Below are 68816 nucleotides of genomic sequence, written 5' to 3'. Positions count from 1 at the left end.
TTATAAAATTCAAAAGTAATTTTAATTTTGTGTACCTTTTTTATCGGAAAGGGGGGGGGTATTTAATAAATGTATTTAAATTTAATTTATTTTGATTTTAAATGATTAATTAAAATTTCAAGTTAATGTTAAATTATTAATATTACTTTTAATTGGAAGTGAAATATTAACCGATTGTAAATATATCTAGTTTTTAGAATTGAATGAAATTCAGCTTAAAATTTAAATCTTTTACTATTAATTTTTGAATAAATTATTTTAAAGTAATATTCGGGATTAATTTAATATATTGGTTAAATTTAATTTATTATTGTGGTATTTAATTGTAATTAAAAATTATATTTTTTTATAAAAGTGCCTTAATTTTAATAAGATGAAAAAATATTTTTGAATTTAAAAATTTAATTTTTATTTAATTTTTTTTAAATTCAATAATTCATTATTTTTAATAGTAATAACGATTATATTAGTAAATATTTTATATTCATTAAAATTAATTGGTTTTTTTAAACTATATAAGCTCGTAAGAAATAAAATGAATTTTTTTATTAATTTAAAGTTAGAAGCTTTTTTTAATTATTTTAATTGGAAAGTTAAATTCACTTCAATTATTAACAATAATTTACCTCTATTTTGGTTTCATTAAAATAAATATATATTCTATATAAAAAATATTAATATAAATTAAATTTATCAGAAATTTAAATCTAAATTAAATAAGAAATATTCTTTCATATAAATATATTTAAAAATTAAAAATAATTTTTAATGAAATATAAATGGAATAAATTAACTAATATCATATAGATTAATATATAAAATTTATTTAATTCAATTAATTGATTGTTTATTTCATTCATAACTTAATCCAATTATTAGGCATAAATATAATTAATATTGATAAAGTTTAAAAATAAAAAGTATTTCTTTTTAAATAGTTTGAGTAAATGGAAGTAAAAGAATAATTTCAATATCAAAATTAAAAAATTTAATGCAACTAAAAAAAATTAAACAGAAAAAGGTAATCGAGAAGAAGTTAAAGGGTTAAAACCCACTTTCATATGTTGATAGTTTTTCTCGGTCTTTTTTAACTTTTAAGAAAAAATTATTAAATAATATTAAATTAAAGTTAAAAATATGAAGTAATATCTAATGAAATAGTGATAATAATTTATATTTTAAAAATAATTATTTTATTTTAAAATTAAAATGATTTGCATAAATAAAATTTAATACTTATATTATTAAATTAATATTTTCTTAATTGGAAGTTAAATGTAATTTTATACTTTATAACGTAATTTAATAAATTAATAAATTTTAAAAAGATCTTTAATAAATTAAGTATAAACAAATAATCAAACAATATAAACAAAATGTTATATCAGATTTCTAAATTCCTACCCAAAGTGATGACTACAAGAAAAATCTTTATTTATTCATCGGATTAAGCAATAATTGAAATTATTTATTCCAATTATAATAACATGAATTCCATGAAATCCTGTGATTAAAAAAAAAATTAAGCTAAAAATTGAATCAGGAATTTGTAAAAGAAGTTTCAAAATTCATGAATTTGGTATAGAGTGAAAAATATTCCAAGAGTAATGGTTTGTATTAAAGTGAAAATTGAAATAAAATTTGTATTATTTAATAATCTATGATGAGATCATAAAATTGTAATCCCAGAATAAATTAAAATAATTGAATTTAACAAAAGAAATTCTATAAGGGTTTAATTTAATAATATTTTTAGGAAGTCATAAAGGACCAATTTCAATTCTTGTAGATAAAGTCGAAGAGAAAAGTCGAAATTTCGTCGGTCACAGTGGGCTTACTACCTTAAATCACATAAGTTTATAGATAAAATAACGATAATTCTACAAACAAAAATAAATTTAATTCGGCAACAAAATCTGAACTAATGTACGAACATTTGACTGCGTATAAAAATATGACCGAATAGTGTGATCAAGAAATAATCTAAAAAATTGTAAGGATAAAAACATTCAGAATGAATAGTAAGCAGTATTTCGTGTCTCATGTGAATGTATATAATATAGAAAACACAAAGTAAAAAAGAAAATAAAAAAAAATTTAAGACGTATAACAGAGAACAATCGCTACTGAAAGTGCGCATATAGATATTTCTAAATAACTAAAGACGACTACTTTCTTGAAAGTAAAGCTACAGGAAATGTTCTTTCTTTTGTCGTGTTGAATAGTATATAATTATGAGTATGAAAAAGTATGTGTACGTACTTATCGCGTACGTAACCGAAGAAAGAGGAGCGCGCCATACACATCGATTGTTACCTGCGATGGAGCGGAGTAAAGATATCAAAGAAAGGAAGATTAAAGAAAAAGACGCTGAAAAGAAATGACAATAAACAATAAATAATAGACGAAATGTTAAACGATAGAGGAGTAAGAAAGTAATTTAAGCAGAAAATTGGTTAGTATTTTATCACAATATTAACATATTGCATACAACTAGTTTTTCAGGTTTCTTCGACTCAATCGATGATATAAGAAATTAAAAATAAATTTTCTTGTTACATTCCATGATAACGAATTCTCGTATATTCCCTTAATAAATGATTAGCGCAAAAAAATTCATCGGTGATTAATGATTAGCGTAAAACTCAATCGGTTATCATAGTCATTACATCGGTAGCTCTTTATCATACCTTATAAAGTTGCAAAGTATTTCGTTATTTCAATAGTCGTGTTTTAATTCATAAGGAAAATATCTTTTAAAAATCAATTATATTACAGTCTTTTTATTTAATTTATAATATGAATTATAAGTATATAAAATAATTGCAAAATGACGTGCATAGAACAAACGAAAATTAAATTTAAAATACATTTTTGATTGATAATTTATTGGATGCACTAATAATAATACTATAGACGAAAACAAGCTTACTAGTGATAATTTCGACATCTTTTCATTGATTTTGAATTATTATTAAAATAAAATAGCACCCAAAAATATGCGGTTCATGAAAGAACAGAGCTGCGCACATATGTTAAAAATAAAAATAAGATTCTTACCTTTTTCTGTAGTAGTTCGTGGATTTGGGCCTCTGGCAGACCTTCGATCAACACTAATAGAACAGTACTAGTCGCGGGTAAAAATAACTAATTTTACTAAAATATATGCTCTCAAATTCGATTGTCTTCAAATTTATTCTTTCACATAAACGATCACTTAAAAAAAAGAAAAAAAAAAAATTCACTGACTTTACAACAAAGCAGATATATACTTAATAACACAAAACAGACGTGCAATATTCAACAACTCAAACGAAAGTGACTCGCTTCGCTCCCTGATCCTCTTTATAAGCATATTCCTGTCCCCACCTCTTTTACTAGTCACTTTCTTTCCACAACGAATCAGTTTTCAGGATATTTCCTCATTGGATAGTTATATTAACGCCCACGAGGCTCATTGGCTTAGGAAATTAAAAAAGAGCTGACAATTGCCTTCGCAACGAAACCTCGAGCGTAGCAGATAAAAATAAAAACAATCTAGAACATTACAAGAAATATAATTTTTCGAGTAAAAAAAAATTCTTGTTTAAAAAGGGCCGCGTAAATGTAGGGATAGACGTATATTACCGTGATAAATTTAACTTCTGCTACTTGCTACTATGATACAAGGAACCAGTTTCAATGCTAATAAGTTTCAACTGTAAAATCGAGTGTCTTTTGAAATGTATATGTTACTGCTAAAGCGCAGAAATCAGTTATTTTTCAAATTACTCAGGTATGTGATATTAACTAGGGTGATCCGTTAAAGTATCGAAATTATTTCATTTCTCAAATTATCTAGGTAATCTGCTAATTATTCAATTAATCAAATTAATACGATCAACTGATTATACAATTAGTTGATTGTATTAATCATCAATCAATTAAAAAACTATAATAGAAGAATCAAACGGTTTAAAATATTTTTACAATTAACGAAATGAATTTACAAACCATATAATAAATTTGGGAAATATTGAATTTATTTTATCAAAGAGAGTGTATAGTGTTTGTATATGTGAGAAAAGGTTGCTAGGAGACTAAATACGACTCTTTTGTTGCGTACGAGTGTTTCGTTTGTCAGGCGACGTTGCTTGAGATAATCGCCTGATGTTTGGTCGTGCCTTCCGAATATTCTCGATCGGAAGTAAGGAAGAATCTGGAATTTATATGATCGGAAATGGTCGGAAACTTCGATTAAGAATGCGAGAAAATAACAAAAGATGATGGAGGGAAAAATGAGTATATATAAGCGACGAAAATTATGTATTATTTCTACGATAAGTGTGTGCGTGCGTGTGTTTGTGATTTATATAGAAGAAATAAATACGATAATATCCTCATTAACATTACCAAAAATTATGCCTAATCATTAATGCAATCTTAATATTGTTTTTTCTTTAATAACATAACAATTGGTTTCTACGACTAGCAACTTACTTTAATGTGTACATTACCTAGGTAAAATGTTAAAAACTTTGTTCCGCTCGTTAAGGGAACAAATCAATTATCTGTAGATTAACTAGGTAATGTGTACATTAACGACTTTCGATCTTTAACGGTAACATATGAATTGTTGAAAGGGATTCAGTCTTAACAGGTTGGATTTCTTAATATTCTGTTTAAACGCTTTTAAAAGAGTGATTTTGACGTGAAAGACAAAGAGCGTCTCGGATAGCTAAAAAATTAAAAAAATTTTGAATTGCAAAAATTACTCAATGAAAATTCAGTTCAGATGATTTTAGAGTTTTTGAAAGCGTTAAGTGCTACTTCAATGACTGTTTCAAAACGCTTGCATATAATGAGAAAAATTCATGACGAAGAAAAGTGGTAACCACAACTACAACGCAGAAACTAAATTTACCACATAATATTTGAAAGAAAATTAAAAAGAAAATATAAATATAAATGTTTATTTAAATATTTTTTAACTTTTATTTAATGTCAAGTAAAAAAATTTTTATAAAAATGAGTAATTAATATTATAAATATTTATACTGTAGAAAAATTAATAATAGAGACAAGCTTCATTTAACTAATTTTTTGACTAATATGTAAATTTAAAAAAAATTAAAATAAATAAGTAGTATTAAATACAAACTTTTTAATATTTTTTTAAGTATCTATTCAATGTCATTCAGATTTAACAAAATATTGCTAAAAATATACCTACCATTAAACATATTTATATTAAAAAGAAATATACAAATAATAGAAACTAGATTTACTTGAACCAGTAAATTCGACTAACTTAGTTCGTATAGTTGTAGTGTTAATGCTGTAAGCACAATCTCAAAAGTTATGCATAGTAAATTACTAACTGTGATTGTGAGCACTTGTTATACTACTCGCTATTTGATATACATATCTTACAATTAGATTAAATTGTTAAGTGCTACGTCGTTTGTACCAGTAGCTACACTGTGACTATATGAGATGTGACCTAAAAGTAATTGTGAGTTATATAATTACTATATTAGAATTAATAATTGATATAAATTAGAACAAGAGAAAGGAAAAGTGTGCAGGAAAAATCGTAGCTCAGAAAATGATAAGAAAGAAAAGAAATAATCCCAAATTGATTGGACGTGTTAGGTTGTTAGATTGTTCACCACGAATATATTTAAATAAATTTTAAAATTATAATCCCCTTATATATACGTTGCCTCATTCAACTGATTTATTTTAATTTCATACACGTTTGTAATATTACATGAATATTATCAAGCATCTTTCCGTTTAATTTATAATAAGCGTTTCGAACAATTTCAATGAGTTCATTAATTGTATTAAGCGAAGCTGAACATTGCATAAGCTATATATAATTGAAGAATTCTAGATTTTTATCGTATAATTCGTAATATATGTTGAAACAGATATAACGGTAAAATATACGCATTTAAAAATTCTTTCTCTGCTTAGGGATATCAAAAAGTGAAAATTTGGAAATTTAGAGATTTAGATAACGCAACGCTACAAATCTTTTTTTAACGAGTTAAAGGAACACTTTTAATTTTAGTCCAACTTTCAGAATGATCCTTGCGTTTTTTCTCGAATTTTTCTTTTATTTTTAAAGAAAACTTACAAAGACTTATCTTTACTATTGTCACATTACGCCGAACCGAGCAGCCTATTGCACGAGATAAAAATTATTTGTATAGGAATTCTATGGGAATAAAGAATTCTAAAGGTGTTGAGAATCTAAAGAAAAACCAAAATAAATAGGTAGTATTTTCTAAAAGCTTTGGTTACAGAAGATAGAAATAATTCTAAGATATTCGGTCTCCTCAAAAGAAAGGGTCTCATGCTCGTTCCTCCTTATGTAAACAAATGCAAGTTTAAACGGGTAAAAAAATAAAATAAAATATTTCCCTTTTCTATTTGTTTAGGCGATAGCGAGTATTTCTTTTCCTGGCCTTCGATAGTTGAGCGTTCTGATAACGAGTGCGAGTGAGACAAGAAACCGATATTTCTCTTTTTATATTTTTTCTTTCGGTAGCGAGAATTTTTCGTTTTGGCCATCGTGCGTCGAGCGTTTTGTATATCTATATATATCGGCGTATAAGCGCGGCGTTTTTAAATCGAATCTTGATGCTTATGGCACGCTGTTTTTTTATTTATTGTCAAAAATAATGAACTTTGAATAAAAGAAAAACAATAACTATAACAAAAAAGCAGTATTTCCTGTCTCGAGTGAACGGAAAGAAACTTGAAACGTAGATAACGAAAAGCGATTGCTATTAGAAGTGTACGTATAGATGTTTCGAGAATAGCTACAGACGATTTCCTTATAAGGAAAGTTAAAGAAAATTTTTTTTTTTTTTTTTTTTTTTATTCATTACAGAACATACAATCAATTCTCGACGAGAATTATAAGTACTTTAGGCTGGCGTGATGTAATAACATGAAATGTAAATAAATAAGATTTACAATGGTGAGTGTAGATATAATACATTAGACTCAAATAATATTACTATGTTTTAAATCATTCAAATCTTGTTTTAAGGTCAGAAGGGTAGAACCTTTTTAGTCTTCGTACTAGTTCATTTGTTTCCAGTAAATTTTTTGCTAAAGGGTTGGGATGTTTGGCTAAACGGGAGTTGTAGCGTTCACTGAAGCTAACAATTTCTTCTTTTATTGTAGATATTCTTAAATCTTGATGAATTCTTTCGTTTGTAACGTACCATGGGGCATTGCAGATGTTTCGTAGAGTTTTTGATTGGAACCTCTGTAAAATCTCTATATTGGAGTTACTCGCAGTTCCCCATAGTTGGATTCCGTAAGTCCATATGGGTTTTAGAATAGCTTTATAGATAGCGAGCTTTTTTTCCAAATCTAACTTAGACGATCTACCAAACAGCCAATAAATTTTTCTTACTCGTTCTTTGAGGTGTTTTACTTTGGTTTGTATATGTTGCTTCCATGTCAGCCTTTTGTCTAGGATAATACCTAAATATTTGATCGAGTCTCTAACAGGAATATTTACCCCATTAATGACCACAGGGGGACACGTGCCTCTGCGCAATGTGAAGGTTATATGAGCTGATTTACTTTCGTTGATATTGATTCGCCATTTCTGACACCATTTTTCTAGTAAGTGCAGATGACGTTGGAGAATATCAGTCGCGTTTCGTGGATCACTCTCAGATGCTAGCAGAGCTGTATCGTCTGCAAATGTAGCAGTAGTTATCCCTTCCGAGGTAGGTAGATCTGCCGTGTAAATTGTGTACAGTATGGGCCCAAGTACGCTGCCTTGTGGAACACCGGACAAGATTGGATAAGCTGAAGTGAATTGGTTTTGATATTTAACCATGAATTTTCTATCTGTAAGGTAGGATTTAAGGATCAGGAAAAAAGGATATGGAAATATTTTCTTAAGTTTATAAAGTAGTCCGGTGTGCCAGACTTTGTCGAAAGCTTGCCTTATGTCCAGGAATACTGCGGAGCAGTATTTTTTCTTTTCAAGATCTTGCGATAGTTGACGAGTTATTCTATGGACCTGTTCAATTGTTGAATGGTATTTCCGAAACCCGAACTGATGGTCGGGAAGAGTAGGGACATCCAAGACATTTAGTAGGCGATTAGTGAACATTTTTTCAAATAGCTTAGATAAAGAGGATAAGAGACTGATTGGTCGGTATGACGTAACGTCGTGAGGTGGTTTACCTGGCTTGTGAATGAGTGTAATCACTGCTACTTTCCATGAAGTAGGATAGTAGCCTAGGCGTAAAATGGCGTTGAATAGTGAGGTAATATACGCTATTCCTTTTTTTGGTAATTCTTTGATCATCTTTCCGTTGATTAAGTCGAGGCCAGGTGCTTTTTTCGGATTAACGTGTGATGCAATTGTTGCTTTGACTTCCATTGAGGTAAACGGTTCTATTTGTGGAGATAATTGGAAAGGTGAGTGCATAAATGTCCAGACGTCTTCATCTTCTGCAGGTACTGAAGGTGAAGATGGTTTGAATACATCTGCCAGGTAGGAGGCGAAGAGATTGGCTTTATCTATTGGTTTTCTTGCCCATTCACCCTGGGACTGACGGATAGGTGGAATGTCTTGAATTGGACGAGTAAAACGCCTTGTTGCTTTCCAGAGTGAATAGTTAGAGTCTGCAGTAGGAGTTAAGTTCTGAAGGTAACTTTGAAGACCTTCATTTTTAAAGTTCTGCAGTATTTTTTTTAACACTTTGGTAGCTTTATTAAGTTTACGTTTGTCCTCAGGAGATCTACTATTGTGCCAATTTCTACGCAACTTACGTTTTTCTACAATTTTATTTAAAATATATGCAGGATAGTCATGACCAGAAATATACTCCAGAGAAGGTGTAGAGGCTCGAACTGCATTTATTATGTTGTGCGTTAAATGGTTTACTGCATGGTCCACATCATCAGTTGTTTTCAATGGTAAAGTGGTATCAACAGTATTATTGAATGTTTCGCGGAAGAAATCCCAATTTGTTAGTCTATTGTATAAGGAGATTGGTGGCTTTTTGTCGATAATAGTTGTATTTATTGTTGCTATGATTGGAGTGTGATCGGAAGAAAGGTCAAATGAAGAGCAGACCTGTATATATCGAGGAGATAGATTTTTAGCGATAAAAAATCAAGCAAGTCAGGGATTTTATTTACATCAGTTGGCCAGTAGGTAGGCTCACCTGAACTAATGCAACATAATCTATTAGTTTCGATACTTTTTGAGAGTGCTTTACCTCTTGGTGTTATAATTCTACTACCCCAGATGTTATGTTTGGCATTAAAGTCACCTCCGGCTAAGAATCTAGAGCCTAGACTTTCGAAGAAATTATCAAAATCTTCTTTTTTGATAGTATGTCTAGGAGGACTGTACACTGCCGAGAAAGCTATTGGGCAATGCCAGTCATATATCATGACACTTGTTGCCTGAAGATGATCTTGTTTATATGGCGCAAGCTCGTAATGTCTTATGTTAGATTTAACTAGAATCGCAGTACCACCATGTGCCCTTCCACTTGGATGATTCGTGGAGTACATCTTATAACCGAAGATTTTAAAATAATTTTTAACCGTAAAGTGTGTCTCCGATATTAATATAATTTGTATGTCATATAATTTTAAAAATGCTTCCAGCTCCAATTTACGTTTCATTAGGCCATTAGCGTTCCAAAGAGCAATGCGTAATGTCTTCATTATTTATTAGTACACGACAGCTTACTTACTATTACCGTTAATAATGAAATGAGATTGTTTGATTGTTCGATTTGTTTATTTATTAGTTCACTTTGTTTTTCGATGAGTTTTTCTAGTCTACTTATAGAATCTGTAAGACTTGAGCCGTTATTATTGTTTACGTTATTTGAATGCTGCGGATTTGAAGTATCTGATATTTGTATATTTTTATTTACGGCTTGTGCGTAAGACATAGATTGGTCGGCGTAACGTTGAATGTTTACCGGTGGGTTGGTTTCGAGATTAGATTGAATATTTACAGTTTTCCTTATTCTAGGTGTAGGAAACGTCTTTTTGTACATCTCTTGGTAGGAAGGGCACCCTTTGTAGTTCGCAGTATGGTTGGCACCGCAGAGGAAACAAGTTGGTGGAGTATCTATAGATTTCTTACAATCTGCCGTAGCATGCTGACCAGAACATTTAACACACTGAAAATTGCGATTGCAATACTTTTGAGTGTGACCATACTTTTGACATCTCTTGCATTGAGCAATTTCCTTTTTCTTACGTGGTGATTCAAATTTGACTATTGTGTTATTCAGTTTTTTATATTGTAGACCATGTTGTTGTTAGGTTTTTGTTTAAGGTCAATAAAGAACATGGATAGTGGGTTGTGTGTAGCTCTGTGATAAATATTACTGATGTTTACAACTTCGTGACCCAGCTCCATTAGTTCGTCTTTCAGGTCGTTCAAATCAGCAGAGTGATGTACGTTACGTAACACAACTCTAAACGAACGTTCTTGTTTTAATTGAAATGTGTGAAAGCTAGCATTTAATGATTTTAAGGTTTTAGTAATTTTTCTGTAGGAGTCCGCATCTGCTGGTAATATACGAACCTGATTATTACTAATTTTATAGGTGTAATTATCTTTTTTAACTACATTATTTAGGCATTTAGTTAAAGATTGAATGTCAAGGACGTCATCTATGTAAATTGGAGGAGGTAGTGGTATTTTCTGCACTTGTTCGTTTTGCGGCATATCGCAATCTGTGACTATACTTGAAGTTAAGACCGAGAATCTGTTAACGGTTTCGGGTACTTCCATTACTTCGAGGAACATTGTTGTTATCATCATCTATTCTTGCTCTTTTATTGCTACAAGAAGCATGCTCACGCCTATGAGTAGTAACCTTTTGCCATGATGGAAATGTGGTTGATGTTTGCATATCCCGGTCAAGGATATGCGAAAGGTTTATTGCCATGAGCTGGTGACCGATTTGTTAAAAATTTGAAAATTAAACAACCAGGTAACGAATTTATTCGTTATACATAAAATGTAAACAATAAAGTTATAAACACGCGGATCTACACTCTGAACGTCCGTACACTTCAAATGCTAAGACACGACTAGTTAAAGAAAATGTTCTTTCTTTTGTCGTGTGTGATGGTGTGAGTATGAGTGCATGATAATGGATATGTGTGTGCGGGTGCGTGCTTGTGGCGTACGTGACCAAAAGCAAGGAGATCATACGATCAATTTCCATCCGCGAGGGTGCAAAGTGGGGATTCGAAAGAAAGGAAAATTAAGAAAAAAGACGTTACAAGGAAATGATGAAAGACCTTACAAAGAAATGATGAAAGATTGGAGGGGGATGACGCGTATAATATGATATGTAACAAAAGGCGATCGCATGGTATAGTATTGTATTGATAAATTATAAAGAATGGGTTTTGTACGACAAAAGATTCTGCTAAGAAAAAAGTACGAGTAACGAATAACAAAGAACTAAATACGACGTTGTAAAAGATAATTTTGTTAAGTTAAAAGACGTTAAAAAGTAACATAAAACACGACGATAATTAATCAGTAAGTTGGACAATTATAGAAACTTACGAATTTAACCTATCCAATTACATCCTTAAATAAATATATATAGTAAATATATGTATGTATACTTTCCTTTTCTCTTTAATTACTAAGAAAAGAAAACTAAAAATTATTAAAATATTAAACAAATAATTAATTCAAACCACAGTCAAATGATTTAATCAATAATTGGCTCAAACCTTATTAATAGCACTGTGATCTAACATTCGACCTTTCTTCAGTTATTATAAATTTTACAAGTACTAAAGATACTACTTTTCTGCAATCAAATGTTACTTTCACTAAAATCCGCTATTTTCTAAAAACAGAGGGTGTTTCCTTATTTTACAAAAAATACAACATTTTTCTAATTAAAAACTTTTCTCTTAACAAAATACAAATGTCTGTATACTATTGTTACGTCCTAGGGCGTTTTTTCTTTTTTTACCTGCTATGCTCGAGATTTTCCTCGCCGAAGGCTTGTATCAGGTAATCCAATATAATTTTATTACTTAAACTAAGGGAATGGATGACAAAACAAACATTTCCCAGACTCGTGTCGTATCAATCACAAATAAAAGGTAAGCACAATCTTAAGTAAATATTCTAGAGATTTCGTATTTATTATTTTTCTTAGGAAATATAAACTATACGACAAAGGGTCAGTTCCCATACCCATAGGCGCAGACTCAGAAATTCGTGGATTTGAAATCGTCCGGACTACACCCCCAGAAGGTATACTTTTTGTTAATTCTTTCAACCATTCAGCCTTGAAGGCGTTAATGTAACCACCTAATAAAGAACTAACAAGAAGACCGTCAGATTGACCTCCCTCCGATTTTTTTCAAACTTTGCACACTTGTGGTAGTCCATAAGAATATTTGTTGTACTTTTAAAAAAAATAGATATTTAATCGTTCTCAAAAGAACGAGGGTAGAAATTTCGCAAAAATGGACTCGTGTCTCTGATGTTACCGAATCGATTCCTCGACAGGAAAAATATTTTTTTTCTGGTCTTTTTTATTTTTTGTTTTCGTTATTGTAAAGTATGTTATAAGAAAACAAGAAAAATAATAAAGCTATAAGAATCTTACGATCAAACACGCACAAGAGTAGCCGAATGCATTGTTAGATATCGATAAACAATCTTAAAACAATATCTATCGCAGCGAATGAATTCTTTAAATTACGAAAAGTTTATTAAAGATCCAGCCGGTGTAATATAATTAAATGATATGCTGATTTTATTGTAATAAAATAACAGAATATATCTTTGATTATTAGTAACTCTCTGTACTTGTATTTTTTTATTTATAATCAATACTGACGAAACCGGATTAAATTTATGTTTTGTATGTCCGTACGACGAATATTATTCTGAAAAATAAATCGTTTCAGGCAAGTAAAAAAACAACTGTTTGTTATTTATTGTTTGTAATTCTATTTATAATTATTAATTACATAACTTGCGTAATAACGTTGATTTCTTAATAAAACAATAACGTTGAAAAAAAGAGGAAACTTTACAAGCTTTTTAATACAAATGTCCCTCTTTTTTTAATATATTAGAAAAATAATATAACGTACTCTCTAGAAAAAAAATAAAATTAATTGAACATACTTCATAATAACAAAAACAAAAAATAAAAGAAGACCGGAAAAAAAATATTTTCCCTCTCGAGGAATCGATCCGACGACATAAAAGAAACGAAATCATTTTTGCCAAATTTCTACTCCCGTTTTTTCGAAAACGCTTGAATATCTACTTTTTTTTTTTAAATACAAGGAATATTCACATAGACTACTACAAGTGTGTAAAGTTTGAACAAATTTGAGAGGTGTCAATCTGACGGTCTCCTTGTGAGTTAGTAAGTCTGTTTTAATTAATAAATCCATATTCAGTTTATAAGTCTGTATTCTGTTTTTATTTACATGTCCGTATTCTGCATTCTGTAAAATCAATGAAACATTCTGTATGATTGATCAGTAGCGTAAAAGAATAAATATTAAAGATAAATGAATTTATGAGTCAGTAAAATACATTAATTACCCGCGACTAGAATTATTCTATTTGTGTTGATTGAATCAGAGCCAGAGGCCTATCCTATCAGCAGCAGAAAAAGGTAAGCATCTTACTTTAATATTTAATTATCTACTATCACTGCAATAGAACTCCAAGCAAATTCTCTTCACCTCCACTTTTTAACATTAAAATTTCATTATTCGCTAACCCAGTAACAATTCTTTTAGGCTAGTCAAAAAGGGCGAAACTTCTTAAATTTTGTTGGAAGTCCGAAAATTTGATCTAAGAGTAAATTAACGACGCTGAATCGAATGGTTTTATTTTTTTTCAGTCGAATGGCGCATTTTTAAGAAAAAAGGTAAAAAATGGGTAAAAAAAGGGTAAAAATGGCTTTTCTTAGAATCTAGGCATTAATCGAAAAAAATTTCAAACAAAAGTTGTAGAGAATTGAAAAATACATAAAAAATGTCGTAAAGTTTATCTTCGTATTTGCAAAAATAAGCGAGGAAAAGATGGTAAAGTAATTGTAAGAGTGGGGAAGCAAGTCCCGCCTTTTAGTCGGCTTTTACACGCGAGCGGGCTAGTGTGCGTGCGAGCGTCCGTGTGAACTAATCCATAAACGAAGGATCTTCGGCAATCTTTGGGACTCTCGGTCTTGAATGGAAGTGCGACTGAAAAAAGAAACGATATTACTCCCCTTCTATTTGTTTAGGCGATAGCGAGTATTTCTTTTCCAACCGATATTTCTCTCTTTCTATTTTTTCATTCGGTAGACAGAATTTTACGTCTTGGCCATCGTGCGTCGAGCGTTTTGTTATCTACATATATCGGCGTATAAGCGCGGCGTTTTTAAATCGAATCTTGATGCTTATGGCTCGCTGTCTCTTTATTTATTGTCAAAAATAATAAACCTTGAATAAAAAAAAACAATAATTCTTTCTAATTTTCTTAATAAAATTTATATTAAATTTTTCTTTCTTTTCTATTTTTTCTTAATAAATTTTCCTTAAAAAAATTTATATCGTAAGCCAAAAATAAATTCGCACTGCCCATAATATAAATGCATTTTTTTTTAATTATATTTTCTATAAAATTATTATAAAAAACTATTGAAAAAATAGAAAAAAAATATATTAAGTTTACTTCATAATAACGAAAAAAAGAAATAAGAAAGCAAAGAAAAAGAACGAAGAAAAAAGAAAGAAAGAAAGGTAAACATACTTGTTAGCGCTGTCAAGATAAATATAGGTATCGGCGACGTGGAAAACATACACACACTGTAGCTACTATAGCCACTACATTACTACAGCCAAAAGAATACGTTAATACATTTTTTTTTTAAATAACTATTATGATGAAGATAATAACTGTAATCGAAGCAGATAAATGTTGATATTTTAGTTATTATTAACAATTGTTTTAACATCAGAATTAATAAATGTTTTCAAGACCTGTTAAAAATATAGAAAATAAAAATAATCAATACTAAAGAAGTAATAGAAAATAATATAAAAGATACAAATCGAAGATAAAAAACAAATTATCTACTAAAGAAGATATTTGAAAAATTTCAATGCAATTATCGGAAAACATTCCGGCATCTATAAATCCTGATTTAAACTGGATAAATTATTGTAAATTTAAAAAAAAAGATTTGAATTATGTGTTATTTCGTGTTTAAATAATATAAAATGAGAAATAAAATCATACATTTTTATTTATACATTTATTATAAACAATACGAATTATTCAATGTGATTGGAAGTATTATAATATAATAGCCTGATAAATAATTTAAAACAAACAAACATAAATAATAACTAATTATTACTTTAAATAATAATACGAATATTATTTCGTTCAATTTAAAATATAAAATTATTCAATAAAATTCAATATTTTTGATATATTTAATATGTGTATATATATATAAGTTTGGGGATAAATCCAAACTGTAAGGCGACTCGCTAGAGGGTGCTGCTTGACACTCAGATGTAGCGTGTTCGTCGGTATGCAATCATTATTAATTCACTAGGAATATTATTATTAGAATATTTTTATATTTTCAAACGTATCAAAAAGGATTTACAAAATATATATTTTAAACTTAACAAAATGTAATAAAGAGAAACGGAAGTAGTAACTAGTGTTCAGTCTTTTGGTCGCTGCTAGTAAAACGCGTGTATCTCGCTCGGTGGTTGGAACGGAAGAGAGCGAATAGTAGCGGTTGTTCATATACTTGGTGTTTTCTTAATTCTTTGGTTTCGTCACTAGAGGCGTGACGGTAAGAGTGCCGGTGGCGCCAAGCTTTGGCGTGACGGCCACACAGACCAAGCTGAAGTCGCCTGGCCGTGGCCCTTGAGAGTCGTAACTTCGTGAGACGAGAAGTAAACTCGTAGAGATATTTTTGTTATAATCTATGTGTATTGATTTAAGTTATATTCGTTTTAATCATAATAAAAGGAAGCTGTACATATTGTTGATTCAGTTTCAACTTAGCATCAACCGTTATACTAATTATTCAACCGTAGTTACCATCATTACCAAGCAAAAAATTGCCTTATATATATATATAATATGAGTATAGTGAAAAATTATAGAAAACATTCATAAATAAATATATATATGTAAAGAGAATATATTCTCTTTAAACTTGGCGCGCTAAGTATGATCCGCGCGCCTCTATGATGGTATATAAGCAAAGAAAAGTGAGAACGTATTTAGTTTATAAAAGTTCGTTAAATAAAGATACATTAGTCATTGTTATTAACCGTACGGGTGATCAACGAATAGTGTTGTGAAAGAAGGACGAATAACTGACGTTATCATCGTCGTTTCTCTTATTTTACATTTTTGTGATTTTTATCATTTGTGAATATTAGTAATAAAAGTCTTTTTTGAAGTTAATTGAGGTATGTATTATTATTTATTAGTTATTTGAGGTTAACTGAGATATGTATTATTATTTATTAGTTTTTTAGGTTAACTGAGGTATGTATTATCATTTATTAGTTTTAATACGTTTCATTTCTTCTCTATAGTGATCATCAACTTAGGTTAAACATGAATAAACAAGATAACATGCTGTGTGATTTTTTTTATGCCTTTACCATACGATGACATTTTTCTGATTTCGATCTAAGATGAAATTGATGAGTTATAAATCGTTCTCTTTATCCTGGTATTATAACAGACAATAGTAAGTAGAATAGCAATATTTTGTTCAATTAAAATACTTTACTCTGTAAAATATATGTATTATATTGTTTTTTAATTTAATTTATATGCTCTGCTTCTCTTTTTATATTTTTTATATTTCATACATACACTACTTTCTTAATTAGATTTAGCTAAGTATGCGGCTCTTCATTTTTTATTCCAATCAAAGACCGTAACACATCCAAGAAAAAAAGTCCATTACAGCATCGGATCTATGCATATAAATTTCATTTTTCAATGGGTTAACGATATAAAGATTTCTTTTAACTAATGTTTCCTTCATAGAGAGTCTATGTGAATTATTATGCGAATAAAATGCAGCCGCAGTTACAAGGAATAATCAATACCAGAATCTGTTAAAAGGTAAACATTATATAATTCTCTTAAAAAATAATTATTTATGGCATTATTAAACTTATTCTTTCTTCATAGGTTTTCAATTATTTTACTGGAAGAAAAAGTATGTAACTTCCAACAACGATGAGAAAAAGCTGACAACACTGCAATCATTATAGATTTTGGAAGATACCGCCTTCTTTTTACGTATAATGGGAGAAAATCAAATCTATTAATATTCTATCAAAGGAAGTGAAGAAAGAATGCATCTTAGTTATTATAAATTTGAAAAACTAATAGCAAATACAATATATTAAGAAAATATATACTTGTGCGTAATGTTTTTCCAAGCGTCATACCAGGTATTGAAAGAGATATTATTGCTTATTAACTTGCAAGAAAATATTGTAGACTTGCATCAACTAATGTCTTCTTCATAGAGATTCCATTTAAATTTTTATGCGAATAAAATTCAGTTGCAGTTATAAAGAATAAGCAAGACATGAATCTTTTAAAAGGTAAAAATAAGAATTTTGCTTCTGAAAAAGAAACAAATATTATAATTTTCTTGAAAAATATTTATTTATAGCAATAATAAACTTATTCTTTCTTCATAGATTTTCAATTATTTTACTGGAAGAGAGAGCATATAACTTTCCACAATGAACAGTGCATTATTCAAAGAACGTTGAAATGATTGATAAACTTTCATAGATCGAACCAGACAAGTGTCTAGAAATTACTAAAATTGCTTTAATACAAAAAAAGGAAAATAATTTTTGTAATGAATATTTTTAAAATCAATCCAACGATTCTCCGTTTCGTTATCATTATATACTTTTTTTTGTACAAAAGTTTAGTATAGTTTCAAGTTACTGTTGGATTTGTTACACTCTCCTTGTACGACATACAACGCTGCACCGAATAATGTTATAAGCCATATTATGTACGAATTTTGTGCGGCGTTGCACTTTAAGCAGCGAAGTCTGTCGAGTCGAGAATTTTTAAATTAAATAACTATGAACTTGAAAAATCTTGATATCCCACTTCTCTCTCAGCAGTCATACATTTTCTCATATTGGATAGTAGAAATTAATTATTAATTTCGTTTGTGTATAGTATTGATGTCACGTGACGCGAGTTTAATTATTCGAAAAAAAAAACTATGTTCTATTCCCAACCACTATCTACGAATATATATATTTGCTATAATTTCAAATTGACATTTAATATTTTATGCGTTTCACAATAGATAGGTATACATATCGATCGAACAAATCAAATAGAAACGAAGACTTTGCTATAATTGAATTAAAAGCTCTATTGTCTTTAATTTGAAGTTTTTTTTTAATTGTATTCAATTATGGAAATAAATGGAAAGAAAGAAAGAAACGATGAGTCTGCTAGGAAAAATATTTACGATGGAAATTCTCTAGAGTGTATGTCAGGAGCAAACTGAAGAAGAGGAATAAAACTCGCTGAACATGTAGAATTGAATTAATTATTACAAAGAAGAACAGAGAGAGAGAGAGAGAGAGAAAATCATGCGTAATTCTAATCTTATAACTTTACCATTTTCTATTTTCATTTCAAGATAACACGCATTTACCTGTATAATCTTGTTAGTTCATTTTTTACGATTGGTGATATCAAGAGTCAATAGATAAGCCAGTAGAATTTTTGGACCAAGTCCATCGTATAAGGTCAAATTCCAAAAAAACGTGACGTTAAATTTACTGAGATTCTACTTTATTTGGTCCTTCGTTTAATGGTATTTCGATTGAACGTCAACAAGAATACTTCGTGCCACGAAATTGGATTATCTGCTTACTAAAATCCCTGACCTGAAAAAAACCGTTACGGGAGCAATATCGAAAGATAGTCTTCGAGGAGATAAAGAAGTAGGAGAAGTAAAGAAAAAAAGAGGGTTACTGGATAGTAAAAGTCTGTCGTCATATTTCCCCATAGTCAAAACCCATAAAGGCATCAACGGTCTCTCCGAAGCGATGGTTTTAACAAGGGCGCCGAATATACTATCTATACCGACCGTAGCTAAACCTAATCTCGGTTCATTGGACTTTATCTTGTTGAACTATAAGAGTTGGGCGTTAAATGGCTTTCCACGGAATGATTCACTTTTTACCAATAAATTTTCTTACTCGGAAAACAGAATATTACTAAAAACAACAAATTTTTTTTTTTAAATATCGATCACACCATCATATAATACGTATGCAAATTAAAATACATTACATTAGTTGATTAAAAAAAAACAAAAAATTAAATGAAAATCCAAGCGAAAAATTCAAACGATATCAAATATTTGAGAGAGAGAGAGAGAAGCGAGAGTGAAATTCGTAAGGAAATGAACCGATGCGGGTGACATAGTTCACGTAGATAACCGAGCTTGATCAATGTCTGCACTGTGGTCGTGCCCGTGCATGGCACTTGCACATCACAAATTACCTAATCTCATGCAATAAATTCTCCTACGTAGAACGTTCAACGACGTTTGCGTCCATTTCTATTTTATCCCTTCGAACATTGTTTCTCGTGAGTTAATATACAGCATAATAGATTGAATTCCCGTTGAAACCAATCCTCTTTCATCCTTGATCTTCAAACGATTTTTATCCTGCTAGATTACGCTTAATTATCTATGAATAAAGGAACATGCGCTGCCAGTTAGCTTGTTAAGCCTTTTATCAATATTTACTTGGATATTGCGACTAAAGGCATCTCACTTCTTCCAATTATTAATTATTACTTAAGTCCTTGAAATAGATATAAACAACAAAGGCGTGTTAGTTAACGCAACAGATGAATGAACGAGCATTAGTTCCGTTGATTCACGCAAAAAGGTGTTCCAAAAACTGAATAAGCTTCGGAACGCTATCCTAAAGATCGGATTAAAAGGATCTCTGAATGAAACGGAACGGAATTAAGCGGAACTCTTCGGGTAAGACTCGGATTACTGGAGGGTCCAGCCTTGCTTCAAAGAAGCGCCACCACCCTTTTGTCGTTCAACTGATGCGCTTATCTCCAATCTCTTTTCTCTCCGTTGCTATTACTTTTCTACGGGAGGATGACGTAACTGAGAGATCGGAGATGAATATCATGTTCTTTCCTTCATCAAGTTTATAAACGAATAACCGCGAAACTATACCTTAACGGGCATGTAACGCATGCTATCATCCGTTGAGATTTATAACCGGACGATGGATAACCTCGAAAATATCAGTGAAACGGCATGCGCGTTCGCGTCCGTTCATTCGTTCATTCGTTCGTACGTTCGTACGTTCGTTCCTACGTTAGCTTGCAAGCTTGGATGAAAGGGGTAGGACGGGGAATCGATGCTCGTAAGTCTAATGGGGCGTAAAAGGACCTAAGGGATATAGTTGAAGGCGAACGGGTCAACGAGCTGCGAGAGAGTACTAGAGAGAAAGAGAGAAACTGTACGAAGGCGAACAGGGTGAGAAAATACATCCAGCTTGCAGGAAAAGCCGAGCCCGAACTAATCGAGTAAATCGCTCATGTACTGCCTCGTGAGCTTGCGACTTCCTTTTTTACCCCCCTCCCCTTATTTTTCTTTTTTCTTTCTTCTATTTTTTTGTGTTTTTTTTTCTATCCCCCTCTAGTCCCCACCACTCACTCCCATAGATAACCATGTACCCGGACGATTTATTCGCTCACCAAGAAACCATACCCGCTGATGCCTTTTAATCTATTTTTCATTTTTCTTTTCTTTTTCTAGTTTCTTATTTTTTGTTGTTTATCGTCACGCAAGTATTATTTTGAGCCTGTACTTCGATAATAAAGAAACTTGGCTCTCGTTCATACTTTAATACTTTATCTTCGATAATCGCTGTATCGATGAGTGCTTTTTCAGTCTCGTATTTGATATTTCGATAACGATCGATTGTAAAAAGGTATTATTAGAAGACAAAATTAAGATCTTAACTAATTCATTAATTAGAATAAATGCTATAAATTCTGTTATGTATTTATTAAAATTATGCATAATAATGGTGGAAAATAATAATGGTGGAAAATAATAATGGTGGAAAAGAAATTTGTAGAAACTTCCTATTTTAAAACTGAAATTATTCTCCATAGATGCTTAATTGCCGATAACGAGGGAAAGTGAATAATTCATGAAAAAAGAAAAACATATATATGCGCGCGCGTGCGTGAGCGTATGCGTGTGCGTGAGTTTGTACGCATAGAAAGCACAAACAGAGAATGTTGAGTGAAACGAATCGTGGATAGAAGCTCATTCAAAGTACGACGGAACTCGAAACTATTCGACACTGATATATTCTGATCTGTCTTTGTCAGTCGGATTATCGATATTGAATTTTATAGAGTCTGCAGTGCGATGAAGTTTTCCTCGGGTAACAAGCATCGAAACCGAACGCCGATCGACGTGACTGGCGTGTCGAAAGTTCGTCCCTGTCCCATTCTCATTTACTCTCATCCTCTATCGCATCGTCTCTCTTTTCTCTACTCGATCAAACGAAAAGCCGTAAAAAGGGAGAGAGAGATAAGAGATAGAATAAAAGAAGGAGAAGTAAAAAGGAAAAGCAAAAAAAAAAGTTGATTCGATGCGATCGTACAGTAGGAGGATGCGCAGATTCGCACGAAGAAGAAAAAGAAGAATCGAAGCAATTTTCGAAGATTTCACCTCGCTGTTTTCTGTAATCAAGGAAGGTCAAAGGGTAGAAGAAGAAGAAGAAGAAGAAGAAAAGAATAAAAAGAAGAAAGAATAGGACGTCGAAAGTAAGTCGTGGATTCTCATCGAGACAGTTAATAAAAGTGTTTTCACACCGTAACGATGGAAAACGTAGAAGAATTCTGGACTTCCTAAAAGGACTAAGAACAGTCGATACTTCGGTGTAAACGGTCGAGGCACTGAGACGAACCAAACGAAAGATAGGGGTAAAGAACGTTGAAAGTAAGAATGGGAAAATACGTCATTCGACGCGGAAGATAAATTTTACGAGACATAGACTACGACCCCGTAAAAATGATGACGACGTTAATTCGCCGATGCAACGAATGTTCAGTCGTTAAATCCCGTAAAGGGTTCAAGTAGACAGACCTTCCTTCGGTTTTCCCTATGCTTTCGATTTACTTAATATACAGGAACGTTTGGTTACAAAATTATAGTATAATACGATTAATAGAATAATAAATTAACTCTTTGATTGCATCAAATAATGAATCATTAGAGAGAAAGAGAGAGAGAGAGAGAAACATGCGCGAAATAATCAAACGGATTCATTATTTTCTTATATCGCCAATTGTTGAACGACCGACGCCTTGTATCGGTACTCCGGTGGTTTTCTTGTCGTTGAAAATGCACTTATAGATGGATGTTAGGAATCGTTTATTTATGAGGAATGAGGGTAGGTGAAAATAAATTAAATATATTTTTTGAGCCCAGTCAGTACTAATAAGTACGATTTATTTGGCTCGTTGCAGGGAAAAGCCTTTCGGCATAAAAACCCTGGTTGAAAATACAGTTGATGCTGATGTGTCGCTGGCTTGCCGATCGGCAGCTATCGCTGATGATGTTAATCCAAAGCAGAATATAATTCTGACCACGTGGCATTCTTCTCTTGTTCCTTTGTTCCGCTGGTGTAATAGTAGCGCAGGAGTGTAGTTCTCCTCGAAGTGATCGCTCGCAGGTCTCGTGGTAGAATAGCATTTAAGCGTGAAAGCGCGCGGCTTATATAGAAAAAGACGATGCAACGCGCGGGCCAATTACCGAAAAGCTAGATAACGTAGCTGTCGATGCATATGATTGGACTAATAGAAATGGTGGGAGAACGCGTGCTAGAAGAAAGAAAGCGCCCTGCAAGGAGCTCGCTGCGCTCCTTTGTTACACCGTAACTAAGATGTTTCTTTGTCGCTATATCTCGGCACGCGTCGATACGTCTCGAAACGTCCAGATGATTCTCACTCACTCGCTTGCGTAGGATTACGCAACACCAATTATTCCTTGATATTGTTACGTATATCTGATACTTATCCTAACCGTTCATCTAAACATTCACGTTTAGTAAACCAAATTATCCTTTTTTCCAGATACCCGAGTAAACATTTTTCTCGTTTCAATTTTTTCCATCTTTTAATCTCACATGTCTTACGCTTAAAATAATAATCTAACGATCTTAAAATTATAAATACACAATACAATCCTTACTGTGCACGCACACGTGCACGCGTTTACTCAACTGCCTAACTATAAGAACTTAATCTCCTAAACTTCCTCGTTGTAAGACCAGAAATAGGTGTAGTATTAGAGAAAATTAATTTTATTAATAATTAAAAATATATTCCTTGTTATTCTGTTATTATAAAGATCAGCGTGGTGCTCGATTTCTGTTAAGAATTTAGCTGTTATTCCTTAGGAGGAATATTAGGATATCACTTCACTCTCTTGAACCGAAGCATATATTCTACATTGACCAACATTCTCAGAACATTCTAAAGATTGCTCGAGCATTCTGTAGAATACCCAAATTCTCTACATTGACCGTAACATTTATACGTGAATATAAAACTTTCATTGAAATTGAGAAAGGTTAGAGGATCGATCGTGTTTGATTTAGCGCAAGCAGTGAACTGTGGATCGTCGATATTAGTGATCAGATTAAATCGAATCAACGGCACCTCTTACGAACAGACCGACCGACCACCCTTATCCGTTTTATTCTAGCTGAACGACGAGGTTCGCGCGACCAAAGGCAATATGTACTCGACGTACCATCCATTATGCGGGACCATTATTCAAATCTGCGAGCATCGGACTACAAATATCATTACTATCTCCTCTCTCTACCTAACACCGCACCAACAGAATCAATGTTCTATCTCTTCTATTCATGCTTTTACTCCTAGCTGTTCACCAACTTGCAGCACGCGATCATCGCTTTAACTCTCAATCCCAACTCAACTCTTCCTGGCCTCCTCTACTTTCTTCTCCTTCTCCTCTTCCTTCTTATAGATCTTATAATCCTATCTCTTTATATATTGTTTTTGTTACTGCTGTTATTGTTAGTAATTGTGTTCGTCTTCATGTTCTTCTTCTTTTTTCTTGCAACTCAAAAAGGGCTAATGATAAGAAAAAAAGAAAAACAAAAATTATGTAATATTTAATGTAATAATTCTTTATTTCCTGTCTAAGTCTCATTAGTTCGCGTGTTACTACTTTAGCAAGTTACGTATCTTCAATCCGGACTATCCATTCTGAGAATGCACGCGAAATCCGTTTATCGTACCTTTATAAATTCAAGGATGTAAGCATGAAAGAAATATCAGATATATGTATACGCGTATACCATGTATATTTATTTTCTTTTATTTGATTTAGGTACGTTCTTTCAAACGAGTAATTGCTTTGCGAGTTTAAAAAAAAAAAAAGAACAAAAAAAAGAGAGATGATAAAAAAGAAGTGGAAAAAAATAAAAAAGGATATTGTAAATGTATGGCTGATATGTGACCTTTCGAAAAGATTATCCAATATCGTCAATTAAAACGATCACAATGTTCGCGAAATACATATCTCTTTGATACATCGTTGAAATGTTCTACTTGCTGATACTCGTACACAATGTTTTTTCACTTAAAATTACGTATTCAACGTTATCTCGCAGTTAAATCGCTAAATTGTTTTCTACCGGATATTTGAAATATAAAATTATTCGTACGTTATCGAAACGATGAATCTTTAAAATATCACTCTACAAAGGAAGTCGAAAATGAAAATTATTATCGCGTAAATTTCTATCTTTTTGTTTGTGATAAAATAACGCAACTCGTAAAAAGAAAAAGAAAAACAACCCGTCGACGAATTATGAAAGCTCGTATTCGTTATTGGTGGATTTCTTGAAATAAAGAAAAAACATTTAAATTTAATTTCCTACCTTTTAATTTATTAAAAGCGAAAATCTATAAGAATTTTTGACTTAGTAAAAACGCAAATAGATGTATTGTGATATTATTATATGCATTGACATAATGTAAAGTGTTAATTGTTTCGCTAACCGTACTTACGATACGGATCCTCTTGGATACATATTTTTCTTGGTTTTATCTTCGGTGTGCAGTGGTATCAGGCATGTTACAAAATTCACGCGTTGAAAGATGAGTCTAAAGTCGAATGCGAGTCATTTCATTTGGTTTTTAGTCGACTTAATTAAAAAACCTCGCTTCAATTAAATGAAAGCCACTCGAAACGGTATTATATGAAACTTTGTCGGAGTGAGAAATAAAGTGCCGCGTGAAAAATATAAAAGCGTAAGATATGGTCTTAGTAAGTTAGGTAGCAAGCGTATTCTCATAAACGAAACGTTTTAACGAACGAGTCGTTAAACATCATTGTTGGTTAGCCGTTAAATATCAGGATCATAACGAGAGGAGGAGTGGTGGTAAAGTGGTAGCACGGCACACCTGTGCAAGTTGTGTTTGTCGGTGGTTCGAGTCTAATCTTTCGTCGCTCGTGTAGTAGCTTATAACGACTATGTCTTTATTAACCGAGCGGTCTGTTAAACCAAGATGGTGGCTCGGTTAGAACGACCTAAAACGCCCACCGAAGACCGACACTAATTAGAGCAAAATACTCTTAATTAACAGCACTACCTTGAAGAATTTTGTCGTTAGTGCTAGGAAAACTCCGAATGTCACAATTTAACAACCTAACTCATCCGTATAACTGTAATAGTGTTAAAAAAACGAAAAGAAACACAAAACACGTCATGGGCCTACCTACTACTCGATACGTCTTTTATTTATTTGTTGTTGTTGTCACGTGTCTATCTTCGACATCGGTATTCTAAATATATGGAGAATAAAGTGTACGAGGGTAAACGGCTGACAGCACCGAAATCGATGTGTCTTCTGTCAAAATGTAATCGTTGCAATATCGGATGCGAGGTTTCTTGCGAAATATCTCAACCAGGAAACTTGTCATAAAAGTCTAACCGGGATGTCCAAGATTTTTAGAGTCGATATAGACCTAGTAACACTCGAAGTAAGATATTTTCAAAGCAAAATAAATATCTTTTCTATTCAAATTTAAAGATCGTATTTTTTTTATTTATAAATTCGCTAAGAGAAAATTAACGTAAGTAATTGAAAGAAAATTTTTGTAATAAAAAGATTGTCTGATTCGATATTTTCAAAAGTATACTTCGATTAAATATTAAATAAAATAAATGACATGCTTGTTCGTGTATTACTTGTGCTTATAGTATAAGAAAAAAAGAAAAATTTAAAAAAGTTGATAGAAGGATCAAGCGGGTATCGAAAAATGTTGTTAAAATACAAGTATAAAATAAGTATAAATGGAACGATATAAATTTGAAAGCGTTAAAGACAGGGTCATCGTCGGCAGCTGTCGATTACAGCCGCGGTCTATAAGCACCTAATGCGATTAACTGGTAAGTTTAGAGCGTTCGATAGGTACACGACGACACGTATCGACGATGGTTCTCTCACGTTTCGACATGGACGCCCTCATCGTACACGAGTCCTTTTCTACCTTCCTTTCCCCCTTTCTTGCGAATAGAAATGATGCTTCGAACGAACGGCCTTCATCGAAATTCAATTTCAAAGGAAAAAGTATAGAACCAACTTTTCATTTTTATCCTCTTAATAATAATTATATTAAAAATGACTAATCAAATCTTAGAAGAGAGAAGATATACAATATATTTAAAAATAATACTAATCGATACTAAACAATATTTGAATGGATCGTGAAAGAAGAAGAGCTTGTGTTCAATTTCGAGTAAGTCACTTACTCGAATTCACTCATCCATCCTGTCAGCAATGGCCGCCCTAACCCGCTTCCCCGTTTCTCCCGTTACCCCAGTTAATCCTAACTCCTCTTCCCTCCATGCAGCAATCGCCCTCCTCCTGGCAACTGCGCCCAGCGCCGCCTTAGTACTCGGAAGGACAGGTCCCTCCGCGTCCCTAAGGGCCGCATTCGCTTCCGCCAGTTGGGGCGCGAGATGGTCGAGGGGAATAATCCCCGCGACCATCATCACCGCATGGAACGACACCGTTCTATAGGCGCAGCACACCCCGATCGCCACCCTCCTCTGGAACGATCGAATGGCCCGCTTGACCCGCGAGTCCTCCGCGACAGCGTGCCACCACACCGGAGCCCCATAAAGGAGCAACTCGATATCAAACCTAATCCAAGCAAACGCAACGGTAGTAGAATCTAACGTCTACGCGAGTGCCCTTCTCTATCTATCAATCTATCTATCTATCTATCTATCTATATATATATATATAATACCATGTTACTTCGTATTTGTATGCAAGAGATATTCTCTAATCGAATCGAAACGATAGTCATAGTTCATATCACATTCGTCCAACTAACAATTTCTCTATGAAATCTCGACACGATTCGATATCAGTCGGTACGAATCGAAATCACTGCTTCTACCTCCGGCGTTAGAGGAAGAGAACATGCAAACCAATGTTCGTTCAGTAACGTTCCTGGTTACCTTAGCTTTTCGAAATTTCATCCATTTCCGAAAGGACAAACATGCTTTCAACTATGATGCAAAGCTACCACTAACACAAATGATTGAACAACTCGATAGTGGGATTTTGCTCAATTGGGAAAATTCGAAAATTAGATTAAATGTTAAGATTTTTTCTCTCTTAAATAAATTCTTTCATATACGCGCGAATAGATTTACCTTTGCTTAATTATCGAGTTTCCTAATGGCTATCTGTCAATCGTACTGAACACAATGCAACGTAATCCAATTAATTCGCATGCATCTCGATTAGCGTTATACCTCTGTATTGCATACATCAATTGCAACTGCAAAATCAGAGTTTATACTACCCATAATTATTGAGATATAATCGAATTTTAGTGACGACCGTTACACCAACCAAATCGATGTATTAATCAACTCGAAGTTCTGCCATTTAAATTACAACACAAACGTTCTACCGACCACACAATGTTCCAAGATAACTAATACAAATTCTGTCGCTTTTAATAGTCTCTTAGGAAATAAACAACGTTTTATCAAATTTCTACTTTAACGCTTCCAATCAATTTTCTTAATGGATAATTCGATTCCGTAAAATCGAGTAGAATAAGCTTTATTCAGATAAAAATATAATAGAAAATAGAACGACGAAACGAACCTTTTAAATTCTTTCAAATAATATGAACTCGAGGTCGTTCATTATTACGTATAATTTCGATACAACAATTACGAGAATACATAGAAAATATTTCTTTCTAATACGAATTCATTATTTTTCATCAATGTGGTTTCATTAACTTTTAAATTGTTAATAGGAACAATTAATGAATGAAATTTTTCTAATTCGCGTATCAAATTATATTTATTGATTATTCATTTTATTTTGAATTTATTGTTGAACGCGAGTAAACACCTAAATCTGAATAGTAGATTATATTATCGAGAAATATTTGAGTTAACATTCACTCTTATGTTCGAACCTGAAAACATACTCGTAATAATCGAAAAACAATAGAATAGACAAATAGAAACGGAAAACGATAAATCATGTTCACACTTATATGAATAAACTATGTTTTATCGTAAACGAATATGCAATAATTATCCAAAAAGTTACAATTATTGAAGATGCAATTTGAAATGAACAAATTACCCAATGAGTATACATTTGCAAAGAGAAGTTGAGATTGTGAGTAAAATTGTGCTATCCTCCTGTTTCATCATAATCACAGTTGAATGTCGGATTAATACGCGACGAATAATCGCGAACGGAACGAAAGTCGATCCTGACAAGGAAGTACAATGAAGTTGATTGAAATTGATTAGAAATGAATTTTAAACGTGAACACGAGAGTACTCACGGCAAAGATTTTTTTCTTTTTTCTTTCTATCATTTCTTTTTTATTTTTAATGTGACGTTGAAAGATAAGCACGTACATTTAATCACGAGAGGAATAATCGATAAACAGTAAATAAAAGAGAAAGAAAAAGGGCGGAAATTACTGGTGCATTGAACGTTGATAGACAAATACAGTCGTACGAGATAAAACGAAAAGAGAAAAATCTAAACGTGGATCAATGCTACAAAAGGTATAAGATATTTAAGAAAAATCGTAATTTCTCTATCGCGTTTACATTATTTTTCAATTATTAATAGATCAAATTTATAATGTTTTAAGATTCTGTCATTGTTCCTATAAACATTCACGTAATTATTCGTACATCCTGCAGCAGATAGTTTGTTTTTTGATGCAGAACGTATCCTTTGAAAGAAAAAGAAACAACTTTATATACTTTTCTGATCAAACTAAGAAACAAATGTGTTGTAAAATATTAATTTTGTCAATTTTTGTTTTCCGGACTTCTGAGCGACTCATAAAATGGATGTATAATAAATATAAAAGATCTCTTTTATAAAGGTCAGTTTCTATTGAGGTCAGCTTCTACCATATATGAAAACGGTTACCATGAACGTAATAGCTGCATCTACAAGCGTAGTCCTTAAACGTAGTCGTGGTCGTGGCATTATTATTCCATTAAGGGATGGTTGACGACTCTTTTGTCGTTTAAAATAATTGGAAACACTCGACGTGCTTCCCACGCGGATAAATGATCGAGGATCTGTTCTCCCAGTTAGCCAATTTATAACCAGACCAACAATACAACCAGCTTATAAATCCTTTTACATCATTTCTTTTTTACTAATTTCATTTTAGACGATTCGTTATATCGACCAACTGATTCATTAATTTTCATTTCGAAAACAAAAAACAGGACAAATATTCGGATCACATTTTTTCTTTTTTTTTAAATTCGAACAAAAAACAAATCTTAATTTCATAATTAACAATTTTTACGATCTGTCGATAACTCAATTGAAAAATAATTTGTATTAACAATTAGATACTCGTGTGCATAAATACTATCCAAGTTTCGTAGTTAGCGATTCTAAATTAATTTAGATACTATCGAAAAGTACTAAATGTTTGAACCTTAGCAATCAACGCATCAAGGTTGCAATTAACGTTTATATCATATATCATTCATTAAAGTATTAGCGCAAAGAAATAATGTCAAAAATGTCAACAATTGTGAACAAAGAGGGATTGTAATTTCTCGTTGAATTTTCTTGAATCTCGTTCGTTGAATCCTATTAACTACTCTGCACTCTGATTCTCTCTCTCTCTCTCTCTCTCTCTCTTCTCCTCATCCTTTCGTGCACTTTTCGTTTTCTTTTTCCCACTGAATAAAAAGTCGTAATCTATGCCAGCCATCTTAAGCGAAATCCGTATAACCCATTTTCCTTTTCAGTCCATCACCTTTTCGTTTCACCGACCAAATATAAAGAACGTAAAAGATATTTCAATAGTTTGCGTTCTATTTTACTTTGGTTTAGTAAGAGAGAAAGAAAAAGAGAGAGAAAAAAAAGGAAAAAAGTAGTGGAAGAAAGAGATAGGGAAAAAGAGTAATTACGAAATAAGAAATACCATCTAAGCGAGGGAAAGATTTTCAAGAGGACCGTCACCATCGTACAACCGTTCGCGAATTCATTTGGTTATGTCCGGGTCGAGCTCTGCTAATTATGCTCGTTGCTATGAAACACGTCAGAAACAGATTACGTTTCTAACGACTCGACAATGCTATGTGTAAATTAATTATTATTTTACGCGAAACCTAATTAAGAGAAGGTACAAAGGCTTTTTATCATTCGAACATCAAAATCAATTTTACGCTACTGGTTATTGTGTCATAAGGATCCGAGGGATGTAAAGATTTTTTATTTTTTTTTTTTAATAAATAACAAATGAGAAAAGAGACGCGAAAGGAATAATTTATTATTGTAATTTTCTCTCGTCGATGATCAATAAGATTTGTACTAAAATATTTCCAAAGTATTCCAAAAAGATAATAATAATTTTCTAATATATAATTTTATTTCTCTCTTAAAAATAAAAAAAAAGCAGAATCGAGAGAAACAAGCATCGAAGGATCTTTGATTCTCTTTAAACGTCATAGGTACTGACAAATTTCCTATTGTTTTTTTTTCTTCTCTTGACCAACCGAGTTAAGTTCCTTACCTACCAGATCAATTTCCTTTTTTAATGCATTTCCAAAGGTAGTGAAAGAATCGAACAGTAAATCAAACGTATTCGATTCTATGTCCGTAATGACGTTAACCGATGTCTTACGAGTTGGAGAATACGTAAGTAATCCCGCGATCTCTTCTAGTCGAGAAATAACATTTAGCCAAGGTCTTTGAACGAACAAGATTGGATCCCATGGGAGCTAAAAGCGTGCCTCCAATCGAAACGTACAGTTTGATGTTCTCCTTCTCTATAAGATTAGATCGAAAGTCGCGTTTGTCGTTAACGAGAACAAATAACGATGCCCTGTGCTTTCGAGCGGAATCTTCTAACGTAAAACCACTCCTTTCGAGTACTTTACCAAGGTAGCTTACCTACCGTGTAATCGATATCAAGTCACGTACATTTATCACGGCTGTCATTGCACCACTTCAGCCTAGCCACCTTAAGAATAATTGGACTAACGAGAAAGGACTCGATTAGCCCAATAACGACTTCGTTTCGTTGCTGATCCAATTTCAAGCTTTAGGACCATGTGATTTCGATTATAGTGCGAACATGTCGTGTTAGTTTTTATTGATGATTATGATAGGTCAATCGTTTAAGCTCGAAAAACTAGATCCAAATAAACCTTTTGATTCTGTCTGTGCATGTCTACATATGTATTTGTTTAACCTTCAAATATCACATTGAATAAACGTCTAGCTACCTTTCTAAATTACGCTAGGAAAATTATTATTAATCTAGATATAAGGTAAATTATTATTTGTTATGTGTCCTTATTACTCTCCCTTTTACCGGCTTGAGAGACCTGTTGACCTCTTTCCACAGCCCTGACACACATCCCGAGAGTCAACAGCACACGGTGTTCCGAAACGATGAACCATTCAAGTACTAACCATGCCCATAGCTGTTTAACTTTAGTAATCCAACGGGAACTAGTTCTTTCAACGGAACTTATTAGTTGTTTTACTTTTTATTTATTGCAAGCTGAATTATTAGAATACGTAACTTGTGAAAATTCTTAAAAGAATAAAATTTGGAGAGAAGAAGTTACCATGCTTTTGTTTAATTAAAAGTAATAACTGTAATAATTATAATTGTGTTAATAGTAGTACGAGTTTTAAAAGTTGTATGTTGAATTCAAAAAATGAACTGTACAAAATATTTTTAGTTATTTTCGTTTCGTATCAAAGTCCACACGTTACACGTGTTACTCCGGTATCAAAATCGCTAAACAAATTGACTTGAAATTCGTAACAAAAATCAGATTACACGAAACGTGAATTCGCGAAAAATTTTCATTCGTTTTGATTTCCTTTCTCGACATTCAATATGAGCACTTCGAAAATTGACAAATTCATGAAAAAATAGTTATTTTAAAAATAATACGACCCTGTAACATACATATTTTCACCCAAATGTTTTATAAGAAGATACAAAATATCGAAAGAATGAAAATTTCTGTTTTTATACTCGAATGAAAAATGTTCATATTTCAAATACGAAGTTTGTCAATACGTCGCGCGGAACAAATGTGAAGAAATGGAGTAATTGTTCTCTAAACAAAAAGTTAGAAAATCTATAGCAATTAAATTGGAAAAGCGAAGCTACCTGTCTGACCAGATTGACATAGGAGAAATTGAGAGGCATCTGTTGCAAGCTCACTACGTTGGTTGTATCTAATGCGAAAAAGCTATCACGAGGAGACACGTCTAAAAAAAAATAAAAATATCACTAGCTTGTGTCCTACATAATAAAAAAGAAAAAGATAAAAGTTAATAAAATTATCTACGATCGTTTTACGAATATGCACAACGAAGGAAATATAAATAAATTACATTTATTTATAAATCTAATCGACGTTATGTTAAAATTAGGTTAAAAATATATACTCCCGTATGATAATCATAGTATTGATATAAAACGTAAGAAATTGGAAATCTTCTTGGATACATTTTTCGTTCCCCTTCTCAAACAAAAATAAGAATATAAAAAGGAAAATAATATTGACCGCGTTGGAGAACGATTCGGTCGAACGCGAAAGTCGAATACGGTAGGATTATTCATGAGCCGTTGGAAAAGCGAATACGAGACCGAGTTACCCGATAAAAATCTGCATTATTGCCGGAAGTGCTCGTCGACGAACTCACGACCGTGCGACCGAATGGTAAGTGTCGCGAACCGTGCTTAAGGATCCACTTCGCTTCGAACGTCGACCCATTTGCTTTATACAGGAACTTGGCTTTATCCAAGCTCGCATTTCTTTTACGCCCTTGCGGCCGATACTCAACGAATAGAGTTTTTCGAAAAGGTCTTATCCCATTTTCGTAAGCGCTTTCTTTCTCTCTTATAATTTCCTCGCATGATAATCAAGGAGATCATTCGTCGGATCCGAATTGACATAATTTAAGTCACGAATCCAACGTTTCGTCTTAAGGCTTGAAAATTTTAATCATAAAATTTACACATGTTTTATTATAATATTAATACAAATAAATAAATATCCTTATTTGACAATAAATGATAGGAAAACTGTAACCAACAAAATTAGAACGATAAAAATATTATTAGGTGTACAAATAAGTTTCCGCCGTTTTAATGTAGATAGCGCGGCGCGGAGTTTCCGTTAACTTTCGCAGATGATATCCTGCTTAAAAATTAGTTTGGACGTTTAAAAACAACATAACCTATTAATATTATTGATTTCATATTGGTAAAATATAATTTTTTTTAGTTGAAAATGTCCAAATTTGAGCCAAATAAGCGTCATTTGCGGGAAATATTAGTTTACTTCTTTAATATAAAAAAATCTGCTGCTGAGGCGCATCGATTGCTCGTAGAAGCATATGGTGAGACTGCTTTGAGTGAGAGAACGTGTCGTGAGAGGTTTCAAAAGTTTAAAAACGGTGATTTCGACGTAGAAGACAAAGATCGCAGTGGAAGGCCAAAAATTTACGAGGATGCAGAATTGGAGGAAATATTGGAGGAAGATTCATCTCAAACACAAAAAGAACTTGCTGTAACATTAGAAGTCACTTAGCAAGCAGTCTCACATCGTTTAAAATCATTAGGAATGATTAATAAACAAGGAAATTGGGTTCCGTACGAATTAAAGCCGAGAGATATTGAACGCCGATTATGCTTAAGTGAAATACTGCTTGCTAGACATAAAAAAAGGGTTTTTTTACATCGAATCATCACTGGTGACGAGAAATGGATACATTTTGATAATCCAAAAAGAAGAGAATCATGGGATTACCAAGCCATGCGTCAACATCAACAGCAAAACCGAATATTCACGGAAAAAAACTCATGCTGTGTATTTGGTTGGATCAGCTGGGTGTAGTGTATTATGAGTTGCTTATCCGAGCGAAACAATCACTGGAGCCCTCTATCGAACACAATTAATGAGATTGAGCCGAGCTCTGAAGGAAAAACGCCCTCAATACTATTCTAGACATGAAAAAATTATTCTCCTGCATGACAATGCTCGTCCACATGTAGCGGCTCCCGTGAAAAAGTATTTGGAAACACTTGATTGGGAATTGTTACCTCACCCGCTGTATTCACCAGACATTGCACCGTCCGATTATAACCTATTTCGGTCCATGGCACATGCTCTGTCGGAGCAGCGGTTCAAATCATATGAAGATACCAAAAATTGGATTGATTCTTGGATAGCCTCAAAAGACAAGGAGTTCTTCCGACGTGGGATCCGAATGTTGCCTGAGAGATGGGAAAAAGTCATTGCAAGTGATGGACAGTATTTTAAATAATCTTAAAATTACCATTCTTCTAGAATAAATACTTAATTTTTAATAAAAAACGGCGGAAACTTATTTATACATCTAATAACAGAACGAAGTCCTAATAAAACGAAGAAGAAGAATTTCTTTCTACTACTTGCTTTAAACACCTATATGCAGAAATCTATTTTAGGTTTATTATGCTTTCCAACTGATATAAATTTTATTGCAAAGAAACATTTTGTTTTTTGATAAATATAATTTTTCATAAGTTATAATAAAATAGTACTCAGCTAAAACCTTATTTCTATTTTATAATGCTGTTGAAGTAGAATAAATTTGTACTTATCGAGTCGTCATCTACATGCATTTTGGAAGACACCGTCTTCTTTTTATTCGCATTGGGAAGAAACCATGTGCATTAATATTCTATCAAGAAAATTGAAAAGATAATGTATCTCAGTTATTTATAAATTATTTTCTACAATAATTCTTATTAAACTATAATCTCTTGCAGCTTTTTGACTAGTATCAGTATACATTTAAATTTCTGTTTCAGTTTTCGAGATTTCTAAAACTAATGCAGAGAAGTGTAATGCCTATTTACTATATTACTATATTTACTATATTTTACTATATTACTATCGTTACAAAAATGTATTTAAAAGAAAGTATCCATCACAAACAAACACGGAACGTTGTAAGGCGTATAGGCTGCGAAAAAAATGTTTTGTTATGCAAAAAAAGTATAAATTCTTACGTGCGAACATAAGTACACACACTAGTTTTTTCTTTTCAGGTCGCTGAAGAAGCAAATCGCACGTAGAGACGCGGTTCGTAAGGTCGGTCTCCGTCAATTGATGTGGAACCCAAACTTCATACTGATTCACATATTCCATCTTGATTAAATGAACTGTTGTCCAGGGAATATTAGTTGTTTCCACTATCTCGCGCACACGACGAGGTCTGTTCAAAAAGTATCGCGAATTTTGAATTCCCGCGTGTCACGTATATTAGATTTTCAATTTTTTTTTCTGCGTATGTTGGTACTCATGTCCCTCACTTATGCTGACAAGTTCGGCCACTTTAAATGTTCAGTTAATTTTTGACAGGTATTTTGCTTGGACGTGTTCTGGCTCGGCTTCGATTTTTGCCTATTTTTCGGCTTTTGCACTATGATAACGCCCCTGCTCACTCATCGTTGCTTGTGAGCAAATTTTTGGCCAAAAACAACACAATAATGATGCTGCAGCAACCGTATTCTCCAGATCTGGCCCCTGTGACTTTTTCATGTTCCCAAAACTGAAAAGGCCCACGAAAGCACGACGATACGCTACGATTGAAGAGATAAAGACGGCATCGAAGGAGGAGCTGAACAAGATCACTAAAAATGATTTTTTGAAGTGCTTCGAGGATTGGAAAAAACGTTGGCACAAGTGTATAATATCTGATGGGGATTACTTTTAAGGGGACGAAGGGGTCTGTGGCATCATTATTGTGTTGTTTTTGGCCAAAAATTCGTAGATAAGCAACGATGTGTGAGCAGGAGCGTTATAACGGTGCAAAAGCCGAAAAATAGGCAAAAATCGAATACGAGCCAAAAACTGGTCCTAGCAAAATAGCTGTCAAAAATTAACTGAACATTCAAAGTAGCCGAACTTGTCAGCATATGTGAAGGACATGAGTATAAACATAATGCCACAAAAAATTGAAAATCGAATATACGTAACCCGTGGGAATTCAAAATTCGCGATACTTTTTGAACAGACCTCGTATATCGCGATTTTTCAGCGAGCATGCTCTTTATAAGGTTCGTATCTGTCGTTGCTGGGCGGTCGCTGTAGTCTTCATCATTCAAATCAAAATTGCCAGCTTTAAATTTCCTAAACTAAGTACGAACGGTTCTAATAGTCGTAATATCACTCCCATAAACGGTGCAAATCTCGTCTGCAGTGTCCTTTGCACTATTACCTTTTTTAAAGCAATGAAGCATAACATGTCGCAAATGCTTCTTTTGACTATCCATATTGAACGGCGTAGAAAAAGATTTTAAAAGAGGCTTTGTCACCAACAAAACGTATTTTGAAAGAGCTGTGAGACGACTGAAATCGACGCTATAAACGGACAAAGGATAAGCCTGTATGATTACAAACATAGCCAGCTCGAAATCATACATAGCGTGACGCGGAAAGAACTTATGGGACAACCATTATTTCCTTTCCAAAGCAAATCGCTTCTTCTTATTTTAACTTATTAACTTTTTTTATTATGGAATGCATATTTTGTTAAAATTTTGAAAGTTGTATAAATGTGTCTTATGCAAAGTATCCAAAAATGATAATAGATTAGAATAAATTGAAATCTACTAAATTGAAATCTTGATTTGTGTCTGATGAAATGACTCCTTATAGTTCACCACTGCGAAAAACTATAAAATGTTACAGGAAATTGGCAATAAAGCATTTAATGATTATTAGTGTCGTAAATTAATGTTATACAAATAAGTAACTCGAAAAAAAGAAATTTCATTCCCGATTTTAAGATGAAGTTAGCAATATATTTAGTGAAATGTTCTGATGATGAAGATTACATTTTATCAAGCAATTACGTACAAAAAAAATGTCGTTACATGTTACGAGTATTTTCTTTGTAATTATAAAATTATTTTTGCATGTTATGTATGTCATTATTTTCTTGAAACATCTATAAAAACAATGGTATTATTTAAAAATGTATAAGTATCGATATTTATCCTAATTATGTATTTTTACTATTAGTCGTGTTGAGATCACCGGTGACCTACTCGGCGCTGTTGTGAAGTAGTGTTGAGGTCACCGATGACCTACACGGCAGTCAACGCGTTAACGTGGTTGTTACGTCGAAACGTAACGTAAAAAAAATAGAAATAGTTAGCATGATTGTTAGTTTAATATCAGATGAATCAAGAACGCCTGGACGTTAGACATAGCTTAAAGATAACCCGATGACCAAACAATTACATCTTCGCTATACAAGAAGCAAACACTTTTTACAATTCCGAAAACCATAAACTCATAGAAAATTCTTAAGAGACAATAAAGAAACCAACAAACGGACCGAGCCGTATCGATACGATTCTTTGATCATTTCTATATCAGAAACTATGCCTCTGTCGCATTTAATCCGCAAACATCCGATAGTGCTGTAAATACCTTTCTGTCTTCTTTTCCTGCATAACATACACATACACACACACAAAAAGTGTGATGTAATTTTTTAATTTTCACCCACATATGCAACAATAGCAATTATGTCAATTTTAGCCAAAAAACATCGACTCTCTTCTACAAGGGACTAATCAACGTTTTCTGACAGTCCCAAATTTCACCCTCATTGCCCTTAAAGAGAAGATTAGAGTAATCTTCGAGGTATATAAGCGTATCATATATATCGAAAAATGTGTCCAGCGAACAGGTTATCTCGTATACAAGCTGGAAATAAATTTATTATTCCGAAAAATTCGAAAATTGATTACAAGTGCTAAAATTATTGCTTGGAACGATAAGATTAAGAAATTCAATGTGAACGCGAGCAATCATTTTAGAATTACTATAAAATTCGAACTAATAAAAGGTTAAGGTTGTCAGTCAGTTCATTTTTCTTGTTTGATTCTTTATTCAGAAGTATTTCTTCTACTATTTCATTCTTCATTTTCATTATTAATCATTCCACTATTAATTACTAGAAATTGTTATCCGAATCATTATAAGTTTGTATTTTACTCCATGGTTGCGAATGCCAATCAGTTCTGGTAATACTCGATTGACCGAGAAACAATAAAAGAACCTCCAAAATCACGACACTCGTAAAACAATCTGTAAACTTTGTAAGTAATTGTTTCTAAATAATATGAAATATCTTTAGAACCAGAAAAACGGTGAACGAAAATCGGTATTCACTCCTAATAAATCTTTCGATTTACTCCCCGTTCCTCTTGTAATTGACCTATACTCGAACCTTATTCGCCATCATTATCATTATTGAGAGAAACTTTGAGAAAGACGAGCCTGCCTGGTCCCGGCTATACTCGGTGCACGCAGAGTAGCCAAAACAAGCCTTAGTTAATAAGGTTTAACGTTTTGCGTCTCCGGCAACACTTTTATCAAACCACTGTCGAATAAAATAAATAAATGCTTTAAAAACACTAATATTAAACTAGTTTTTTGTAACTTACAAGGGGACCTTACACTGGGACCCCCACAGATCTTAACGAGCTTTGGTATATTAGTAGTATACTTTTAGGGTGTTATCGTGGTAAAGGGTTTTTTCAAAATGCGCAGTCGTTTTTGAGAAAAAAGATTTTAAAGTTTTGACTTTTGTTGTATATATGTTTATATTATTTTAATTTCGACCGTTTATCAAGTGACGCGATAGCGTCAATAGTAGCGTTCTCGCTTCTCGCGCGGTTAGTCAGTGTTCGATCCTTCGTGGGGGAAGTTTTTTTTATTAATTTTTTTTCTATCTGTTTTATAATTTTTTTTTCATATTTCTTAATTTTTAAATATATACAGGAAAGAGAAAATTATTTATTACAAAAAAATTAGAAATAATAAATTTTTTAACATCTTGCGCAAATAATAAAGGAAAATTGATTACTTGAATTACAGTTAACATTTTTTTTTTAACAGGTATATAAAAATAGATAAATCTTCAATATACTAACAAATAACATTCGTATATATTCTAATCATTAACAATTTCATGTAGATATAATATTAAGTTCATGCCTTATTAAAACCAAATGAAAGAGAAATATTTTTAAAAGTTCATCAAGTTTGTTTTCCAACAGATCTTTTAAAAAATCGTTGTTTATGTAACAAGTCATCTTTCATTAATTGCGCGAGATGTGAAAAAATTTATTGTTTTAAATGCTTTTACAATAACTATCACTCTGGAACCTGCGTCTATTAAATAATAATAGATGTAAAATAAATGTTAAAACTCATAGATATAAAAAAATTATACATGAAATTGTTAATGATTAGAATATATACGAATGTTATTCGAAGAAGAATTGTCAGAATTGCACGGGATAAGTCACCGGCAGGCCGCAGAAGCACAGGACGCCCACGAAAACGATGGTGCGACAATTTAACAGTGCAATAGGCAGAAAAAACGTCGTTAAGGAACAGGCAATTTGCCTAAACTAAAGAAAGAAGAAGAAGAAGACGAATGTTATTTGTTAGTATATTGAAGATTTATCTATTTTTATATACCTGTTAAAAATAAAATGTTAACTGTAATTCAAGTAATCAATTATCCTTTATTATTTGCGCAAGATGTTAAAAATTTATTATTTCTAATTTTTTTGTAATAAATAATTTTCTCTTTCCTGTATATATTTAAAAATTAAGAAATATTAAAGAAAATTAAAAAACAGATAGAAAAAATTATTAAAAAATTTCCTCCACGAAGGATCGAACACTGACTAACGGTGTCACATTACGCCGAACCGAGCAGCATACAGCCGAGATAGAAACTATTTGTATAAGAATTCTAAAGGAAAAAACCTAAATACATATATGATCCATATTTAGCAATACTTCGCACAAAACTGTCATTCACCCCGACCTTTAATCGAACATTTGGCGACCGTGACAGGACTGGGGTCTTACTACTATTACAGTTTTGTGCAAAAGTTATTTTAGTGCTTTATAATTAAAATGGATCTTTTAAAAAGGAAAAGAACAATGGCTCGCATTGCATTCACAAAGGTGTACAACGTCTTGAATGCATTACTGGATCCAGCAAAGGGATCGAGTAGGACAGCGATTTCAAACTCCCTAGCACAATTGGAATCAAAGACAAAAGAACTGTCTTCAATTTCGCGATCGTACTTGGATCTGAGAATGGAAGGAGACGATTATTCTGAAGCAGAAATTGAGCAAGAGACGAACGAAACCGTGGAATATGAAGTAAAATTTTTTGATATCAAGTCACAAGTCGAGGATCTCCTGAAAGAGACAGAGAGTTCGTCTACCTCCGCACTAGCTGCCGCCGCCCTTCCAGCACAACCAGACATAAGAGTGTCTTGTAATTTACCGACGATCCGATTGCATCAATTTGGCGGTAATATAGAAGATTGGCTACCATTTTGGAGTTCGTTCAAGAAAGTACACGAAAACTCCGGGTTGACAAAAGAAGACAAGTTTCAATATTTAATGCAATCTATGGAGCCGAAATCTCGTGCAGCCGCATTGATTAAAAGTTATCCGCCTACCGCTGAAAATTACACAAAGGCGATTGATAGTCTAATGGAGCGATACGGTGATACAGATCTGCAGATTGAAGTATATATACGTCAATTATTGCAATTGTTCTACGGAAACCAGCCAGGTCTACGAATCATTTCCTCTCCGGTTTATATGATAACCTCGAATCACGTTTGCGAGCGTTAGAATCTTTAGGTCTCACCAACGACACGTACGCGACCATATTGTATCCTCTCGTAGAATCAGCACTACCAGGAGAATTATTGAGAACGTGGCAACGTAGTTGTTCACTACTGAACGCTAATTACATAGGAGGAACAGGAGCTTCCGCTATTCGTGGAAAAGGGCGATTAACTCGACTCATGGAATTTCTGGCAATGGAAGTGAAAAGTGAGATGAAAGTTTCCTTAGCAATGGAAGGTTTTTTGCCAAGTGATAACCGTGAAAAAGATAAAATTTCAAGAAATGCCCACACATGAGAGACGTTCCTAGTGCTGCTAGTTTACTTACGACTAATAAAGGGAAAGGATCTTCGTGCGTGTTTTGTGATTCTAGTGAACACAGTAATGTCAATTGTGAGATCGCAAAAACCATGAGCCTACGGGAAAAAGGGGAACGTGCGAGGAAGTACAACACGTGCTCCGTCTGTTTGAAGTTCGAACATCATTATAAGCGATGCTTCGCCAGGGTGAAGTGCGACAGATGCTCTCGTAGGCATGTGACGCTCATGTGTCCGGTAAACGTAAAGGACGATACCGAAAAGGAGGAAACAAAACCGAAAGGAATCACCAATAATAAAACGGAAATTAATATCAATGAGTGTAGTTTAGCGAGTTACTGCAACGATGCAGAAGTGCTTATGCCAACTTTGCGTGCAAAACTAAGAAAAGGAAACAAAGAAATTAACGTTCGTCTAATTATAGATAGTGGCTCTCAAAAATCGTATATCACTAAAGAAGCAGTACGCGAAATGGGTTATGAACCTATAGGCGAACAAACCATGGGCCAATCACTCTTCGGCGGAAGAAGAACGGAAACGGTGTGCCATAAAAAATACCGGGTCCGCTTAGGTGACCTCGACGACACTTATAGGTGCAATTTCGTCGCCATGGACCAGGATATAATATGCGAGAAAATACCGCGAGTGAAAAGTGATGAGTGTCTCGATGAGTTGAAGAAATTAAAAATCCGTCTAAGTGATACGCAAAGTGATGACCATGCAGTCGCACTACTCGTTGGTGCCGACATTCTAGGAAAATTATTAACTGGACGTTGCCATGAATTGAAGAATGGCCTCGCTGCTATAGAAACGCGCCTGGGCTGGACTGTCTTAGGAAAAGTTCCCACACGCGAAAGACGTAATGATGCCGTCGGCACGGCAATATCGATGTTCAACGTCTCAGATTCAAGGTCTCCTAATATTTTAGGAAATCCTATTGAAAATAAAAGCCACATAGGAAAAAATTGGAGCCATTACCCACCCCATCGAGGTGTTCAAAAAGAAGGCTCCACTACAAGGCTGCGTCCGGTCTTCAATACTTCCGCAAGAGAAAAAACCTCGGTATCATTAAAGGAATGTTTACACATATGCCCTAATCTAATTGAACTTATTCATACGGTGCTTCAACGCTTTCGAAAGGGTAAAAATAAGAATAATTTCCGAGATAAGAAAAGCGTTTTTACAAATAGGCATAAATGCAAATAATAGGGATTTCTTGCGGTTTCTGTGGTACGATGGTAGCGGCAATATCATGATTTTACGTCATCGCAGAGTAGTATTTGGCGTCTTATCGAGTCCTTTTATTTTAGGCGCTATTATGGCAGAATCTACGGCTATGATGAAATTAGCGAGTTTTGATTTGCGAGGGTGGGAGTATAAAGTCAGTTTCGCGAAGCCAAAGTAACGAAACGAAACATCCTCGCGTTAGCACACCGCGTTTTTGATCCCTTAGGCTTCATTTGCCCCGCGGTATTGTTACCGAGACGTCTACTACGAAGAACTTTACGCAGATCCTCTTTAAATTACTATTCGACTGCGAAGATATAATGAACAGTAGACCAATAACTTTCCTATCGGAAAATAAGCAAGACCTCGTACCACTAACCCCGTCTATGTTTTTGTAAGACAATAAAGAAATCGGTGTTTTAGACTTGGATAGAGTTGAAAATGCGACTTTGCGAATATATAATTACAGAACCAAAATTAAGGAAGGTCTTCAACGTCGGTTTCGTACTGAATATCTCGGAGCGTTAATCCATCGTGAGGGTGTTAAAAGAGAAAACCGTAGCATAAAAGTTGGAGACATTGTAATGATAGAAAACGAAAATAAGAAAAGGATAGATTGGCCACTAGCCCGCGTAGAGAAACTTATTTACGGAAAGGACGACAAAGTAAGGGTCGTTCATTTAAATACCGCGACGGGTAGTTTGGTACGACCCATACAAAGGGTCTATCCACTTGAGTTAAAATCAGACTCAAAGGAGTCTCGAATAGAAGAGATTGTTGTAAATAGATATGAGAAAAATAATTCTTTAAATTCTCCGGAACATTGCGACGGAATAAAGGACTGCCGTATGACGAGGAGCGGAAGAGTATCGAAAAAACCAGATAGGTTAAATTATGATTAAATTTTATTCTGTATCCTCCGTAGCGTAATGTAGAGTAATAAAGGATTGAGATAGGCCATGTGTTAGCTATCTCAATGGTGGGAGTGTGTCACATTACGCCGAACCGAGCAGCATACAGCCGAGATAGAAACTATTTGTATAAGAATTCTAAAGGAAAAAACCTAAATAAATATATGATCCATATTTAGTAATACCTCGCACAAAACTGTCATTCACCCCGACCTTTAATCGAACAAACGGCGCGAGAAGCGAGAACGATACTACTGACGCTATCACGCCACTTGATACACGGTCGAAAATAAGATAATGTAAACATCTATAAAACAAAAATCAAAACTTTAAAACCTTTTTTCTCAAAAATGGCTATGCATTTTGAAAAAACCCTTTACCACGATAACACACTAAAAGTATACTACTAATATACCAAAGCTCGTTAAGATCTGTGAGGGTCCCAGTGTAAGGTCCCCTTGTTAGTAAATGTAAATTCCATTTACACAAAATTAAAAGACAAGGTTGATAAACTAGATATTTAAGGCTCATAATAATATAAGTTTAATTAGAATGATATGACCGATGGCAGATGCACGAGCTTGGGAATATTTGTATCAATTTTAATCTATATATCAAAGAACTCTCTACTATTTCGAAAAAACATAAAGACCGATTAAAAGGTAAATGGTACAGTGGTAAAGGTATTTGTTCATTAATCCATCGATAATTGTTGAGCGAAAGGTGTTTCCTTCCTTCACTCTCGCTTAGTGCAAAATCACTCCCACTTTAACGTTCTTTTCCACTCTTTGCATTTTTCTCCTCCTTACCCAATATTTCCCTCTCTTACAAAAAAGGAATAAATCTATCATTTGCAGAAAACAAAAAAATGCAAATAAATGAGAAAACCGGTTCGGTTAAATTACATAAATATAGATAACTATCTGTTCCACGTTCAGTTCACTACGCGTTGAGGTAAATAAACAACTATTTTTCAAATAACATACTTCTAAGTTACTTCTTCTCAATTATTACATTTTTCTTTCTCTCTTACTCAAAGTTATCGGTTGATTGAACAAAATTACAAGACGCATCGACGTATACTTCATTGTGCACCATCGTCACAACAATAATAATATTATTATTGAAATTTCTATTGCTATTGTGCAATAAAACGAGTGCTCGTAAGTATCAAATATAGTTATTTCTTCCTACGTTTTCCTAATTTTCGCAATAGGTTTATTTTTATAAGGAATGAGAGTAAAAGATATCTCTTTCAATTTACAATACCTTCGTTTTTATATTTTTTTCTTTAATTCTTCTTTGTATTATCATATTAATAATCGTTGTTAGTTCTTGCGTGTATTTTTTTTTATGTAAAACTTTCTCGGCAACACAGATTGGTCTCCAATCCCGAAAACGTGGAAAAAGTCAAAAAATTAACTTTTTTTGAGACTATTAACGATGGAAATATCTATAGTGGACATCTTAACGTTTTTATTATCGGTTTTTTATAAAAAAATGACTATGAACATCAGTAAATTAACGGTAAAAACGCATTTGCGATTAGCTGCGCCCCGAAAATTACGGTCTATTTAAACGCGCATAGTAAAGTAATTATTTTTCCGATTTCAACGTATTAATATAGACTCAATTAAATTTAATGTTTAAAAATTTACATAAAAAAGATTACAGTCTCTAACGGATGCAATATGAGAAAAATGTTTTCAGATGAGCTTATAGTTACATATACTGCTGTATTCCACACTCTCCATGATATTAAAATGTTCATTAAACCTCTATCTTATAAATGATAAAAAAATTAGGTTCTATTAGCTGCATTTTCGGTTTGTATGTAGAATTTTTTACGATAATGCACAACCGTAATGTCCTTATGCTTTTTTCACTACTTTGTATAATTACAAATAAATATGATTACAAACTAATGTAACATAGATAGATAATTTAACAAAAAAATCAAATTTGAACAAAAAAAAAGAAATAAATTAATAAAACATCGTAATTATTAATTAAACTTTGACTTTCAGTTCGCATTTCAGCTTTTGAACAAAAAAATATTAGATTTAATCTCAGCGACCTCGTATCGCCTTATATATATGAGTTAAATTTTTCAATGAAATTAAACTACATATTTTACTTCCGAATGCATTTTCGAGATTTGAGTCAGGTGAACGTCGTCTCTGGCTTTACAATATTTTATTTACTGAAATTTTAATTCCTATTTCAAATATTTATTTTATTTCACAATAGTGAGAAATCTATTATTTGAAGTAGTACGCCAGATAAAAATTATTCAAATATTAGCAAACGTTTGTTGGACGTAACACTTCATAATTATTGAAAAGTTTTTTCTGAGTAGTCAACTTAAAAAATTGGAAAAGAAACGGAAAAATATACGATGTAGTATTTTGCAGATTAATTATTTTTCTATGCAAATTAAATAAAAAACAAAAACAAATATCTTGTTATCAAGAAAATACAAGAACTCTTTACATAACAAATGTAAGACTCACATTCAATTTTTTATCGATATGTTCTTTGAAATATGTAATTACTTGACACATACGTAATTATTGTAAGTATTTTTCCTCGTTATGCAAATTTATAAGGAATAATTCAATATTTAGCTTTCAAGGAAGATAAAATTGTATAAGATTTAATGATACAAAAATTGTAGGATAAAAAGACTAGAGATTTTCAAGCATTTATTTTAACAATTAAGCGTCAATAAATGTAGCTAAATTTAATTTACTTAAGAATCCATTATTATAATATAGTTAATTAGCAGGGTATTTGAATAAACACAAATACAATTTCTGAAACGTTTAGTTCATGTATTTTAAATACTTAAGGAAACTGGAAACATACAATAACAGGTTATATAAAAATTTAATTATCATTACAATTATTAATAACTTATAAAAAAGTTATGAACTTAAATATTATTCAACAAATACTAACGTGACAATTTAATTGATATTAATTTTTTACTTGCGTTACTCTACGTTTCATATTTTGCATTATATTTATATGTAAAGTAAGCATAATAGTGCCGTGTCTAAAGTAAAAAATTGTTTTAAAAAAGTTTAGAGAGGAATTACTTCTTTTCAAGATAAAAGAACTTATCCTTCACCTGGCGGGGTCTGGCTCAAGTGGCTGCCAGGGCTCTGGGTTTAGACAATATTAGATTAATTATATTATATTAATATTATATTAATTAAGATAGAAATAAATAGTTTGTCGCCAGTGATGTTTTCTCTAACAAAATGTATGAATTAAACTAGCAAACCTATGCAGTCCTTTCTAAAAGAAAGGAAATGAGACAAACACAGGCGGGTGCTGTTGAGTGAACTAATATGCAATAATTGCGAAATTTCAAAAAATATAAAGATATCAAAGACTGTGTAGAAGGAAACTTACGTGACTGGCGCAGAAGACACTGTCCACTGATTTTAAAATATGCTATTTTAATATGACAAAATATATTACACTAAAATTCTTTGTTGAGCTCTTAGTCAGACAAAACTAATATAAGAGAAAATAATATATTAAAAATAATGTAATTGAAAAGTAATGTGATATATTGGTTTACAATACGTAATAAAAAAAGAGAATTGTAGTAGTCAAAATAAAATGTTTATAATGTATAACAAAGTAGAGTAAAAACTAACAGAGTCAGATACAAAATAGATTAATGGACAATCAAACAATAAAGAAAATTTACGATAAACCAATTATCGAATAAAATCGTATATAAATTAATCAAATGAAGTAAGTTTGTATAAGATTTGACTAAACTGAGCTATTAGACGGCTGGCGGAAGAGTAAGGATCATTTCCTTTTTTAAGAAGAGGTTCACTTTTGGCAAATATGTTCGACGTTGACAGCGCAATTCTTTCCATATTTTACGAATCGCTTCTTTAACTCCCTTATTTTAGTTAAATAGCCTCTCTTAGTCGTCCTTTGTCGAAATTGTCGTTATCTGTTGGCTACGAACAAGGCACTACTTAAGACAACGTAAACATAAGTTAGTAAATGTTATATCTAATTTCGGGTATTTGAGCCGTGTAACGTCAAAGATCGTCTCCCGACGGATTTTCCTGTAAAAAAGTATAAAGTTAATAGAAATGAAAAAAAAAGTTTATCTAAGATATTTTAACAGTCTAACGTATGCTGGTCGATTAACTATTTAAACTTTATTGTTTTATAATAATTTAACTGACAATATGAACTGTGACTGAACCTGTTAGAAGGCATCCCTCGACGTGCTTGTAATAGATAGTAAAATTATTACAAAAATTTGACTGACTTAGGATTGCTTTTTCCTGGATATTGATATTGCCTTTGCTACTGGACAATTCAGATTTCAAAATCGGCGCTTATAAAAGACTATTCCAAAAGAACTAGGGAACGATAGCGAACTTGGCAACGCCTAGGGCCGGGTTCCCTGAAAGGGATTTACTTGCCTCCTCTATAAAGAAAAGGCACTACGCCGATAGTATTTTGTGATCCCGGGTTGTTCCTGAAAGATAATATTAATCTCTCATTTAGATTAAAGACCTCGTCTATTGCTGTTTTTGAATTCGGCTTATCAAATAGAAATAGTCTCAATCTCTTAAATATAATTAGACCCCTTCGTAGATTGACTGAGAGTCAGGTTTAGTGAATTTTATTAAAATATTTTTCTAGACTAAAGTCTAAATAGTAGGATTAAAATTTGTTTGATTTAAAACTTTATTTCATTTTGTTTTAATTCGTCCTTTTAGTCATTACGTATAAAATCAAAACTATATTGAGTAGAATTCAACAATTAAATTGGTTTGTGTAAATTTATATTAATTATTAATAAATTAGTTTTTATGTTACATTAGAATCAGTATCCAGCGTCTACTGGACCGAAAAAGTTATGTAAATAATTGATTCTTCCTCACTTTTTGCTTACTGATTTCTTTAAATTTCGCAATTCCGTGCCATGGGTCGTCCAACTTTACCGGTCCTATAATTGTATCAAGTTTTCAACCGCTAGCCGTGACTGCACGAACAGGCAATAGAATTCTGTTAGTTAAAAATCAAACTAACGCCCAACTAAATTTTTAATTATCAAAAAAGTATAACTTGGGCCTTGACTTCCATTGACCTTGACCGTACCGGGTGAAGGTATTAGAAAATTCAAAAAAATGAAAACTTACTATCTTAGAGCATGATAATAATTGATTGAATATTTTTAATTTGAACATGCAACGAAGTTAACATTATTTATCTTTCTTATGATGTCATGGTTTAAACGATGATAAGTATATTAGAAATTGAAAGTATTCACTTATAGCTAGATCCGCTTCGACTGTTTACATTGAGAATTTTTAATATAGGACCACCTCACATATTAGTCCCATATTTCCTTTTCGCCTTACTGTTATTATAATCATTTTGAATAAACAAGTTGTCTTCTATTCAAGTTAAATATTTAATTAATCTTAAGATCTAACTATTGAAGTTACAGATTAATCCTAACAAGATTTTATTCGTCAAATAATATTTAAGCATAATTTGATTTTGTCTCTATAATACTTCAAAGTGTCATAATACAAAATACTCAAATTGAAAGTGTCTGGTCGTATCTTTACTCTTAATTCATATCATTTCACGAATGTTTCCTTCTTTCAGACAATTTTCATGTTCTATAATTTCTACCGTATGAAAATTAAAGTTAGGGTTTTCTTTAAAATGGTTTAAAGCTAAGGCTGCTTTCTTCTCATACAAAATTTTTTCAGTTTTACAATCGTTCGTGTTCTGTTTTCTTTTGATTGTTAACAATATTTCGTTTCACAACTGCATTGTATTTTATATACCACTCCTGTTTTTTGTTTCACACGTATCGTATTTTTCTATTTTTTGTATATTGCACTAATTATTAACATTATAAAACGCTAATATTAAATTGGTACCTCTGAAACAATCGCTGATCTTATAAGATAGCAATGGTATAAAAAAAAAAAACAATATCTCATCATGTTTATTGGTCTAATTCTATAGTTAATAACTAAATGTAGCTGCTATTTTGTCAAATATTATCGTTTCTTTTTCAGGAATTCTTTATTTAACGTTCTAGTTGTCTAACAATTTAGCAAATTTCTCATAAATACGCCAGAAATTATATTTTATATAAATCACTGTAAATACAAATCATCTAATTATTGTTATACATATTTTCTTGACATTTTACTATTATAGATCGTTCGTGTGTATATGTTTGCCTACAATTAATAGAAAGGAAACGAATAATAAAACTATTTAATTGGTAAATTGATTAATCATTAACAAGCACGTAAGTCTTTAGAAAAATTTAAAGCTTGAAAATAATGATTAATACGTAAAATAGCTTTTGCAGCATTTATAGTTTATTTTTTTATTTTTTCTATGTTCCAGATAGAATGATGCTCGCAATCTTGTTAGGTTTAATTTTAATTCTATTTGTAGTACACTGTCATTTAAGATATAGAAGAGAGGGAAAACTTTTAAGTCTTATTCCAGGACCTCACCAATATCCGATAATTGGGAATTGTTATCACTTTCAAATTGAAGCTGGTAAGGAATATTAAAATATATTTATTTAGGTATTATACAGTAAACTGTAATTTTTTCTAGTCGATAAAGCTGTCATTTAATATAATAACTTATTATCAATAATATAGAATATGCACTTGAGAAGTTCCATGAAATAAGTAATCAGTATTATCCAATTTTCAAGCTTTGGGCCTTCTATTTTTCAATAGTAGTTCTTCAGAGTCCCGACGATATTCAGGTAAATTTTATTATAAAATAAAAACAAAATAAATTATTTCTTATTTTGTTTTATTTGATTTTTATTTATTTTACCGTTTAGGGTATAAAAAAGCTAAATGTGTGATATTTTATTCATTACAAAAAATACATAGTCGAATATTCTTTAAACAAGCAAGAAAATTTAAAATTACTTTAGAAAAGCATGGCATGGGTTATCTATGTGTTTTTTTGTAGCTACGTTTTTAAAAGTCTATTTTTAATTTTTGCTATTTCATTTTATGTAATAAAAAATCTCAGATAATGATAAAAAAAACTTTGATATTTATAAGAATAAAATGTCTTGCTTCAAACAATTAAATGTAAATCAAAAATATTCAATTCATATAAGTTAAAAAATATGAATTTTCATCGTAGGAACTACTAAAGAGCAATGAACATATTGAGAAAGCAACCTTTTACAGATATAAGGCCCTGGCTTTCCTATGGATTATTAACTAGCGGCGGTAAGCAATTTAAATGAACAAAAATAATCTTTTTATTATATATCTAAAATAAAATATACTAAATAATTAAATGAAAAAGGGCATAGTAAAAATATGTCTTTACTTGTTCGTGTTTTACAAAGAGAGTTCGTTGCATTTCTTTCCTTTCTTCGACATTTCCATCTGTTTCTCTTACAATTAGAGTTTTCGATTTTAATAACTATAACATATATTTCGAGAAAATTCCATTGGTACTTTATCCTCGAAGTAAGCTTGCTTGGCATAGGAGCAACTTTTCCGGATCGGTTTTTTATCTTATAGCAGTGCGAGCCAAATGTCCTAACAATCTCAGTAAACTGGAGATATTTCTTAATGCTTTTATCGCTTATAAATGAACAAATAACATCACAGACGCATTCTATCTTGTAAATCCTTACAATTTTTTTTCTTTTCTTTTATTTATCTCCTTATTTCTTTACAATTTGTCCGTAGACATTTAGTAAATTGTTATATAAGTCAAAAAACATAGCACGCAGACAGTTTCTCCAATGAGATAGCGTCGCTATTGTCATTCATTTTCCGTAGATTAAATTTTTTACTAGGTCTCCAGGGCTGAATCTTTTAAGCCTGTCCTGAGACATCCTTCATAATTTGCTGGATGGCTACCGTTACAATTTGAATAACTGACGTTTTCATTTTTGTCCTTTTGAGGACAAAGTGTTGTTAGATATTTCTGTGCGCATTTGACTCAAGCTGAATTTCGATTTCAGTAATTTTTTATGTATCCATAAACTTAGCACCGTATGCATTATGGCATTTCTCTTTTTGTTTTAGGTGTATTATTTAGATACATATCCTTGTTATTTTCCTATGTAGTCAATTGGATAAAAAATAATAGTAGCGGCTGTTTAGTCTCGTATTTAGTTATGCTGTTTATTGATCTTACCTAGTGTCCAAGTTTGTCTAATTCATTTATTATTTTAATTGTGTTTGATTTAAGATGACGTCCTCAAATAACAGTTTTGTAACTCTTCTCGTTTTTTTGTTGATACGTATAGTATCTTCCGTCTTAAATATTTAGTGCATTCATTATAGTTACCTTTCTGAACGTTTCTGGAATGATATTATAGTTTTTACTTTGACTTGGATATCATTGAGGTATTTTATTATATAATTATCTTGTCCAGCAATGTTTAAAAAAAGTAATAGAAAGAAATCACTAATTATCAAAGCCATGAGTCAACAAATTATGCAATAGTTTTATCGTAAGAATGAGTGAGAGAGAAAAGAATACGTAAATCAATATACACTAATATATGCGGTAATGAAACAATTTGCGTCGGCATAAAAACTCTCACGGTATTGAGAGAAAAGCCGGGACAAGTGAATTCTTTATTCCAGAAGGAATAAAAAATTGTATTGGGAAATGAATAGAGTTTATTTTGATTAAATAAATGGATTTAAAAAAAAAACATGCAGTTTTATATATTCACTTTAAAATCCGACATTTCGTATAATCCAACCTAATACAAGGTTAGATAATTGTTTTGGTTCCATAGTCGGTTGATTTGTTTCGGTATCAGCTATTGTTCGAGTAATGAAACTATGGTCGTTATTAACGATTCTATTAGGTGAAATATTGTTTATTTCAATGGTCAATGAGTTAAGCGAAAAACTTGTACACACGGTTAGCCAAGAGGGTGCACCGTTTTTCCTCACAAGGACATTGTTCATTTAACCCTTGTATATGCAACGTATACTTAAGGAACGTTAAACTATATCTCAACGTATATACTATTTGAATACTTGTATATACTCGAGAGCGGTATGTAGACACGTATGTACTTAATAACGATTAAAAAAGGAAAGATCCTTATAATAAAAAGAGAATAAGATGCAATTTGTCATAAAGCCTTATATAACTGATTGTTATAAATAGATTTAATAAAATTTTAAATATAACCTTATTTGACAGGTAAAAAATGGCACTTACGACGGAAAATGTTAACACCTGCATTTCACTTCAATATTCTTAAATATTACTTTACTTATTTAAATGAGGAATCACGAAGTCTTATCGAATCTCTTAAAAAGGAGGGAGATGGAAAACCTGTTGTCAAAGATTTACGAACATTTATCAGCAAATACACTCTTAACGCAATATGCCGTCAGTGAAGAGAACAATTTTCTATGTATTCTAATATGTAATTAATAATATTAGTAATCATTTTTCAATTGCCAAATCTCTTTTGTAGAGACAGCTTTCGGTACAAAATTGACAGGAAAAAGCAAGCTGGAATCTGAATATCGTAATGCAGTCCATGCATATAGCAAAATTTTTGTCTATAGGTAATTCAATAATGTTTTTTTAAGAAACGAAGTCGATCGAATAAAGAATGTGATTTATTGTTCATTAGACTTGTAAGACCTTGGTACATGAACGATACTATATTTGCATTGACATCGCATGGTAGACTGCAAAAAAAGGTGTTAAAAACGTTGCACGGTTTTTCAAGAAGTGTACGCTTTTCATACTAATTAATTAAATCTACGCTTTCCTAGAAAAAAAATCTAAATTTAAAAAGTTTTACATTTATTACAGATAATTGCGGAAAGGAAACGTTTTCATAAACAAACTAATGGGAAATATTTGCAAATCTATGAGAATATTGAGGAAGATGACATTTTTAATAAGGGTAAGAAGAAGGACGATGAAATTATTCGCATTTTTTAGATAGGAATAAAATAAAATTAAAGAAATAAGATCAATTGAGTTTTTATGTTACAGATTTGCAGTCCAAAAAAAGACTTTCTATGCTTGATCTGCTTATAGCTTCATCTTGGAAAGATAATCAAATAGATGAGGAAGGGATTCGTGAAGAAGTTGATACTTTCATGTTTGAAGTATGTTCTTGTATATGTATAAACTTAGAAGACAAAAGTAGGAAAATATTTTATGAAATAAAATTTTCTAGGGTCATGACACTACTGCAAGTGCACTGACTTTTGCTTTGAGTCTTTTTGCTAAGCACAAAGATATCCAGGTAATGTTTCCGGCAACAATTATCAGTGTTGAAATAATTACTCAAAGAAACAATATTTTACTTTTTATTTACATTATCGAAGAATTAATCATTGAATCGTTTCACTAGTTCTAGTGTGACTTGCTTTTAATACTAATTAATAATGGTATTAACTGAAAATAAATTTCATCGGTACTTGAATTCGAACAAAAATTATTAAAACATACAAAGTTGTTTAGGTTTATTTATTTTTAGGAAAATATAAGAGACGAGGTTAAATCGATTATGGGAGAAGACAATAATTTGACGATATCGTCGCTTCAAAAACTTTCGTATTTGGAGAGATGTTTAAAAGAATCGCTTCGTTTGTATCCAAGCGTTCATTTAATTTCTCGACAAATTTCTCATGATATGCAGCTGAGTATGAAATATTTGCATATATATGTATACTTTAATATCATCTGTGTACTATTGATTCTTTATTTTGTCCATTGTGAAATCATATTAATTTTGCAGAACAATATTTAATTCCATCTGGTACTATCTGTGATGTAAATATTTACTACGTGCACAGAAATCCAAGATATTGGCCAAATCCAAATGTTTTCGATCCGGACAGATTTTTACCGGAAAATATTAAAGGACGACATCCCTACTCCTACATTCCATTTAGTGCGGGGCCGAGAAACTGTATTGGTAAATGTTTCATGCAGAAGTGAAAATCTAAAATTACCCTAAAATTGCTTTTTTTTATTCGTCTGTTCTTCATTTTGCAGGTCAAAGGTTTGCAATGATTGAGTTTAAACTGTTTGTAGCATTTATATTGTATAATTTTGAGTTGGAACCGGTGGATGAACTAGATGACGTTACATTTTTGGCAGATCTTACTTTAACCTCGTTTAAACCACTTCGGGTCAAATTTATACCTATTGCATAGGTATTTTTATATACATTGTCCTAAAAAAAATAAGAAAAATGCAAATACTGTTTTAGAGAATTTATTCGTAATTGGTAAATATTGTTAAAGAATAAAATGAAATTTTAATTAACTCTGTATAACTAGGTATTATATTTTAATGTTTAAAAAAAGCAATTTAATATTTTTTAATTATATATATCTATTTGGTTGGCAACTAAGAAATTGCGGATTTTGTCGATTGATTATTATTAAAATAACCACACTCACTTAGTTGCCAACCTAATATTTAAACATTAAATACGAAAGTAAAAATTGTCATTGCGCGTAAAATCACTGGACGGGAACGCATCACACGTTTGCGCTTGAGCAATATCTCAATTGCGGTGAATCGTTGATTCGTGCACATCGGACTTTCTGAGCTCATTTTAATATTCGACAAATAAGTAATGGACCGAGCACGCAATTTATTTGTTCATAGGTTCAAAGGTTCAAACAAAAAGGGACAATGGTTAACCAGACGTATTCAGGACCATCAACATCAGTAAGGACGCTAGAATGCGTGACTCAAGTTCAACGTGAAATTATGCGGAATCCACGTAAATCGATAAGGAAAATTGCAGCCTCTATGGGTAGAAAAAAACAAACAGTGCACATAATTATAAAAAAAAGACTACAGTTTCACCCATACAAAATGCAAATCGTGTAATATCTCACCGAAAATGACTAATCCTTACCAGAAACAACAGCAAGAACGATGTTGGAACGTTTTCGTAAACCACGAACCCTTGGTAACATTTTTTTTTTACTGACGAAGTACATTTCCATATCAATGGCTATGTTAATTAATAGAAGATGAAATACTGGTGCCCCAACATCCCTAGAGAACGTCATCAAAAACGTTTACATTGTCCAATGACAACAGTGCGGTGTTCGATTTCTGTTCGCAAATTTTAGTTTCCGATTGCAGCAATGTCTTGAGAACAATGGATAGCATTTAGATGATATTATTTTTAAAATATGACATCCGCATTATCAAACTTCATTTTGAATAAATAAAACTATAAGAATATCAATGTAGTTTTTTTTATATTTGCTATTAAACTTTCGAAAATTCCGCTGGACACCCTATATAATAAAAAAGAAAAAGTAATATATATTTTACAGTTAGACACATTACGCGGACAAAAGTACTATACGAATATGGATCTTTTTAGCGGTTACTAAATACTTACTAGCGGAAAATACGAAACTTTATTACTAAATATATAAATCGATGCGTAACCTGTTTGTTCTAAGGTTCTCGCGGAAAAGAAGTCTGAGCTCTTGCACCCGTTAGATAAAAGCAGTGCTCATTTCAAAGTGTACACGTTGACCATTTAGGAGCGTTACCGACGACGGAATAAAATAACAAGTTAATTAGTTATTTATCGTGTCCAAAATAAAATTATTAAACCAAGGGCCGTAGGAAATATGCACAGGTTAAAAATTTTTTCGAACGTTATTTCGATCTTATTATTCGTCCCTTACATTGGGACTTCATCAGCAACTGAAATTTTATTATGCCTTTTTTGAAATATACATATTATATAAAAATTAAAAAGAAAGTTATTTAATATTGCCACGATCGTTATTGTTCAGAGTCTTTTACATAATCCGAAAACATACATTCTTATAAATAAACTATATTTAACATTTACAATTCGTTATCCTAAAACAGTTATGTTTAAACACGTAATCAAAACAATACTGATTCAATCTAGAATAGTTTTAAATAGTCTAGGTATCCTCACTATTATGGTGCCCTCTCTCTCTCTCTTTCTCCTCTCTCTATTGTTGTGTCCTATTTATGATAATTAAACTTTAAAATCTCATTGTAAATGCTGTTTAAATTATTTGTGTCAGTTCTGTAATTGATTGTATTATTATTTGGTACATTTCGCTTACATTTCTTTTGTACCAATTATCTTCTATATCTAGAATAGTTGCTTTGTCAAATTTAAAATTATGTCCTGTTTTAAAATGATGTTTAGCTAACGTGGTGGTACTGGTTTTTTGTGCATTAGTAGGTTTACAGTTATTCCTATGTTGGTCTATTCTTTTTTTGAGTTTTTGTTTTGTTTGTCCTATATAACACTTGTCACATTTACATGGTATTTTGTACACTGAATTTGACTGATCTAGTTTATCAACCTTGTCTTTTAATTTTGTATAAATGGAATTTACTTTTACTAAGCTACAAAAAACTAGTTTGATATTAGTGTTTTTAAAGCATTTATTTATTTTATTCATCGTAAAGTGTTACGTCCGGAGGCGCAAAACGTTAAACCTTATTAACTAAAGCTTGTTTTGGCCACTCTGTATGCACCGAGTATAGCCGGGACCAGGCTACATTTAATAATGATAAAAATGGCGAATAAAGTTTGAACATGGGTAAATTACTAGAAGAATGAGGAATAAATCGAAAGATTTATTAGGAGTGAATGCCAATTCCTGTTCACCGGTGCTCTGGTTCTAAAGATATTTTATATTAGAAACATTTGCTTACAAACTATGCCTCCTGAAACTTAGTTGGTGGCTCACTTTTACAGATTGTTTTACGAGTATCGTGTTTCTGGAGGTTCTTCCTTTGTTTCTCGGTCAATCGAGTATTGCCAGAACTGTTGGTATTCGCAACCATTGAGCAGCACACTAGCACACACACACACACACACATACTTCAAAATCCAACCTATAATGATTCGAATAACAATTTCTAGTAATTAATAGTAGAATGATTAATAATAAAAATGATGAATGAAATAGTAGAAGAAATACTTCTGAATAAATAATCAAACAAGAAAAATGAACTGACTGACTTTTGACTGAACCTCTGAACTCTAAACTTGAGTGAAAGAATTATAGATGTATATGTTTCCGTCAAAGCCGGAAATCCGCCATCGCTAGCAATTCCTAGGCATTGTCAACAATGCAAAGCACCTTTCAACAAAATCGGACTTCTCCTAAGCATTGAACATAATTCTTTGGTATCCTATAGAAAACAAAAGACAATCAGAGAATAAAAAAGGCGACAGCGTTTTCCGTAGCAGCAGTCTCTCGAACAACGTATCGGACGAAGCACGTCGAATCCTCTTTAAAATTATATTCATAAATAAATTTCTATTGTGATTACCGTATCCATAAAATATTTTCATTTATTTCTACCCCCACAAGTCTGATAATATCAGAATATACTAATATTTATTTTAATTTTCATTGACATTTTTATATTTTTAGAGTAATCGACCAATTTTCACAGTAATACCATCAGAGGCAACATCGAATATTACTATTAAAGAAGTAACTAAATAAAAGAATTGAGCCGTTTTAATGTAAATGTCTATTGGATAGTAAGCGTCCGTGGTGTTTATGCGTTTGTATATATTTATTTAATAGCTATAAAAGCATTAAGAAATATCTCTAGTTTACTGATTGACACGAAATTTTACTCGCACAGATAAAATTTAAATCATCGATTCGTGATAGTTGCTCCTTTGTCAAATGAGCTTATTTCTAGGATAAAGTACAGATCGAACTTTCTGGAAATATGTATTAGAGTTAGGAAAATCGAGAGCTCCAATTATAAAAAAAGCAGAAAGAAGTGTCGAAAAGAGAAGAAGTTAATAAGGTTGTCCTTTGTAAAGCACAAGTATTGGCATATTTATACCACGCACGATTTTTACCTTATTATTTGTGGCCCTTAATTTTAAATATATTTTTTATAAATTTTGATTAGTATTTGAGATTTTTCACCGCTGCTTGTTACTAATCCAGTAGAAAGCCAAGGCTTAAGATGCGCATAAAATAATCCTTTTTCAATATATTCATTGCTCTTCAATAGTACCTACGTTAGAAATAGATAATATATTTTCACTTATATAAATTTAATTCTTCGATTTAGCTTTAAGCTTTTAGGGTACATAATTATATTCTTATAAATTTATCGAATCTTTTTTATTATTATTATTTGCGAATTTGTATTACATATAATGAATTGATCAAAGATAAAAACGTCATTTTAATATGCAGCTGAAAAGAGATACAGAGTCATGCTTTCTTTAAATTACCTAAAATTTTTTGTGCTGGTTTAAAAACTATTCGAATATGCATTTTTTGTAACGGAAGAAATGGAACACTTTCAGCTTTTTTATACGTCAAAAGATTAAAATAAAATAAAAAGAAATTTATTTAATACTTATTTTATAATAATTTACCTGAATATCATCCGGATCGAGTAAAATCACTGCATACATATTTAGGACCCATGCTTTGACAATTGGATAATATTCGTTATTAATTTTCCATAAGTTCTCAAGCACACGTTCTAAGTTATTTAAATAAATTAGTTCTTAGTGAGAACTTTATTCATTAGGACGAATCACACCATAGAAAATACCTCCCTAAAAATATTATTTTAATAGAACATACTATGATCTACCTGATAATAATATAAATTCCCAATTATCGGATATTGGTGAGGTCCTGGAATAAGACTTAAAAGTTTTCCCTCTCTTCTATATCTTAAATGACAGTGTACTACAAATAGAATTAAAATTAAACCTAACAAGATTGCGAGCATCATTCTATCTGGAACATAGAAAAAATAAACAAATAAACTATAAATGTTGCAAAAGCTATTTTACGTATTAATCATTATTTTCAAGCTTTAAATTTTTCTAAAGACTTACGTGCTTGTTAATGATTAATCAATTTACCAATTAAATAGTTTTATTATTCGTTTCCTTTCTATTAATTGTAGGCAAACATATACATACGAACGATCTATAATAGTAAAATGTCAAGAAAATATGTATAACAATAATTAGATGATTTGTATTTACAGTGATTTATATAAAATATAATTTCTGGCGTATTTATGAGAAATTTGCTAAATTGTTAGACAACTAGAACGTTAAATAAAGAATTCCTGAAAAAGAAACGATAATATTTGACAAAATAGCAGCTACATTTAGTTATTAACTATAGAATTAGACCAATAAACATGATGAGATATTGTCTTTTTTTTATACCATTGCTATCTTATAAGATCAGCGATTGTTTCAGAGGTACCAATTTAATATTAGCGTTTTATAATGTTAATAATTAGTGCAATATACAAAAAATAGAAAAATCCGATACGTGTGAAACAACAAACAGGAGTGGTATATAAAATACAATGCAGTTGTGAAACGAAATATTGTTAACAATAAAAAGAAAACAGAACACGAACGATTGTAAAACTGAAAAAATTTTGTATGAGAAGAAAGCAGCCTTAGCTTTAAACCATTTTAAAGAAAACCCTAACTTTAATTTTCATACGGTAGAAATTATAGAACATGAAAATTGTCTGAAAGAAGGAAACATTCGTGAAATGATATGAATTAAGAGTAATGATACGACCAGACACTTTCAATTTGAGTATTTTGTATTATGACACTTTGAAGTATTAAAGAGACAAAATCAAATTATGCTTAAATATTATTTGACGAATAAAATCTTGTTAGGATTAATCTGTAACTTCAATAGTTAGATCTTAAGATTAATTAAATATTTACCTTGAATAGAAGACAACTCGTTTATTCAAAACGATTATAATAACAGTAAGGCAAAAAGGAAATATGGGACTGATATGTGAAGTGGTCCTATATTAAAAATTCTTAATATTAACAGTCAAAGCAGATCTAGCCATAAGTGAATACTTTCAATTTCTAATATACTTATCATCGTTTAAACCATGACATCATAAGAAAGATAAATAATGTTAACTTCGTTGCATGTTCAAATTAAAAATATTCAATCAATTATTATCATGCTCTAAGATAGTAAGTTTTCATTTTTTTGAATTTTCTAATACCTTCACCCGGTACGGTCAAGGTCAATGGAAGTCAAGGCCCAAGTTATACTTTTTTGATAATTAAAAATTTAGTTGGGCGTTAGTTTGATTTTTAACTAATAGAATTCTATTGCCTGTTCGTGCAGTCACGGCTAGCGGTTGAAAACTTGATACAATTATAGGACCGGTAAAGTTGGACGACCCATGGCACGGAATTGCGAAATTTAAAGAAATCAGTAAGCAAAAAGTGAGGAAGAATCAATTATTTACATAACTTTTTCGGTCCAGTAGACGCTGGATACTGATTCTAATGTAACATAAAAACTAATTTATTAATAATTAATATAAATTTACACAAACCAATTTAATTGTTGAATTCTACTCAATATAGTTTTGATTTTATACGTAATGACTAAAAGGACGAATTAAAACAAAATGAAATAAAGTTTTAAATCAAACAAATTTTAATCCTACTATTTAAACTTTAGTCTAGAAAAATATTTTAATAAAATTCACTAAACCTGACTCTCAGTAATCTACGAAGGGGTCTATTATATTTAAGAGATTGAGACTATTTCTATTTGATAAGCCGAATTCAAAAACAGCAATAGACGAGGTCTTTAATCTAAATGAGAGATTAATATTATCTTTCAGGAACAACCCGGGATCACAAAATACTATCGGCGTAGTGCCTTTTCTTTATAGAGGAGGCAAGTAAATCCCTTTCAGGGAACCCGGCCCTAGGCGTTGCCAAGTTCGCTATCGTTCCCTAGTTCTTTTGAAATAGTCTTTTATAAGCGCCGATTTTGAAATCTGAATTGTCCAGTAGCAAAGGCGATATCAATATCCAGGAAAAAGCAATCCTAAGTCAGTCAAATTTTTGTAATAATTTTACTATCTATTACAAGCACGTCGAGGGATGCCTTCTAACAGGTTCAGTCACAGTTCATATTGTCAGTTAAATTATTATAAAACAATAAAGTTTAAATAGTTAATCGACCAGCATACGTTAGACTGTTAAAATATCTTAGATAAACTTTTTTTTCATTTCTATTAACTTTATACTTTTTTACAGGAAAATCCGTCGGGAGACGATCTTTGACGTTACACGGCTCAAATACCCGAAATTAGATATAACATTTACTAACTTATGTTTACGTTGTCTTAAGTAGTGCCTTGTTCGTAGCCAACAGATAACGACAATTTCGACAAAGGACGACTAAGAGAGGCTATTTAACTAAAATAAGGGAGTTAAAGAAGCGATTCGTAAAATATGGAAAGAATTGCGCTGTCAACGTCGAACATATTTGCCAAAAGTGAACCTCTTCTTAAAAAAGGAAATGATCCTTACTCTTCCGCCAGCCGTCTAATAGCTCAGTTTAGTCAAATCTTATACAAACTTACTTCATTTGATTAATTTATATACGATTTTATTCGATAATTGGTTTATCGTAAATTTTCTTTATTGTTTGATTGTCCATTAATCTATTTGTATCTGACTCTGTTAGTTTTTACTCTACTTTGTTATACATTATAAACATTTTATTTTGACTACTACAATTCTCTTTTTTTATTACGTATTGTAAACCAATATATCACATTACTTTTCAATTACATTATTTTTAATATATTATTTTCTCTTATATTAGTTTTGTCTAACTAAGAGCTCAACAAAGAATTTTAGTGTAATATATTTTGTCATATTAAAATAGCATATTTTAAAATCAGTGGACAGTGTCTTCTGCGCCAGTCACGTAAGTTTCCTTCTACACAGTCTTTGATATCTTTATATTTTTTGAAATTTCGCAATTATTGCATATTAGTTCACTCAACAGCACCCGCCTGTGTTTGTCTCATTTCCTTTCTTTTAGAAAGGACTGCATAGGTTTGCTAGTTTAATTCATACATTTTGTTAGAGAAAACATCACTGGCGACAAACTATTTATTTCTATCTTAATTAATATAATATTAATATAATATAATTAATCTAATATTGTCTAAACCCAGAGCCCTGGCAGCCACTTGAGCCAGACCCCGCCAGGTGAAGGATAAGTTCTTTTATCTTGAAAAGAAGTAATTCCTCTCTAAACTTTTTTGAAACAATTTTTTACTTTAGACACGGCACTATTATGCTTACTTTACATATAAATATAATGCAAAATATAAAACGTAGAGTAACGCAAGTAAAAAATTAATATCAATTAAATTGTCACGTTAGTATTTGTTGAATAATATTTAAGTTCATAACTTTTTTATAAGTTATTAATAATTGTAATGATAATTAAATTTTTATATAACCTGTTATTGTATGTTTCCAGTTTCCTTAAGTATTTAAAATACATGAACTAAACGTTTCAGAAATTGTATTTGTGTTTATTAAATACCCTGCTAATTAACTATATTATAATAATGGATTCTTAAGTAAATTAAATTTAGCTACATTTATTGACGCTTAATTGTTAAAATAAATGCTTGAAAATCTCTAGTCTTTTATCCTACAATTTTTGTATCATTAAATCTTATACAATTTTATCTTCCTTGAAAGCTAAATATTGAATTATTCCTTATAAATTTGCATAACGAGGAAAAATACTTACAATAATTACGTATGTGTCAAGTAATTACATATTTCAAAGAACATATCGATAAAAAATTGAATGTGAGTCTTACATTTGTTATGTAAAGAGTTCTTGTATTTTCTTGATAACAAGATATTTGTTTTTGTTTTTTATTTAATTTGCATAGAAAAATAATTAATCTGCAAAATACTACATCGTATATTTTTCCGTTTCTTTTCCAATTTTTTAAGTTGACTACTCAGAAAAAACTTTTCAATAATTATGAAGTGTTACGTCCAACAAACGTTTGCTAATATTTGAATAATTTTTATCTGGCGTACTACTTCAAATAATAGATTTCTCACTATTGTGAAATAAAATAAATATTTGAAATAGGAATTAAAATTTCAGTAAATAAAATATTGTAAAGCCAGAGACGACGTTCACCTGACTCAAATCTCGAAAATGCATTCGGAAGTAAAATATGTAGTTTAATTTCATTGAAAAATTTAACTCATATATATAAGGCGATACGAGGTCGCTGAGATTAAATCTAATATTTTTTTGTTCAAAAGCTGAAATGCGAACTGAAAGTCAAAGTTTAATTAATAATTACGATGTTTTATTAATTTATTTCTTTTTTTTGTTCAAATTTGATTTTTTTGTTAAATTATCTATCTATGTTACATTAGTTTGTAATCATATTTATTTGTAATTATACAAAGTAGTGAAAAAAGCATAAGGACATTACGGTTGTGCATTATCGTAAAAAATTCTACATACAAACCGAAAATGCAGCTAATAGAACCTAATTTTTTATCATTTATAAGATAGAGGTTTAATGAACATTTTAATATCATGGAGAGTGTGGAATACAGCAGTATATGTAACTATAAGCTCATCTGAAAACATTTTTCTCATATTGCATCCGTTAGAGACTATAATCTTTTTTATGTAAATTTTTAAACATTAAATTTAATTGAGTCTATATTAATACGTTGAAATCGGAAAAATAATTACTTTACTATGCGCGTTTAAATAGACCGTAATTTTCGGGGCGCAGCTAATCGCAAATGCGTTTTTACCGTTAATTTACTGATGTTCATAGTCATTTTTTTATAAAAAACCGATAATAAAAACGTTAAGATGTCCACTATAGATATTTCCATCGTTAATAGTCTCAAAAAAAGTTAATTTTTTGACTTTTTCCACGTTTTCGGGATTGGAGACCAATCTGTGTAGCCGAGAAAGTTTTACATAAAAAAAATACACGCAAGAACTAACAACGATTATTAATATGATAATACAAAGAAGAATTAAAGAAAAAAATATAAAAACGAAGGTATTGTAAATTGAAAGAGATATCTTTTACTCTCATTCCTTATAAAATAAACCTATTGCGAAAATTAGGAAAACGTAGGAAGAAATAACTATATTTGATACTTACGAGCACTCGTTTTATTGCACAATAGCAATAGAAATTTCAATAATAATATTATTATTGTTGTGACGATGGTGCACAATGAAGTATACGTCGATGCGTCTTGTAATTTTGTTCAATCAACCGATAACTTTGAGTAAGAGAGAAAGAAAAATGAAATAATTGAGATGAAGTAACTTAGAAGAATGTTATTCGAAAAATAGTTGTTTGTTGAGCTGAACGTGGGACAGATAGTTATCTACATTGATGTAATTAAACAAAACCGGTTTTCCTTCTTTATTTTCATTTTTTTAATTTTTTTTGCGAATGAGAAATAAGATGAAAGGTCGGATAAGTAGATCATGGTTACCCACATCAGCGGAAATAAAATACTAGCAGTAAAGTAAACCAAGAACCATAGGAGCGTTAGCGTTAGTAAAAGAAATCTGAGTCTACCTTGACTTTCGTCACTATGCGCGATCCGAATCAGACCTCGGCCAATGCAACACCAACGAACGAATACTTTTGATTCTGATAAATTTGATAATGTTAACGCGGCGAAATTGGCGCACGCATAAAAAAACACATATAAGAAAGACCGTTGCGTTGGTAGGGGAACATGGACTGTATAAAGCTGAGAAATGGGACATAAGTCACCCCCCCTCACCCCAGAGATTTTTTTGGCCCATAAAGAGAACGACATCGGACCGCGACGCTTTTTATTACGTTTTTTCATTACACTCATTTTGCTGTATAAAGTTTTTTCATTACGATTATTCAACTCGTAACGTTCATTATTCTTTATTTCTGGCAACGACGATCACACCGGCACCAATTAGTAAGCCCACATTTTCGTCTCTACTACCATTCTGATTCGCAGCACCTCAAAAAGTGTACAACCTTGCCTATTCTCATTTTTGAAAGTAAATAATTTTATTAAATGTTTTTAGAATCATAGCTCTGGTGAACTACAATTTTCACAAACAAACTAAAATTCTTGATTCATCCTCATTCATCCGGTTCTCTTTATAACTCTTACGTAATTTGCCATATTTACCGTTATTTAATCCTCGAGAAAAACGAACCTGACTGGTCCTGGCTACATTCGGTGAATGTAGAGTGGCTAAAACAGGCTTAGCAACAGAATTCTAATACTCTCGTCATTGGGACGTAACACTTCTTTATTGTAATACTAATTGTTAACCATATCATCACATTACTTATCTCTATTATATTATTTTCTATTAAATTATTTTCTATTATATTATTTTCTCTTTTATAGTACTTATATAAAAGTATATTTTATATTACTTAAACCACCACCAATATACATCGACGCGGAAATCATCGACCCTCGAATCATAAACTCGAGTTACTGGATGAAACAGCTGGAAAAAATAACTATGTAATAAAACAACTTAAAGACAACCAAGTGAAAGTACAAACTACCGCACCAGATACGTTCAGGAAGATAATAAATGCACTAAAAACTAAAAACGCGGAATACCGCACGTATCAAGGTTTGCAAAAATAAATAATTAATCAAAGAATATCATCCTTATATGAACAGCTTTTAAAAGAACAACAATTTTTGAAATCATTGAAGCTGTTTCATGAAGTATTTAAGAATAAAGAAGTTCCGTTGAAAACAATTTATTAGGAAATGTTAAATAAGATGAAATAAAAAACAAAGCTGTGTTTTTATTCTTAAACAGTAATACTGCATGTTATTGAAAAAGTTCAAATATTAAGTTTTCATCTTACACAATTACGAAAATATTTATATTAAAGACAAAAATTTAGGCACTTATACTTTTGTAACAATGAGATTTAAATGTGGCAATAATTGTTATTTAGAAGGATATTATTATTTATATAAATTTGTCACTTAATAAAAATACAATTTAATAATGATATTTATATAGGGGACTAATTATGATTTATGTATGAGGAGTCATTATTAGAAATTTTTGGCCTAAAAATTCAAAGCGAACTTTATCATCATTTAATACATATCAAAAAAATTATAAGATTATTAATAATATTAATATAATAATTTCTTATCAAAATGTTATGGGAATATTACTATGTAAATATTTTTGATTTCTTATTATATATAAAAGCATAACATCGTCAGAAGGATAATGTAACTGTTGATTATGTTCTACGTTAAAATTTGTAACATTCTATGAACTGTTGATTTTGCTCATTATTAATTATATATTATTATTAAATCTTTTAAAGACTATAATTTAAAGACCTATAAATCTTTTACATTAAAGTCTTGTCTAAAAGCAATAATGTTTAAATAGTTAGTCGTTCAGCATACGCTAAACCTTTGTTATATTGATTAAATTATTATACGTATATTCTTGTTAATTTTATAATTTTTTTTTAAATTGTTATATTCATTATAACATTTAGACTCTTTATACTTATATATGTATATATGTGTAAATAATATAACAAAAAATATTAGGTCGAGTCATAGGTAACTTCCGACGCAGCTATGTAGAATCTATTATTCGAATTTACCCGCTATGAGTTACCAATACAACGAGTTTTTGATTTCAATAGTTACACGAGGTTTCCGTTAGTCTTTTGTCAACAACTTTGTATGATACACGCTAAAATAAACTGCTTCTTTATCCTCTGAAATGAACAGCCAAAAAGTACATATTCGTCATGTGATGCTTTGGGAATTTAAACAAGGCAATAATGCTAAGGTGACAGCCGAAAAAAATATGCAGAGTGTATGGTGAAGGATTGACAACTGATCGGGCAGTTAGAAATTGGTTCGTAAAATTCCATTCTGGAGATATGACTTTAAAAGACGAACCGAGGGCGGAAGGTCCTTCCGACTTCGACAACAACCTTTTAAAGGCAGTATTGGAGCAAAATCCACGTCAATCGACAAGATCTATAGCAGAAAGGTTAAATACATCGCAATCAACCGTTATCCACCACCTGGAGAAATTAGGGAATCGTCAATCGCAAAAATGTCATCCTTCTGCACGACAATGCGCGACCACATACAGCAAAAGTGACTCAAGAAAAAATTCTTGAGCTTGGATGGTCTTACCATTGGTTTACCACATCCTTCTTACTCCCCAGATCTTACCCCGATAGACTATCACCTTTTCTGTTTCCTACAAAATTCCTTGAATCGAAAAACTTTCAATTCTGAAGAGCAAATCACGCAAGCTGTCGAAAACTTCTTCCAGTCCAAACCAGCCACATTTTACAAGGAAGGAATTTATAAACTGCCAGGAAGATGGGAGAAGGTTATAGATAACGGTGGTAAATACTGAATAAATTAATGTAATTTTTTTATTTTATGAGAGCAAAATAAATATCTGATAAAGAAACAAAAGTTACTTATGACTCAACCTAATATTAAAACATATACATGCTCTTGATAAAAAGTTCATCGAATTATTTTATGAAAAGTGTATTAAAGTTAGTGATAATAGCGAAAAAAAAGTCCGAGCAGAGAATCTTTAAAAGATAATTTAATTACGTATAATCGATTCTTCGTTCAATAATTAATAAATAAGGACGTGTTTATCTACCGCTCCTGAGAATACAAATATTTTAATAATAAATACGTTGAGATACAGTATATCGTACGTTAGGCATACATAGCAGATAAAAGGGTTAAGTGATCAATGTCCTAGTGAGGTAACACTGTGCACTCTCGCGGGTAATCGTGTGTTTAAGCCTATGGCAAAAGTTTTGACCATGGAAATAAAAAACATCCCACCTATTAAAATAGTTAATAACGGCAGCAGTTACATTATTCGAACAATAGTCCAGTCAACGGGGGCCGTTTTTCCGGAAATCTCAGGAAAGAAGGTGAAAACTTGATATAAGGGTAAATA

At 31.7% G+C, this 68816-nt stretch overlaps 1 protein-coding gene and 1 long non-coding RNA gene across 3 annotated transcripts; both read left to right on the top strand.

Moving 5' to 3' along the window:
* The first annotated feature begins 16338 nt into the window (after window positions 1-16338).
* On the top strand, window positions 16339-17278 carry LOC122520517. Of its 2 annotated transcripts, XR_006304556.1 has the most exons (4): window positions 16339-16488; window positions 16618-16775; window positions 16921-17158; window positions 17228-17278. It is a non-coding gene; the product is annotated as an uncharacterized LOC122520517 (long non-coding RNA). The 2 variants fall into 2 exon arrangements; XR_006304555.1 differs by lacking the exon at window positions 16339-16488 and having other exon boundaries at window positions 16541-16775.
* Window positions 17279-51094: 33816 nt separating this feature from the next.
* LOC122520516 (cytochrome P450 4C1-like) lies at window positions 51095-55662 on the top strand. Its single transcript, XM_043640569.1, has 11 exons — window positions 51095-51167; window positions 53122-53313; window positions 53402-53495; window positions 53564-53666; window positions 53749-53842; window positions 53935-54050; window positions 54122-54190; window positions 54425-54590; window positions 54686-54865; window positions 54946-55106; window positions 55567-55662. The coding sequence occupies exons 1-10, from the start codon at window positions 51095-51097 to the stop codon at window positions 55104-55106; spliced, it is 1248 nt and encodes a 415-aa protein (XP_043496504.1). The 3' UTR covers window positions 55567-55662.
* Window positions 55663-68816: the final 13154 nt, after the last annotated feature.

Source organism: Polistes fuscatus, unplaced genomic scaffold (assembly GCF_010416935.1).
Source record: "Polistes fuscatus isolate 324 unplaced genomic scaffold, CU_Pfus_HIC Scaffold39, whole genome shotgun sequence".
NCBI classification, from domain to species: Eukaryota; Metazoa; Arthropoda; class Insecta; order Hymenoptera; family Vespidae; genus Polistes; species Polistes fuscatus.
This window is presented reverse-complemented; position numbering and strand designations above follow the sequence as displayed.

Excerpts from the sequence above, each read along its gene's own strand:
- LOC122520516 (XM_043640569.1), top strand. The coding sequence starts at position 51,095 with ATGAACATATTGAGAAAGCAACCTTTTACAGATATAAGGCCCTGGCTT. Across the intron at positions 51,168-53,121 it reads TGGATTATTAACTAGCGGCG|GTAAAAAATGGCACTTACGA; the intron begins GTAAGCAATTTA and ends CTTATTTGACAG. Across the intron at positions 54,866-54,945 it reads GGGGCCGAGAAACTGTATTG|GTCAAAGGTTTGCAATGATT; the intron begins GTAAATGTTTCA and ends TTCATTTTGCAG.